At 44.0% G+C, this 71804-nt stretch overlaps 2 protein-coding genes across 4 annotated transcripts in view; one reads left to right on the top strand and one right to left on the bottom strand.

The window, feature by feature from the left end:
- The first annotated feature begins 28029 nt into the window (after positions 1–28029).
- Positions 28030–51327, top strand: PHETA1 (PH domain containing endocytic trafficking adaptor 1). The gene is made up of 2 exons (XM_051972783.1): positions 28030–28327; positions 46509–51327. Exon 2 carries the CDS (start codon positions 46522–46524, stop codon positions 47251–47253), a length of 732 nt encoding a protein of 243 aa, XP_051828743.1. The 5' UTR covers positions 28030–28327; positions 46509–46521; the 3' UTR covers positions 47254–51327.
- A 12735-nt stretch (positions 51328–64062) lies between these two features.
- The window catches only part of CUX2 (cut like homeobox 2), a 384154-nt gene continuing 376412 nt past the window's right edge, over positions 64063–71804 (bottom strand). For 2 of the 3 annotated variants that reach the window (XM_051972780.1, XM_051972781.1), the window contains 2 exons: positions 69766–70039; positions 64063–67230 (listed from right to left, as the gene is read on the bottom strand). In XM_051972780.1, coding sequence (XP_051828740.1) covers positions 66408–67230; positions 69766–70039 — 1097 coding nt within the window. In that variant the 3' untranslated portion in view covers positions 64063–66407. Of the gene's footprint in view, positions 67231–68579; positions 68703–69765; positions 70040–71804 lie in introns of those variants that run through there. The other variant, XM_051972782.1, reaches the window with a different exon arrangement.

Genomic DNA, 71804 nt, shown 5'->3' with positions numbered 1-71804 from the left:
TTAGGGGACTTCAGCATGCATAATCCCCTAGTTGTTCCCATTACCATGCCTTATTCTTTTCCTGTTCCTCAGGTGTATCCATACTTTTGACCTTGCCATGGCCTTGTAGGATCCCACTTCATGTTCATGAACTCTAAAATCTTTTTTGTTGATTTTCTTTTCTCCCACGTTTTGCCTGTTCTTTGCCCTCACCCTAACCTTCATTCCATCCACCTCTCAGATCTTTCCCAAACTATCGCCTGCACGGGTTACTCTCTATTTCCTTCCCAATCTGACCTCTTGGTGACTCTACATTATCAACTATCACTCTACACTATCCTCTTCTCTCAAGACCCTTACTTTTTATTCTGTCATCAATTTACCAAACCCCAACTCCGGATCATCCTCACCGTTTGCTTTCTTCATTCTTATTCACGGACTGTTAAATGGAATCTAAGAAAGTCATAAAACCTTGCTGATTGGGTCTGTACAAATATTTGTTGCATAATCTCTTTGGCCCTCATTGTAGGAAGGCAATCTTTCTACTCCTCCCTAATTGATTCTCTACCCTACTTACCACAGTAGTTGTTCCAAACTTCTCAGCTGATGACCTCAGCCCCATAAACTTCACTGAAAATATTGAAGCCATTCACTGAAAGCTTCTTCTTCTCCCCTTCTTCTCCTTTCATAATCCTCTGACATCATCTTTCATTATCTTTTCTTTCACCCTTGTCTCATAAGAAAAGATGGTCTTTCTCTATGCTAAGGAAAACTCCTTCCTTGCAAAAGTGCTCCCATTCCATCAAGTTTTCTATCATCCCCACTAGTTATTCTTCCGTATCCCTTTTCTCCTTCTTGGCTAAACTCCTTGAGAAGGCCCTCTGAACCAGGTGCCTCTACTTCCCTTCTCTCATTTCTTCCAAAGTTTCTGCATTCTGGCTTGACAACTCATATTTCAATTAAAACTGCACTTTCCAAAGTTAAAAACAACTTGTTTGTTTTGTGAGGCAGTCAGGGTTAAGTGACTTTCCCAGGGTCACACAGCTAGTAAAGGATAAATGTCTGAGGTCGGATTTGAACTCGGGTCCTCCTGACTCCACGGCTGGTAGTCTATCCACTATAGCTCCACCTAACTGCCCCACCAATGATCTTGGCATCCTTCCTGACATCGATGTAGATTTTTGACAATATCTGTCACCTTCACCTTATTTTCACCTTATTCTCCTTGGACCATTCCTTTTTCAACCATGATATCTTCCATCTATTTTTATATACCTAATCATTTACATGTTGTCTCCCTTACTAGAATGTAAACATCTCTTTTATTAATGAATTAAAATTATAGAATGTAAGCTTTTGTAATTAATTGAGGTGTGTTTTTTTCAGAATGTAAGGGCAGACACTTGTAGTGTTTTTTTTTTAATGTTTTAAAAATATGTTTAGCATTTAGTATAGCACTTGGTCCTTAGTAAGCATTTGATAAATATTAATTAATTAATTGAGTGTCAGAGACAGGATTACAAAGAAAGCCAAAGCCTGTCCTTTATTCTCTATGCTTTCATCTTATAGAAGAGGAAACTGACTCTGCTGCTTACTGGTCTCCCAAATGTCCAATCTACCTAATAGAAGCTGACCCAGCCTGTGTTTAGTATTTGGATGCTACGGTATTTTGGGACAATGGGTTCCTCTTACAGATGAGGGCAGCAATAGCTGACATTTATATGTCTGTCCCAAGTTTGCCCTTTGACCATATTTCTAACCTCCCCTTGAAGGTCACCAGTGAGGAGGAACACATAGCTCCCCGAGATAACTCACTGGGTTCTAGCACACTGGGACTGAGTTTAGTATATTGGATGCCATCTTTGTGTGACTTTGTACAAGTTCCTTTGCCTCTTCCAGATTCAGGTCTTTTTTGCTGGTGGTTTTGGTTTCTCCTATAGCATTGTCCTGGACCATTTCTAAAATCCTTCCCTGTTCTGGATCTTCTGGTTGGAATTAAGGACTATTGATTGAACCCTTCTTATGGGCGGAGAAAAGCTAGCTTATGACTACCTTCAGTGACCTGACAGGCTTTAGGTGGGAATAACTATAACAAGGGAGAATGTGTTAAGTGCTAAAAAGGAGGTACAGATAGAAACTAAAGGATTCATAAGGTGTAGAATTGGAAGGAATTTGAAAGATCGGTTAGTTAATTTAGTAAAAAGCCCTCTTTTTACAGATGGAAAAATCAAGGCCCAGAGGAAGGGAAATGACTTGCCTAAGATCACATAGGCTGTAATTAACAACAACCAGAAAAGCCAGAATTGCAGGGGAGAAAGCAGTTCAGTGTTTTTTTACACATCTGGCTGATGGGGCCCCCGGCTTCCCAGGGAAGAACATGACCTTGCTGTGGTATTTGCTAAGGATAACCGGAACAATTTTTTTTCCCACTTGGGCTCCTGCCAGGTAGGAAAGTAGGTTACTGAAGCTGAGCTGTTAAATAGCTTAAGTGGGCTCTCCTGGGGAGGCAGCAGCAATGGAGAAACAGGCCAGAGAACCTGGGAAATCGATTTCCCTTCTGTGTCCCCATCCCGAGCTGGCCCAGTGAAAATAGACAAAGAATGTGCTGAGCCCAGACACGCAGGATCTTAGATTTAGGATTGCAAAGGATCTTGGTCCATTTATACTCACTCCCTTTGTTATACAGATGAGGAAACCAAGGACAAGAGGGGAAGACTGGATCAAGATTTATCTGACTACATGCACAGATCCAGAGTTAAGTGGGGACTCCTTAAGGAGAGGGAGAAGGTGGAGTTCCTTTGCTCTCTGGGCCTAGCAGCAGTTCTAATAGGGTAGTATTTAAATGTTCTCTGCTTTATCAAATTTGATCCTCTCAACAAAGCAGGTATTATTTGCTCCATTTTCCATTATAAACTGAGGCACAGGGAGGTGAAGTAAATAATCAAAAGTCACACTTAGAAAGTGTCTGTAAATAAGAAACCAATTTCTCACTGGAGCTGAAAGGGAAAATTTGTTCTTTTAAAAAATATCATCTCCATCCCTTTATCCAGCAATCCCAGAACTGGGCACATGTTCCAAGGAAGTTAAAAGATAAAATAAAAGTCCCTTAAGCACTAAAAGATTCATTTCACTGTCATATAGCAGTTTATATGGTAATAAAAAGCTGCAAACAAAATAAGTCTCCTTAGATTGGACTGGCTGAACACACTTTGAATGGCAGAGTTTGGGTTCCCAGTGGGTAGAACGTGGAAACTTGGAGTCAGGGAAATTTGAGATGGATGAAATTTTGCCTTGGACACTTATTAATATGGAAAGTCACTTCCTCTTTTAACCTCAGGTTCCTCACCTGTAAAATGGGGATAATAATAGCATCTATGTCTCAGTCTTGTCGAGGCTCAATTGAGGTAACATATGGAAAATGCTTTTCTTTTTTAAAAAAAAACTGAGTAAGATTTTTTTTCTCTAATTACATGGAAAATGCTTTTCAAACCTTAAATTGCCACGGAAATGGCAACTACTATTATTATTAAGAAATTCAGTAATATTCAGAAATTTGATAAGAAGGAGTTCTGTGAGAAGTGATAAATACCAGGAATTTAAAGAAACTTGGAAAGATGATTATGATTTAATAAAGTCAAGTATGAATGAAGAGAATAGTATATAAACATCTCTAATGATGTAAACAAAACCAACACAATAAAGCTATTAAATTCAAATAATCAATATTGAATCAAGAATCTGATGATTATGGATGCCCAATATGGTGGCATGGGGTTTGGATGGAGAATTGGAGTTGTAGTTGGGAGAAACTGAGTTCTAATTCTATCTCTGATACTATTGGCTGCGTCTTGAGTATATACTTCTCTGGGTCTCATGTTCCTCATCTATAAATTGAGGTTTGGGATTAGAAGGCCCCTTTCCAAGAGAATTCTATGATATTATTATTATTTTGTATCCCATAAAGACATGAAGAAAAATGTAAAAACACACACATACACACTGATCTACATCTATATTGAGCGAGAGAGACAGAAGAAGAAGCACAAGAAAGAGACAGAGGAAAAGAAACAGAGAGAAAGAGAGAGGGAGAGAGAATAAGAAAGAAGAGGTGAGAGAGGAAGAGAGGGAAAGAAGGAGAGCAGAGAGATGAATAAAAAAAGATGGGTATTTATATAACATTATTTTATATATGTATTTTATATAATATTTAAAATATTAGCTAATGCTTTATATTATTTTTATATATTCTACAAGAGTTAGTGTAGTGGATAGTGAGCTGACTCAAAGATGTGGATTCAAATCTTGTCTCTGATATGTACTGACTGTGAATAAGATAAGTCATTTAACTTCTGGGAAAGTCACTTAACTAATTTCTCAAGTACTCCAGGTAATTCTCTCAAGACTTTAAGTTGCAGAGTCAGTCAAGAAGCATTTATTAAGCATCTTTTGTGTCCCTGGCACTACGGATACAAAGAAAATATAGTCCCTGTACTCAAAGACCTCCCAAGGGAGAGAAAGCATGCAAATGGCTGTGTACATCTAAGATGCAACCGGGATAAATAGAGGGCAATCACCAGAGGAAAGAGTGGGAGAGATACTGAACAGTAGTAAGCAGGGATGGGTAGATGGAATGAGAGATTTTTGAGGAGGGGGGAGGAGTAGACATGGTTGTAGGCGGTAGGGAAGGAGCCAGGTGACAGGGAGAGAATAAAGATAAATGAAAGAGTAAGAATGATAGAAGGGACAGTCTTCTGATTGAATAAATGGGATCACTTCTGCAGATAAAGGAGTTTGCCTTGACAAGGAGCTTGTGAGATGGGGTGGAAGAGACAGTGTCGGAGCAGTGGATAGCATGCTAGGTCTGAAATCGGCAAGACCCAAATTCAAATCCAGCCTCAGACATTTACTAGCTATGTGATCCTGGGCAAGTCACTTCACCTGTCTGCCTCAGTTTCTTCAGCTGTAAAATGATGATGAGAATAATAGCATCTAATTTCCAGGGTTGTTGTCAGGAACACATGAGATGTACCTATAATGTATTTAGCACTGTACCTGGCACATAATAGGAGCTATATAAACATTAGCTATTATTATTGCTGTTGTTTTACAAATGATTTAAAAATAAGGGAAGAAGTCGGAGCGCTTAGAGAATGTCCTTATTTTTTTCAGTAAAGGATGAAGAAAAATTCTCAGTCCCTTGGGTAGGGCCAGGGAAAACTACGGGAGGTTGGAGGAGAGATGAAAAAGGGTCAATATCTTGAATGGAATAATGAATTAAATATGGAGGTATAAAAGGATTGCCTTGCCTCAGGGAATGTCCCCTTGAGATTATGTAACACAAATTTGTAGGAGACCCAGTCAAAGTGCTTTGGTGACTTTTTTTCCTCACTTAGAATTTCTTATATTTATGAATATATTTCTTATATTTATAGTCCAAAAACCAACTCCAAGTAAAAAAGATCCTTTCTATTTACTAATTGGTGTATATGTTATTTCTTCTATGTAAGCTCCTGCGGGATGGGGGCTATTTGTTTCTGTTTTTGTACCCCCCAAATCCAGCCTAGTTCCTGGAAGGTAGAGGGCATTTTATAAATGCTAATTGATCCGATTGATTGATCAGCTTTCACGGTCACTTCTTGTCTTCGGGTGATAGATCGGTTTCAGCGTCCCTTGAAGCAGGGAGTTATTAAGACTAGAGGTCAGAAGCCTGCCTTCTTCCTCCTTCGGCAGAGCTGGGGCCCCCGGGGTAGGAGCAGGGGTACATCCTCTGTCCAGCTGTGCAGCCCAGATATGGACTGGAGGACCTAGAGAGGAGTCTGGGAGAGCAACGGGTCTGGCTCATGAACAAAGGCCACGGACGCCCCCTGGTGGCGACAGGGAGCAAAGCCCTTGCTTTTGGAGAACGTGTATCTTTAGGGTGGAAACAGATCTCAGAAATGGGATTTTCAAGAAATGAGAGAGAAAAGAATCTAAAATCTGCGGGGAAATGGAGCCGGACTTCAGCTTTTGACAGCATTCTGACGACGGCGATGACAACAATAATCACATTCTTTCTACAGCACTTTCCACAGGTGATCTCGCCACCCTATGTCCTAAGTTGTACTTGAACAGTTCTAATATTCTAGGGCAGTGGTTCTCAAACTCTTTTTCTCACTATCTTTACGGTATTAACAACTATTGAGAATATGTCCAAAGAGGTTTTGTTTATATGGGTTACATAATAGATATTTATCATAAATAGAAAAAAAAACCTAATTTTGAATTTGTAGACCCTCTGAAAGGATTTCAGAGACCCTCCAGGATTCACTGCCCCACACTTTGAGAACCACTGTTCTAGGGGATAGAAAATGCCCTTGGATCCAGAGAGAAAAGTATGGAGACTGAGTGTGGATGGAAACATACTATTTTCACCTTTTTTTTTTGTTTGTTTGTTTCCCTTTTGTTCTGATTTTTCTTTCAATATGACAAATATTTTTATATTTAAAAGTATCATGCATGCACAGCAGCAACAATATTATGGGGTGATCGACTGTGGTTTAGGCAATTCCAATAGACTTATGATGGAGAGAGCCGTCTGCACCCAGAGAGAGGACTGGGGACTGAGTATGGATCACCACCTAGTACTTTCACCTTTTTTGTTGTTGTTTGCTTGCTTATATTTCTCTTATTTTCCCCCTCTTGATCTGTTTTTCTTGTGCAGCATGACAGAGGAGGAAATATATTCAGAAAAATTGTTGAAAACTATCTTTGCATGTATTTGTATTAAAGTTTTTTTTTCAAAACATAGGCAGGGATAATTTTTTGACATTGACCCTTGCAAAACTTTGGGTCCCAAATTTCCCCCCTTTTCTCCCATCCTCTCCCCTAGATGGCAAGTAATCCAATATATGTATAATGCAGAGTGAAAATGCTATGTTGTGATCCACACTCAGTTCCCACAGTCCTCTCTCTGGGTGCAGATGGCTCTATCCATCACAAGATCATTGGAACTGGCCTCAATCATCTCATTGTTGAAAAGAACCATGCCCATCAGAATTGATCATCGTATAATCTTATTGTTTTTGCATGAATTTTGAAAGATAAAAATCTATTACTATATTTTAAAAGTATTATAGATTTATAATCTATAGCCCATTGCTTGCTGTCTTGGGGAGGGAAGGAGAAAAAATTTGAAACTCAGAATCTTGCAAAAATAAAGGTTGAAAACTATCTTTGCATGAAATTGGAAAAATAAAATACTATTAAGGAAAAAACAAACCAAAACCCAATAAAGTTGTGCTTGAAGCCAGATCTTACTGTTGAAGTCTAGAGCTACTTAACCAATTAGCCCTTGTTACTTCTCAAGTTTCCCCACCCCGGTTCAAATGGAAAATGCCCACTATCCAAGACCCGGTTCAGCTTCATACCGTCTCATGACAAAGAGCTTCCACCCACCTCCTTCTCCTTGAAGAGTCCCTGGTATTTGCCCTGGGCGAGATGGGAGGCCCTTACCAGACGTGTCTGGGCACATGCTCAAAATTCCAGGCCACCGGAAAGAATCCTCTGTGACCTCCTAAGAAGTATGACAGGAGGAGTCCTTGGAGATCTCTGATTGCTCCCTTATCCTTCCTCACTGATGCCTGAAATAATATACTATTGTCTATAAGAATAATAGTAATCATGACAAAAAAGAAGCATATTTAGGCTTGCCACCAGGAAAACCTTCCTCAGACTCAAAGCTATTTCTTTCTTTCTTTTTTTTTTTAAATAACTTTTTATTGATAGAACGCATGCCAGGGTAATTTTTTACAGCATTATCCCTTGCACTCACTTCTGTTCCCATTTTTCCCCTCCCTCCCTCCATCCCCTCCCCCAGATGGCAAGCAGTCCTTTACATGTTAAATAGGTTACAGTATATCCTAGATACAATATATGTTTGCAGAACCGAACAGTTCTCTTGTTGCACAGGGAGAATTGGATTCAGAAGGTAAAAATAACCCGGGAAGAAAAGCAAAAATGCAAGCAGTTTATATTCATTTCCCAGTGTTCTTTCTTTGGGTGTAGCTGCTTCTGTCCATCCTTGATCAACTGAAACTGAATTAGCTCTCTTTATCCAAGAGATCCACTTCCATCAGAATACATGTCATACAGTATCGTTGTTGAGGTATATAATGATCTCCTGGTTCTGCTCATTTCACTCAGCATCAGTTCCTGTCAGTCTCTCCAGGTCTTTCTGAAATCGTCCTGCTGGTCATTCCTTACAGAATAATAATATTCTATAACATTCATATACCACAATTTACCCAGCCATTCTCCAATTGATGGGCATCCATTCAATTTCCAGTTTCTAGCCACTACAAACAGGGCTGCCACAAATATTTTGGCACATACAGGTCCCTTTCCCTTCTTTACGATTTCTTTGGGATATAAGCCCAGTAGAAACACTGCTAAATCAAAGGTTATGCACAGTTTGATACCTTTTTGAGCATAGTTCCAAATTGCTCTCCAGAATGGTTGGATTCATTCACAACTCCACCAACAATGTATCAGTGTCCTAGTTTTCCCGCATCCCCTCCAACATTCCACATTATCTTTCCCTGTCATTCTAGCCAATCTGACAGGTGTGTAGTGGTATCTCAGAGTTGTCTTAATTTGCATTTCTCTGATCAATAATGATTTGGAACACTCTTTCATGTGAGTGGAGATAGTTTCAATTTTTTCATCTGAAAATTGTCTGTTCATATCCTTTGAGCATTTATCAATTGGAGAATGGCTTGAGAATCAAAGCTATTTCAAAGAAGAATAGGCTCCCTCTTTTAGGGACACCAGCCTTCAACTCCTTTTTGGACATTTCCAACTGGATCTTGTGGACAACTCAGATTCATCAGATCCAAGACCGAATTCATTATCTTTTTTTTTTTTTTTTTTTTTTTTGCTGAGGCAATTGGGGTTAAGTGACTTGCCCAGGGTCACACAGCTAAGGAGTGTTAAGTGTCTGAGGTCTGATTTGAACTCAGGTCCTCCTGACTTCAGGGCTGCTCTATCAATTTCGCCAGCTAGCTGCCCCAGTTCATTATCTTTCCCTAAAAACCTTTCTCTTCTGAACTTCTTTATTACTCTCAGGGCACCACCCACCTTTCCTCCCTGTCACCCAGGCTCCAAACTCCATTTTCAGTTCAATTCAATTGAATGAGAAAGCATTCAGCCCTCATATGCAATCAACTCCCAAGTCTTGTCATTTCTACCTTTAAATCTTTTATATTCTTCCTCCTCTCCCTCTCCCCTGTTTCAAACTCATTATCTCACCCCTGGATTATTGCATTAATTGCTGGTGGGTCTACCTGCCTCGAGTCTTTCTCAATACAAATCTATCTTTCCCTCAGCTGTCAAAAGGATTTTCCAAAAGTGCAGGTCTGATCATGTAACATACCTCCCTCCCCTTCCCACACACACTCAATAAATTCAGCTTCCTCCCTATTACTCCCAGGTTCAAAAATGCCTTTTAAAGCCCTTCATAATCTGCTTCTTCCTACTTTTTCCAGATCTTTCATGATACCTTCCTCCACAGATTCTAGGACCTGACTCAATTGACTTTTTAAAAAAAATCATTTCTTACAATTTATCTTTGACTCAGTTACTTAAAAAAACTATTTTGAGGGGTATTTTAATTCTTAAACTTCCTCCCTTCCTCCCCCACATCAGAGAAGACCACCATTTGACATACATACATACATACACACATATATATTTGTTTATATATATATATATAAAACATTGATAGATTTAAATAAAATATATTTAAAATATATCTATACATGAAACATATTTATAAATCTTATATGTAAAGCTCACTATATATACCTCTGTTGATCAGTTCTTTCTCTGGAAGTGAATGACATCTTCCTCCATAGGTCTTTGGATGTGATTCTTCTATACATATTTATGATACTCAGAATAACAGTCATTCGGAGTTATTCTTTGATCAATATTGCTGTTACTGTACACAGTTCAGTTGCTTTTTATTATTTCTCATGTTTGGAACATCCTTCATCTTCATCTTTCTTCTCCAGAATTCACTGATTTTATTCAGCTAAAGGTTCAGCTAAAATCCTACCTTCTGCAGGTCCCTGCCCTGTCCTCTCCCCCACTGTTAGAGCCTTCCTTCTGGGATTATCTTCCATTGACACACTATGTATTTTGTATGTACCTTACTGTTTGTAAGTCCTCTCCCCTATTAGATTGTAAGATTCTTGAGGGCAGGAACTAATTTTTTTGTCCTTCTATTCCCTGTGGTACCTGGCACATAGTAGACCCTTAATAAATGAATGTTGTTGACTCAGGAATTAGTGCTTCCCTTCAGTGGAGATCTTCTGAGACGGTTTTCAAACCAAAGCAAGTATGGGTTGCATGAGATAGTCTGAAGTCTTATTGTTATTATTGTTCATTCACGTCTGACTCTTTATGACCTCATTTGGGGTTTTCTTGGCAAAGATGCTGGAATGGTTTGCCAGTTTCTTCTCCAGCTCATTTTACAGATGAGGAAACTGAGGCAAACAGGGTGAAGTGACTTATTCAGGCTGATCTTCAGGCCCACCACTCTAGCCACTGTGCTGTCTAGCTGCCCTCTGAAATTCTGGGCTGATATTTTCATACAACTCTTAAGTTTCGCATGCTTAGCTCATTTGAGTCTTAAAAAGCCTCCTACAAAGTAGGTGATGGGGAGAAGTTTGGTTATGTTTATAGATTATTTCTGATATTTCTATTTCTCATTAGTTTCACTGATCTACTTTTCTGCTATAATGAAAATAGATGTTATGGGGAGGACCATCCAATGAGAGCCTATTTCTCAGAGCATATGCATGTTATCTGCCTGATGTCAAGGCTTAGTGAGCTAGTTTCTGTAAAATCACAATGGAGGGGTCCTTTCTCCCTCCACCCCCTCACTTCTCTGACCATTTCCTGTGAGCTTTGTAGTGACAAAAAGCCTTATATATATTTTTTTTTTATTTAAAACTTTTTATTTTCAAAATGTATTCATGGATAATTTTCAACACTCACTCTTACAAAACCTAGTGTTTTAATTTTTTCCCTCCCTTTCCCTGACTCCCTCCCCCAGTTGGAAAGTGATCCAATATATGCTAAATATGTGCAATTTTTCTATACATATTTCCATAAATATCATGCTACACAAGAAAAATCAGATCAAAAAGGGAAAAAAAAGAGAAGAAAAGTAAAATACAAGAAAACAACAACAAAAAGTGAAAATACTATGTTGTGGTCCACATTCAATTCCCACAGTTCTTTCTCTGGGTGCAAATGGCTTTCTTTATCACAAGACCATTGGAACTGGCCTGAATCATCTCATTGTTAAAGAGAGCTACGTCTATCAGAATTGATTATAAGATGATTGCTGTTGCCGTGTATAATCATCTCCTGGTTCTGCTCATTTCACTCAGCATCAGTTCATGTAAGTTTCTCTAGGCCTCTCTGAAATCCTCCTGCTGGTCGTTTCTTACAGAACAATAATATTCCATAACATTCATATACTATAATTTATTCAGCCATTCCCTAATTGATGGGCATCCATTCATTTTCCAATTTCTGGCCACTACATACAGGGCTGCCACAAACATTTTTGCACATACAGGTACCTTTCCCTCCTTTAAAATCTCTTTGGGATATAAGCCCAGTAGAAACATTGCTGGGTCAAGGTGTATGCATAGTGCTTTGAGCACAGCTCCAAATTGCTCTCCAGAATGGATGGATCATTTCACAGTTCCACCAGCAATGCATCAGTGTCCCAGTTTTTCCACATTCCCTAGAAATATTCATCATTATCTTTTCCTGTCATCTTACTCAATTTGAGAGGTGTGTAGTGGTACCTCAGGGGATGAAAAGTCTTTTAATTGAGGGATGTTCTTAAATGAAGTGGGTTTACAAAAGGTTGGAACAAATGAAACTTTTCTTTCTTCCCTAGTGGTTTTTGTGTGAGGAGAAGAAATGCTGTGGACCCCGGTCCACCTGTCACTGGCTATTTTCTTAGGTGGTCATGCTTAGAGCTGCTTGTTTTCTCCCCTCTTTTCTTGGTTCATTGTTACCTGATTTTAGTTGAATGCATATCAGAGATGGAATGGAGTAAATGAATTTGTAAAGTTGGAAGAACCATGAGAGATTCAGCAGCTCAAGCTACTGTAGCCACATCCAGTGAGAAGCTAGCATTAAGGAATGATCCACTGCAGCCAGCCTGGCAGCCAATCAATCATGTCCTGCAAGCAGAGTAATGGCTTGTTCATGGGCTATGCCAAACTTAAAAGGCTGAAGAAAGGGGAATGTTTGGTGGTCTGATCACAATAATTTTTTAGAGTTTTTTATTTTCTTTTTATTTCTATTTTTTATCTCATTTGAAAAAAAGTATAAGAGAAAAAGAAAAACAGAAAAGGAATACAAAACAAAATAAAGCAAAACAAAAAAAGAACATTGTCATGGGCCCAGCAGAATATTAGGGAAGAGTACAAATATATAACAACAAACTATCTGATCAAAAAAAATATAGTAGAAAAAATTATATTCATGAATATCCATTTTTTCTTTACTTCCTTGTAAATTGTTCTTTGGTTCATTCTCTGTTGCACATCTTATTTACGTTATTCTTTTTTCCCCCTTTTGATCCCTCACACCACCCACATGCATAAGTTTTTTATTTTCCAAACATATACACAGATAGTTTTAACTTGTGAAACCTTATGTTCCAAATTTTTTTCTCCCTCCCTTCCTCTTCCCCTAGACAGCAGGTAACCCAATATATGTTCAATTCCTCTATACGTATTTCCACCATTATCAAGTTGCACAAGAAAAATCAGATCAAAAAAGAAAAAAAAAATGAGAAAACAAAACATAAGCAAATGACAACAAAAAAATGAAAATACTCTGTTGTGATCTACACTCAGTCCCCACAGTCTCTCTCTGGGTGTAGATGTCTCTCTCTCCGTCACAAGATCGTTGGAACTGACCTGATTCACCTCGCTGTTGGTAAGAGCCATGTCCATCACAATTGATCATCACAAAATCTTGCTATTACTGTGTACAATGTTCTCTTGGTTCTATTCACTTCCCTTAGTATCAGTTCATGTAAGTCTCTCCAGGCCTTTCCATCACATTAAATTGGAATCTATACAGGGACTGAGATAGTAGAGGAGGGTGTGTTTGTGGTCTAGGAGGTTTTTGTAGGCTCAGTTCCTCTTATATCTTTTTAGTAAAGTCTAATTGTTATGTTGCTGGTCAACCCATATTGGGAAAATGTTAATTAGTTGATCGATATTAGAAACAGACAGGATGGGAATTCAAGAGTGAGTGCACTAGAAACACCCCCTTAACCTTTCAGGGTTGCCTCTAGAGCCAAAGAGGGCACATGAGGACTTTTGGGGAACTTACCTATTAGCCTAAGTGTGAATTGGCAAACCGATTCCAGGGCCTTGTGCTACGTAGAAAATAATTTTCATAATTAGTACTTTACTACCTTTTTTGCATTAAGGCAATTTTGTTATTACTTTGTAATTGATCCTTTCTCCCACTCCCACAGTGCTGTTCAGACCTTCTCTTATTTCCTCTAGCCTTCCACACCTTCCTTTTCCTGATCCCTCACAGCTGAGGATCTTGACTCACTTTTTTTTAATTGAGGAAATTATTTCATGTAAGTCTTTTCCATGTTTTACTCATTTTTTTTCTTCTATTCTTTTTCTTCCATTTACATGTAAAAACAATTTTAGCATTCTTTTTTTCCTTCCAAATTTTGAGTTCCAATTTCTTTCCCTCATTCCTTTCACCCCTTCATTAAGAAGGCAAGCAATTTGACATGTTATACTTTTGTGGTCATGCAAAACACATTTCTATGTAAGTCATTCTGTGAAAGAAATTGCAGAAAAAAAATCCAAGAAAAATTAAAAAAAATCTTTGATTTTCACTGAGGTTCTACTAATTCTCTCTCTGAAAATGGACAGCACCTTTCATCATAAGCCCCATGTCTTGGATCATTGTGTTGCTGAGATTGTGTTCATCATTTCTTATAGCACAGTAGTATTCCATCACAATTGTATACAACAACTTATTCAGCCATTCTCCAATTGATGGGCATCTCTGTAATTTCCAGTTCTTTGCTACCACAAAGAGAGCTGCTATAAATATTTTAAAACATATGGGTTCTTTTCTTTTTCCCCCTAATCATCTTTGGAAATGCATAGTAATGGTATTATTGGGTCAAAGAGTGTATGCAGTTTAATAACTCTTTAGGTTTAATTCCACATTGCTCCCCAAAATGATTGGATCAGTTCATAATTCTCCCAACAATGAATTAGTGTCCTAATTTTTCAACATCCTCTCTAAAATTTGTCACCTTTTCCTTATTTTTCATTTCTCTAATCAATAATGATTTAGAGTATTTTTTCAAATTTCTATAAATTGTTTCAATTTCTTCACAGGGAAATTAATCTGTTCATATCTTTGACCATTTATCAATTGGAGAATGACACATTCTTATAGATTTGATAAGGTTCTTTACATATTTTGGTTAGATTTTTTTTTCCCCTGAGGCAATTGAGGTTAAGGGACTTGCCCACTGTCACACAGCAAAGAAGTGTTAAGTATTTGAGGTCAAATTTGAACTCATTCAGGGCTGGTACTCTCTCCACTGCGGCATCTAGCTACCCCTGGTTAGGAGATTTTTATCTAAGAAACTACAGAATTTCCCCATCCCCTTCTCTCCCCTCCTCCCCCAGTTTTCTGCTTTTCTTCTGATCTTGGCTATATTGTTTTTGTTTGTACAACATCTTTTTCATTTAATGTACTTGAAATTGTCCATTTTATTTTGCTCTCTCTTGTTTATTCATAAATTGTTTACCCATCCATAAGTCTGACAGGTATTATGTTCCACATTCCTCAAACTTTCTTATAATATTTCTCTTTATGTCTAGGTCATGTATCCATTTTACTTCTTAATAGTATTTTATTTTTCCAAATACAGGTTATTTCAACATTCATTTTTGTAAGACTTTGTGTTCCAAATTTTTCTCCCTCTGTCCCTTACCTCCTCTCTCCCTAATATAGCAAGCAATCTGATATAAATCAATCATGTATAATCTTTTTAGACATATTTAATATTTATCTGATTGTGCAAGAAAAAATAGACCAAAAGGGTAAAAAACACAAGGAAAAAAAGAGCAAGAAAACAACAAAAAAGGGTGAAATAATATGTTTTGATCCACATTTGGTCTCCATACTTCTTTTTCTGAATACAGATGGCAATTTCCATCCCATGTCTATTTTGAATATGTATCAATTTTGACCTTATCTGGGTGAATGGTGTAAGATATTGGACTATGTCTAATTTTTGCCAGACTGTTTTCTAATTTTCCCAAATAATGAATTCTCATCCCCAAATCTTAAGTCTTCACTTGTCAAAATATAAGGTTATTCTGTTATTTGGTGTTCCGTTGTTCTACTGTTCTAAGAAAATAGAGATCATATATTGTGAATTCCTGTTCTTTCCCTCCCTCAAGCTCAAAATCTCTTGACCTTATCCTCCATTCTCTTCTTTCTCCCCATCTTTGTAGAAGAGGCAAATTTTACTAAGGCTGACTCTTTGATCACTTCCATTCCCATTCCATCCTGTCAGATTGTGCCAATTTATGCCAATATTTAACAACTGATTTTCCATGAAAAAATGTATCTCTGATACACTTTTAAGTTTAATTGGCATAATTAACATTTTCTATTGTTTTCTTAAGTCTAGAAAATTGAAAAAACAAGAAATCAATCCATAATGGGCAGTATTTTCTGATTTCAGCAGTGTAAATGCTCACACTAAAAATTTAAATGGGCTCTCATGAACCTATACAGTTGGTTTCAGCACAATCCTAGATCACCTCCACAACCATCCCTTTTCCGTCATCTTTACACTTTTCCTCTTTATTGGCTTCTTCTTTCATATCTACCAACCTGCTAAAGTCTCCACCATCTTTAATTCTGCCATCCCTCCAAGCTACCTCTCCTTTCTCTCACAACCAAAGATCCAGAAACCGTTGTTTAGTCTTGTTCTTTCAATCCTGCATTCTTTGCAGTCTGGCTGTTGCTAAAATTGTTCTCTCCAAAGTTACCAATGATTTCTTACTTACTAGATTGTATGGGTTCTCATCCTTCGTGATCTTTCTGCAACCTTTAACCCTGTTGGATACCTCTTCTTGTATCATCTCCCCTCTCTGGATTTTTCTGATGTTCTTCTCTCCTGGTTCTCCTCTTACCTCTCTGATTACTTTTTCCTTTGTGGAATCATCAATTCATTCCTCAGTCAGCTCTAAGCCATTCTGCCTATCTTCTGTCTTCTTGCACTGGGAACTTGAACTCAAGCCCCTGGGACTCTGGGAAGCCCCAAACTTTCCATGAAAATTAGGATCTAATCTTTGCAAGATCAGTATTTTGCTGATGTTGCCATATGGCGGTGAGACATGGACCACCACTGCTTTCAGAGAACCAAACATGAGCATCATTCAGAAGGCAGGAAAGATTCATGGTGGGAAGAAATAAATTGTATCCTATAACCAATAAGGGACTCTGAAGATAAGAACAAAAGATATCATCAAGGAATTGAGTAGAACAAAGGGAAGAGGGACTAATTATGCTTGGGGTGAGAGCAAAGGATTGAGAGGGGAAAGGGAGGGCTAGATAAGAGTTCTCTACTAGTAATCACAGGATGTTGGGAGGAAATCAAGGAATGACTCCTTTAGATAAAACAAAGCCTCCCACATTTCTTACCAAGGCTAACTCCTCTGTCTACTACAGTGATCTTATTCCATCCCATCTCCTTCACCAGATTGTCTTCTTTGTCTTCCCCCATTCTTTCATTTATTTTCAATCTCTCTCTCCCTATTGGCTCATTTTCTACTGCCTACAAACAAGCTCCTGTCTTTTCTATACTAAAAAAACCTTCACTCTACTTTTCTACTCTCACTAACATTCCAAGCCTCTTTTTCCCTTTGAAGGTAAACTCTCTGAGGAGGCCATCTACTTTTTCTCCTCTCACTTTCTTCTTTTATCCCTTACAATCTGACTTTCCACCTTATTGTTCTGTTAAAACTACTCTTTTCATATTTACCAGTGATCTCTCAGAGGCCAAATCCAATAACCTTTTCTCAGTCTTCATTCTCCTTGACCTCTCTATAGCCTTTGACATTGTTGGTCACTTTTTTCTGAATAATCTCTTCTCTCTAAGTTTTTGGGACATTCCCCACTTTCTCCAGAGCATCCTCCTATCTTTTAGTTTGATCCTTCTCAGTATTTATTGGCACTTGATCAAGGTCACACACACACACCTCTTGGTGTTCTCCAAGGCTCTGTCAGCTTTCAGGTATTTAATTATCATTTCTAAGCTAATGGTTGCCAGTTCTACTTATTCCGCCCCAATCCCACACTAACCTTCAGATTTCATTTCATTTATTTATTTATTTATTTATTTTGCTGAGGCAATTGGGGTTAAGTGACTTGCCCAGGGTCACACAGCTAGGAAGTGTTAAGTGTCTGAGATTAGATTTGAACTCAGATTCTCCTGACTTCAGGGCTGGTGCTCTATCTACTGCATGACCTAGCTGCCTCATTTTATTTTATTATTATTATTATTTTTGCCATCTCAATGGATGGGGAAGAGAAAGGGGAAGGAGAGAATTTAGAATAGAAATAAAAGTGAATTTTTTAAAATGCTGAGTGACTTGGCAAATCATTTTCTAATGTCGAATTATTTTATAGGGCCAAGGACTTGGGGGAGCAGAATTTATTGTTTCCAGGTCTTCAGTAGCTGTGGCTGCTGAGGAGGCTAGGGCTGCAGCCCCCACAGAAGCAGGTACCCAGGTCCAGGGTTGATTTCTGGATGATGGCTGTGAAGGAGTAGGTGCCAGAGTCAGGAGTCAGTCACAACTGATCCAGGGTGATGACGTTGGAGACTAGGATCTCTGGTTTGGGGTGTGGATTCTATTTAAGACTAACTACCTGATGGTGGCAGCTGGCCAGTGGCTGATGCTGATGGTCCCAGAATTGACAGACTCCTTCATAGGGATCTTTTCCTTTCATGATTGCTAATAGCAGGACTGGTAGTCTTAGGAGTACTACTGTCCCCAGAGTTCTTAGGCTTAGAGTCCTGTTTGAGGGTAGTTAGTGGATGAAAGGGTAGCAGTGGTTAAACTCACTTGTTTTTCCACAGGGATCGCTAATTGGGGCCCACAACCCTCAAGGGGTCTATGGATTGAGTTCTTTCCTTTTTTTCTTTTTTTTTTTTTTTTGGGCAAGGCAACTGGGGTTATGTGACTTGCCCAGGATCATATGCTAGTAAGTGTCAAGTATCTAAGGCTGGATTTGAACTCAGATCCCTCTATGATGCTATTCACTACGCCACTTAGTGGTCCCCACCATGGATTGATTTCTAGGGGTCTGGGAATTAGTATGGGAAAATGACACTTTTTTATTTTACTATAAATGATTCCCTTTTGTCATTTTATTTCATGCATTTAAAAATGAAAGTCTCAGAAAGGGTAGGTAGATTTTATCAGACTGCCAAAGAAATCTAGTCCCTCATACTATGCATTGTTAGTGGAATTGTGAAATGATCCAGCCATTTTGAAGAGCAATTTGACTCAAGGATTACAAAACTGTGTCTACACTTTAATCCAGACTAGCTCTATCTTCCAAAGTGATCATTAAAAAAGGATCTATATGTACAACAATTTTTAATACCACTTTTTGTGGTGGTAAAGAATTGGAAATTGAGGAGATGACCATTAATTGGGGAATGGCTGAACCAATTGTGATATATAAATGTAATGGAATACTATTGTGCTTTAAGAAATGATGAGCAAGCTGATTTCAGAAAAACCTGGAAAGTCTTACATGAACTGATGCGAGTGAAGTGAGCAGAACCAGGAGTAACACAGTAACAATAAGATTATGCGACGATCAGCTGTCATGGATTTGGCTCTTCTCAGCAATGTGGTGATCCAGGACAATTCCAATCGTCTTGTGACGAAAAATGCCCAGAGCCTGGTGGATCGAAGCATGGCATAGTATTCCCAGCCTTTTTTTTTATTTGTTTGTCTGTTTGCTTTTTCTTTCTTTTTTCTTTTCTTTTCTTTCTTTTCATTTATTTATTTATTTATATATTTTTAAATTTTAATAACTTTTTATTGATAGAACTCATGCCAGGGTAATTTTTTACAGCATTATCCTTGTATTCATTTCTGTTCTGATTTTCCCCCTCCCTCCCTCCACCCCCTCCCTCAGATGGTAAGCAGTCCTTTACATGTTGAATAGGTTACAGTATATCCTAGATACAATATATGTGTGCAGAACCCAACAGTTCTCTTGTTGTACAGGGAGAATTGAATTCAGAAGGTATAAATAATCCGGGAAGAAAAACAAAAATGCAAGCAGTTTATATTCATTTCCCAGTGTTCTTTCTCTGGGTGTAGCTGCTTCTGTCCATCTTTGATCAATTGAAACTGAATTAGCTCTCTTTATCGAAGAGATCCACTTCCATCAGAATACATCCTCAAACAGTATCATTGTTGAGGTATATAATGATCTCCTGGTTCTGCTCATTTCACTTTTGCTTTTTCTTTCTTGTAGTTTTTTCCCTTTGGGTTTGATTTTTCTTACATGACATGACAAATATGGAAATATGTTTAAAAGGATTGTACATATATAACCTATGTCAGATTGCTTACTGTCTTTGGGAAGAGAAGTGAAAGAGGAAGGAAAAAAATTGAAACTCAAAATCTTACAAAAATTAATGTTGAAAACTATCTTTACATGTATTTGGAAGTATAAAATACTATTGAGAAGAAGAAAAGGAATCCAGTCCCTCATCGCTAGATCCCTCGTGTTCTCCCTCTTCCTCTCTGAGCGAGGACCCCTCGCTGAATGTATTACTTTCTTCAGAAAGCTTTCCCTGATGCCATCTAGTTGTTAGTCTATACTCCTCCACTGACCTTCTGTTTAGTTTTCTATTTGTTTTGTCCCTTCCCTGATAAATAGACTTTAGGGGACAGAGACTGTCTTATTTTTTCTTTGTCAGGGTCTTCACACCCACCACATCTCTACATTGTGTTCTGGGTAATAAGAATCTTCAATTCCTCTCTGAAGAGGACATCTTGTCCTGTCTTGAGTAAAAGGTGGGGGGAGGGGCTGCTTTGCAGAAATGGGTCCACAGCTGGATGGTGGGTGATAGTAGAAGGTGGCCCAGATCAGCTCAAGGTGACAGACATTAAGATTGTCTTCTTCTTGCCTAAGCCTTCAAACTAGAAGAAGCTAGTTTCTCCCCCTTATTTTCCCCTTAAGGTTATTTGTATTGCTATCTTTTATTTTTACTTTGCTCAGGTTCCCAATGTATCCTTCTCTTCCCCTTCCTCTTCCCCTCCCAGGGAGTCAAAAATTGAGCCTTTAGTACAATTAATATAGGATTTTTTAATTAACTAATTAATTTAGCACCTTCTCTACCTAGTAGAATTTCTGATCTAGGGTCACAAAGGATTTATTGGTCGTTTTCTTCTCATCCTTTCAAGTTGCTTTCCTGAACAACAGAATCATTTCCCAGACCTATCAATAACACATCAGTGTGCCTACTGCTCCACAGTCCTCCAACATTAGCTATTCTCATCTTTTGTCTTCTTTGCTAATTTTGTTAGATTTGAACTGAAAGAAGCTGACAGGTTTACACTTCTTGTTTCTATTTAGTGTAATGGATCCTAGGATCATTGATTTAGAGCTCGATGAGATCCACAAGTCACCTTTCCCATCTTCATCATCCAGCAGATAAGGAAACTGAGGAAGTGATTTGTCCCTGGTTTTACAGGTAGTAAGGAAAAGCGCCAGGACTGAAATCCAGAGTTGCTGACCTTGAATCTTTATTATTTCACTAGATGTATGTGTGTCTGTGGAGGAATATTAGTAAATCTACTTGAGGAAGACTACTTTTTTCCTACCTGGTATCTCAGACCCTGAATTCCCAAGAGCACAGTCCTGTGTCTACGGGACTGGTGGTTCCCCAAAGATCTGGATTTTACTCCTTGTGTAGCAGTGTTACAAAGGGCAATTTGACGGCATATGGGATAGAGTGAAGATTCATCTTCTTGAGTTCAAATTTGACCTCAGACACTGACTACCTGTATGACCCTGGGCAGGCCATATAACCCTGGTTAGCTCTGTTTCCTCATCAATCAAATGAACTGGAAAAAGAACAATTTTCAGTCTCTTTTCTAAGAAAACCCCAAATGGGATCATAAAAATCAAACATGACCGAGCAACAACAATCAAAAGATATGAAATTCTCTTTATCTTTTTATTAGCTCTGAGCCCCCAATTAGAGGCAGTGCTTCTGGCTAAACATCTCCGTGTTAGATCTACATCTTTTTCTATCTCTTCTCTCATTATGTTCCCCCATCCCACTTTCAGTTGCTTCTTCTGGATAGCATTCCCAATAAATACAACTCTGTCTAGCAATTAATTACAAGAGATTACCACTCTTTATAACAACAAAGTAAACATTTAAAACAAAAAATGATAAACAAATTCCCCAATGCCCAGAAGATTTTCCCATAATAGAACTGAGAAAGAAAAAAGAGACACAGAATTAACCTTGACATCTGTAGTCTAGGTGTTTCAGCGACAAAGCCTTTATCTCAACATACCTCATGCCCAAGCAGACTTTCTCCTATGATCCTGACCTTTTTCTTTGCTGAGGTTGTCTCTGGCTGATGTTTTTATTCTTTCAGCTCCACATGGGCTCTTACAGTTACAGCTCCTCCCTTAGGAGCAGAGTTCCTCATTAAGTGTCACTTAAGTGCAGTGAACTGATTTTTAAAGGTCGCCCAGAGGCCTGGTCTACCGTTCTTCATCCTACTGCAAAGCTCCCTTTTTAATTCACTCCTTTTCTAATTTATACATCAGAACCTCATCAGGTGTAGCTTGGTTCTGTAATATCAATTGTGGAAGGAAGGAGGACTCTCCTTTTGCATCTATCCTGTACCTAGATGAGTGACTTGAGGAAAGTCAATTTCCTTTTTTTTTTTTTTTTTAAATCTCAGTTTCCTTTACTGTAAATAAGGAGTCAACTAGAAAATAACTGATGTCTCTTCTAGCTCTAATTCTTCTGCCCCAAATCAGTCTTTTTTTTTTAACCTTTTTATTTTCAAAATATATGCATAAATAGTTTTCAACATTCACCCTTGTAATACCTTGTATTCCACATTTTTTTCTCCCTTCTTTCCCCATTATCCCCTTCCTTAGACAGCAAGTAATCCAATATATGTTAAACACCAACTTTTGAATTATGGATTATAAGTAACAGAATCTGAGTTCTAGTTCTAGCTCATTTGCTTGGGAGTTTAGGCAATTCTCTTTCTAGTCTTGTAAATGATAAAATTAGACTGGATTATGTCTCAAGTCATTCCCAGCTCTAACATTTTATGATCTGAGGCCTTCCTAGCTGATACCATGTTCTGAAGTCCCACCCATCTCTGATATTCCATGCTATAAAATCAAAAGCTCTTGGTCCCAGATGTAACATTTTATGGTCCTGTATCTTCCCTTTCTTGTCTTATTGACTAACCCTACATGATATTCTGTGTTATGAAGTCAAAAGATCTCAGTCCAGAAGTAACATTTTATGGTCCTACACCTTCCCTTTCTTGTCTTGCTGACTAACCCCACATGATATTCCATGTTATAAAGTCAAAAGATCTCAGTCCCAGATATAACATTTTATGGTCCTACATCTTCCCTTTCTTATCTTACTGACTAACCCCACATGATATTCCATGTTCTAAAGTCAAAAGATCTCGGTCCCAGATATAACATTTTATGGTCCTACATCTTCCCTATCTTGTCTTCCTAACTCTGCTCTTCTCCTGATCCAGTACAGAATATCACGAAGGCTGACCAGCTTTTCTCTTAAACTCACCCTGAAGAATTCCTCCTACCTCATTCCTCCCTTCCCATTTTGTCTCCTGACCTCTTCTCTCCTTCGAGGGCGGTACGGCTTGTAGGGAGGGTAGAAGAAGGAGGAAGAAGGAGTGGCAGAGAGGAATATCTCAGTTCCTCTATTGGTGTTCACCTCTGGTCTGACTTTGAGCCAAAGCAGCCTTTGTGGATGGAAATTCTCTCTGAGATACTAACCACCCCCACCACTGTCCCCTTCCTTCCCAATCTAAGTCTGTAATTCTGTAACTGGCTGTGGCTGGGCTTTAGAGAGAAGCTAAAGTGGAAGTGGTTAGGGTAGAATGAGCTCAAGAACCCAGGGGGAAAGACCTTTGATGATGGGGAGGGGAAGACGGGGAGAGGAGAGAGCTAGACATTAACGTGCAGAAGATTCTCAGGGACCCAACCTGGCCAACAGAGCCTTCCCAGGTGCTCGAAATCAGACCTTTACCCATAAACCATAAATGCCATCTTGGCTTCCTCCCAACCTCACCTGTTCTCCTCAAGGACATCTGCTTGGATTTTTGCCCTTTATCACATCAGGAAATCTAGAGGGACAAGCACCTCAGAGCCCAGCCTCTCAGCCAGCATCGCTCTCAGCCCCAGTTCTAGTAACTGCAGAGACTGAGCAGGGGCTTCAGTCAATAAACGTTTGTTGAATGAATGAATGATTCACTGACTGAATGAATGTAGTTTCAATGTCCCCAGCTGGCTACATTGGGAGTCCAGCCAACTTTGCTGGGCAAACTTCCATTTCAGTCTCATTTTCGAGAGTAATAAAACTCATTTGTCTAGGATTTCTTATTTTTACTGGACTTTTGACCTGGTGAAACTATAAAAGACAATAAGACATTTCTTAGTGTCCTAGGAAATGGTGATTTAGCCCGTAGGGGAGAGCAAAAGCTCAGGTGACAGATTCACAGATCTGAACAAGAATCTTCCCTTGGTCATAGGACCAGTTGTGTTTGAAGAGAGTCACTAAGAATTAATTAAATGCTCAGGAAAACCTGAATTCAAATCTGGCCTCGGGCACTAGCTGTGTGACCCCCAACAAGTGACCACTCTGTTTGCCTCAGCTTCCTCATCTACAAAATGGGAATAATAAAAGCATCTCCCTCTCAGGGCTGTTGTGAGGATCAAATGAGATTAATAATTAGAATGTCCTAACACAGTACCTGTTACATAATAAGCATATGTAAATATTAGCCATCATCATCATCATCATCCTTGTTGTTAGTCATACAAAGAAAGGCAACCATGTTTCCTAACCCTAAGGAACCTACACTGAAATAGGGAAAAATCACATGTAAACATCGATGTACGTACAAGATATAAAATGTTGATGGTTAAATCATTTCTGAAAGAAAGCACTAAAAGTGGGAGGACTTTTACTCCTAATACATCTCTAGGAATCAAAACAGCTTTATGCAAACACACACACATCTATATACTCATGTACATACACGCAAAATATATTATTATATTACCTATTATATTATATATATGTAAAACACTTTACAAACTTTAAAGTTGCACCACCCAGCTTCCTCCACAGGGTCACTGAGGAAAGGGCTTTGGAAACACGACCTATGTCATTATTATTCCCTACTGAAGAATATCAGGCCATTATGTTGGGACTGGAACCCAATTCCTTCACTTTACAGATAAAGAACCTGACACCTAGGAAAGTAAAGTGATTTGCCCACGTAGGAGGCAGCTAGGGGGCATCATAATGCTTAGAGTGTTAAGTTGGAGTCGGGAAGATCTGAGTTCAAATCCAGTCTCAAACACTAGGTGTAGGATCTTGGGCAGGTCACTTAATCCAGTTTGCCTTAATTCACTGGAGAAGAATATGGCAGACCACTCCTGTGTCTCTACCAGAAGACCCCCCACAGAGAGTGGGACACAATTGAAAAAACAAAATTACCTCTCTAGGTCTTAGTTTCTTTGCAAAATGAGGGAAGAGGGAGGGAGGGAGGGGAGAAGAGAGAGAGAGAGAGAGAGAGAGAGAGAGAGAGAGAGAGAGAGAGAGACAGAGAAACAGACATAGAAACACGGATAGATACAGAGAGAGAAAGAGAGAGAGACAGAGACAGAGACACACAGAGACAGAGAGAGAGACAGAGAGAGAGAGAGAGAGAGAGAGAGAAAGAGAGAGAATGAGACAGAGAGAGAGAGAGAGTGTGTGTGTGTGTGTGTGTGTGTGTGTGTGTGTGTGTGTGTGTGTGTGTGTATTGGGGGAGAGGTAGACTGGGTCAGCTTCAAATCTAGGATTCTGTGACTTTTATGGGCCTGTTTTCTCATCTGTCAAATAATGGGGATGGACTGAATGAACCCTGAGGTCCCTTCCACCTTGATCCTATGATCTTTGAAGGATGACCAAGCACCAAGACAAATTTCTTAACTAGTTTCCAGCAATTTTCCCTTCAAACTCCTTATCACTTTTTCCTTCCTGCTGCCTAGCACCCAAGTATATGTTCCCTCAGTGGGGCAGGAGGAAGTTGAGGGAAGGAGGGGGTGGGGGAATGAGGAGGAATGGAGAAGAGAAAATTCAGGAAATGAGGATTTTGGTGGAAACTTCAAGAGCCTCTTGGATGGAGAATGTGTCTCATAGAGGAAATGACAAACAAACTCCATCAGTAGAGATCAGGACCAAAAAAAACCCCATATAAACAGTGACTATAACTATGTACATGAAGATGTTAACAATGAAGTCTCATTATACACAGGAGAAAAGTTCAGAAGGGGGAAAATGAACAGCATGATTTTATTATTACAAAGGCAGTTTTATATATGGGTGTGCGTGTGTGTATTAACATTTTACAAATTTATTTTAAAAGTTCATGCCCATAAAAACAACAACAACAAATAATAAAATTCTTTCAGAGTTCAAGGAAGCAAGAAAGCTGGGAACTTTCTGTTCCACATTTGCCACCAGCAGGAGGCTGACTGTGGGAATAAACTGGAGCCTGAGTTTTGAGCTTGAGATCCCAGGGACTCAGTTAACTTTCCTTCTCTCTCATGTGACCCACATGAGTGCTTAGGACATGGGAGCAGGAAGGGCTGGTAAGAGAAAGCCTCAGAGACAGATGACTTTTTCCCCCCTCCCCAAAACCTTTTCCTTTGCTTCCGTAAGGCCCTTAATACTCTCCAAGAATCTGCCTTTTCTGAAGCCTGTCCAAACACTACTTTTCTCTCTGTGCCTCAGGAGCTGGTCTGAGGGTCCCTTCAGGTTTCCACTTTAGGATCCTGGCTTGTGTTTAAATCAGTGATTAGCTGCTGTTCCCAACACTGCTAGCTAGGTGAGGTAGGATCACCACACACACTGTGCCTCCATTTCCCATTCTGTAAGATGCAGGGGTTGGACAAGGAGGCTTCTAAGATTTCTTCCAGCTTTTCACCTGTGATGTCTGAACCCCTATTTTGCACAAGAGGAGATAGAGGCACAGGGAGGTTAAGGTGATCCCCCCCCCCCCAAATTATACTATGCTAGTGGCAAAGATAGAACTATATTGATAGAACTTCTGAAGGCTAGGACAAATTCCTGCTTTATATCACTTCAAATCTACAAGCTATGTGACCCTGACATGTCACTTAACCTCTGCCTGCCTCCATTTCCTCATCTGTAAAATGGAATAATAATAGCACACACCTTCCAGAGTTGCTGAGGATCAAATGAGATATTTGTAAAGTGCTTAGCAAATCTTAAAGCACTCTATAAATGCTTATTAATTGGTTTCCCTACTTTTAGGTTTTCTTCTTTTCATCATCTTTCATTCATCTGCTAAACTAATATTTCTTTTTTTTTTTTTAATTAAAGCTTTTTATTTCCAAAACATATGCACGGATAATTTTTCAACATTGACCCTTGCATAGCCTTGTGTTCCAAATTTTTCCCTCCTTCCCCTCCATCCTCTCCCCTAGATGGCAAACAATCTAATGCATATTAAAATATATGTTAAATTTAAGATATTAAACTGATATTCCTAAAACACTGATCTGATGATGAAACTCTATTAAAAAAAATTGTTCAGTGGTTTCCTATACCTTTAATATAAAATACAAACTTCTCAGTCAATCAGGTTCCCACCTCCAGTCTATTACTCCCTTCCACAAACTTCCACAAATTTCAATTATCCTGGCCTGCTGGCTAATATCCAGAGAGCGCCTCTGTCTCTTTGGGCAAGCAAGACTCCCCCATGGGGATGCACTCCCTTCACTTCCGAGCACTTTTAGCCCAAACATTCCCTTTCCTTCTCCTTCCTTTCCCTCTCCCTCCCCCCAAGCTATAGTCACTAGCTTCTGCCCTCTTGAAATCACATATAATAGATCAGGAAGCCACCTAATCCAACTCACTAATTTTACAGATGAAGAAACTGAGGCAAAAAGAGGTGATGACTTGTCCAATAGTTACATAAGTAATTTACTACATGGTCAGATACCAGTTATTTCTCCTCAGTTTCCTCATCTGTAAAATGAGGCGGGAGGGGCGGGGGGGCGTTTTCGTCCAGCTAGCTTCTGAGGTCCCTCCCATCTCTGGATCCAAAGAAAACTCTTCTCCGACCCAACCCTCTGCGCGCCGAGGAGAGCCAGGTGGAAACACGAACGCCCCTCTTTTGTTTCGGGGAGCACTGCAAGCCGGAGCTTTAAGGCACCTTTCACTGAAGCCGGAAATGAGCGACCGTCCCGTAGTCACATGGCTTATCTAAGAAAGGCTGGAGTGCAACTCGACCTCAGCACCTGGCCACAGGAGGGGCAGGACTCGGACGCGCAGCGGCACTCAAGTACTGTTCATTAGGATCCACGAAAACCCTTGTGCTCTGTCTGGACTTACAGTTCCGCGGTCCAATGGACCTCCGGGGCTGGGGTCTCTTTAAGAGCGGAAAGCCCCCTCCCCATTTCCCCGGAGGAGGGGCTGAGAGGAGGCGGAGTCCCCAGAGAGGCTTTCTGGGCGCGCGGAGGGCCGGCCGGGCAGGTAAGAGTTAAAGGGGCGCGCCCGCGGGGCTGTCCGGCCTCCCTTTCCCTCCCTCTGGTAAGGCGCGGGGCGGAGCGGCCACGGTTGCGGAGGGGGCAGGGCCGCGCCGCTGCCACCCGAGCCGAGCTGGGCGAACAAAGCGTCCGTCAGTCCGTGCGTCCTTGCGTCTGTCCAGGGAGCTGGAGCCGCGGCCAAGCCAGGCGTGCTCTGGAGCTCCGGCCGGGGCATGGCTGCGCTCCTCCGGCCGGCCCCAGCCCCAGTCGTGGCCCGGGTCCCACCGCCAGTCCCAGCTCCGATCCTAGTCCCAGTCCGGATCCCAGCTTCGGCCGCGGCCCCTGCGCGATCGGGACTTTCCCTTCTGCGGCTCTAGCCGGAGCCGCCTGCCAGGTAAGAGCTTGGGAGAGGGCAGGTCCCCCGGGCCGGCCATTTCCAGCCCAGCCCCTGGCACCCCGGGCCCCGGGCCAGGTAAAGCAGGATAGATTCCCCAGCCCGGAGCCCGGGAGAGCGTAGCCTCCCAGTCCCATGGGGAAGTTGAGAAGGTAAACAGTGCCGAGGGTCCCCGGGCCTAGGCAGTTCGGGTGGTCTTCCTGGCCACCGGGGGACCCGGGGGACTCTCCCGCCGGGCTCCGCGGGCTGCTCTCTATCCGAGATGACACCTGCAGGCCTGGCAGTCTGGAGGAGCCAGGTCAGGAACCATCCTTATGTTAAGAGGGAGCGAGAAAGTTTTCTGAGCTCCGTGTTGGGGGGCAGATCCCTAGTGTCCATGGAAGTTTAGGCGGAAACACGAACGCCCCTCTTTTGTTTGGGGAGCACTGGATGCTTGAGCCTTCCAACTTTGTTGCCCTCGGCTCTCATGCGGGAGGAGGAACAAGGAAAAAAATGAAGTCTACGGGGCTGATGTATGGGAAGAGATCGGCTTAGAAACTCCTTTCAGCTCTGAAGATTGCCAGGATTCTAGGCTGTGGTGCCAGGCCAGGTTCCTCTTCCTTGTCCTGGAAACTGGGGGCTGGTGGTGAGCTCCAGGCGGGCCAGTGGGGTGTGGGGCAAGGTACAGGTACTTACCTGGCCACTGTGAAGTTCTAGGGATGCCGTGGGACTGTGGTCCCACTTCCTGCACAGGTGTGGTGCAGTGGAAAGCGGTCTGTCTGAATTTGGAGCCCGAGGATCTGGATATAAAGTGCCTTTTTTCTGTGAATTATCAGCACTCTGTCCCGTCACTTCATCCCCAATTGTTTGCAGGTTCTCAAACATACTCTCAAATGTTTGCATGTCTTTTCCCTCTCTTTGGATCTCATATCTTACCCCTGTATCTGGCCATGTAGTAAGCACTTAGACGCTTATTGACTGACTGTCTGACTGCCACTTACCATCTTCTTGATCTTGGTCCACTCATTTCTGCCCAAGAAGTCGGAAGTCACTCTTGGAACCTTAATTTCCTCATTTGTCAAATGAATAGATCACAGCTTCTTCAACTTTTTTCTCTTGTGATCCCTTTTAGCTTGAGAAATTTTTACAAACCCTGGATATATCGGTATATAAAATAAGTATACAAATCAGACATTTACTGATAGTAAATCATGATTTTGCGACTGCCACGCTTACTTATACGATCCCACTTGAGGTTAAGAAGCTTTGGACTAGATTAGTTGTTTTCAAGGTCTGGGGTCTCTGTTGTCTACGTATGTACATATGTACAATTTTAAGAGTGTAAAGACCACTTTGGGGCCAAAAGTTTTGAGAACCACTGTATGTAGGTGGTAGAACCGTTGAGTTGTGGACTATTCCCTGCATTTGGAGTCAGAGCACCCTTGTCACTTAGTACCTGTGTGAGATCCAAGGGTCTTTAGGCCTCTGTTTGTTCCTGAAGGCCCTTCCAATGTGATCATCCTCTTGTGGGAGTTCAGCCCCTGATCCTGGATTTTAGGGGGAAACTGAAGACTAGAATAAGTGACATCTATGTGGAAAATCCTTGACTCAGGAATTGGAGGGACTTGGGATTTTTTAGGTAAAAGGTGCTCCTGAGTTTCAAGCAAAAGGAAAATATAATAATCTCAGGTGAGTTTTGCAGGTTTGGCGTTAGATTAGATTGCATTAAATTGTGAGCTCGTCGAGGGCAGGAACTTTTTGCCTCTTTTTGCATCCCCAGTGCTTACTTACCACAAGGTCGGGCACAGAGTAGGTGCTTGACAAATGTCTGCTTGGTTTGGCCCTGGCTCTGCCTTGCTATGTGACATTAGACAAATGACATAAATTCTTTGAGATTTTTTTTTTTTCCTGGAAAGTAGAGTCGGTCAGATAAACTGATCTCTAAGAATTTTATCAATCTAGGACTGGGATTCTCTGTGATCTTTGCCTCTCTGGCCAGGGTGGCTAATGAATAAGTGAGTATGGAGTAAGGACGGCTCTGGACTTCTTGGAAAATAGTGGGTGACAAACAGGAGCCTCTGAGCCTGTCTTCCTGTCATCCCGTCTCCCATCCATCAACTTGACTTCTTCCTGTCTCTGACAAATTATTCCCATTCTCTGGCAAGTGTCTTCCTAAATACAATAAGAAATCTGTAGATCTAAGCGTTAAATTGTTCCACTCACTCATTATGTGACCTCAGGCAAGCCATTCCATTTCTTTAGCTGTATAGTGGGGAGAATATTAATTATTTCCTCCTCCTACTTACCTCTTGAGACGGCTTGGACCGGCTGTGAGCTTAGTCAGACATGAGGCTGACCCACACTGACCTTAGCTTCTAATAATTATTTCCTTTCTAATTAGGGGAGATGATATGCATGTACTAGAGCTGATCTTCTATTGGCTTCAGGTGTGTGTGTGGGAATATGGTAGAGGGGGAGGAGAGTTCCCCATCTGTACTAAAGGAATTATGGAGCTCATGGATCTTTGATGGATCTTTGGCGCACCACAGTGTGCAGAGTGCTGGACCTGGAAGTGCTGGGAACCCAGGAAGACAGATTTTTAGATGGGACAGATTGCCTGTCTCTGCCTCAGTTTGTTCATCTCTGAAAGGGGATGATAATAGCATCTACCTCCCAAGGTTGATCCCAGGGATCAAATGAGATAACCTTTGTAAGTCCCTTTGAAAACTTTAAAACAGTATAGAAATCCTTGCTATAACTGTTAAGTCACCTAACCTTCAGTTTCCTCATCTGTAAAATGGGAATGATACTAGCATCTCCCTCCCAGAGCTGTTGCAAAAATCAAGTGAGATGTTTGTCAAGGATTTTGCACAGTGCTTAGCATATAACAAGCCCGATATAAATGTTAGCAATTATCATTATGACTACTAGCTGGCTGGCTAAGTTCTCCCATTCTCATTTTCCTTACTGGAAAAATAGATCTAATATTAGCACCTGCCTTCCAGAATTATGAGGATAAATTAGATGAGATCTGTAAAGTGCTTTGCAAAAGCTATGTAGAAATGCTAGTTAGGATGATGATATAGGGCTGGAAGAGACCCCAGATGTCCTCAAGATAAATCCCCCCAGTTTACAAAGGAGAAAACTGAGGTCCACAGAGATGAAGTGCCTTGACCAGAGTCATGCTCATAGATAAAGCTTATTCAAATACAAAGCTGGCGCTTTTTGTTTGTATTTTTTTTAAGCCAGGCAAAAGAAGGTGGCGGTCTCTTTAAGTCACCTGAATAACAGTCTCAATCACTGCCTTTGGTATGAGGAAAAGTATTCCCTGGCCATGTCTTGAGAGGCCTTTAAGTAAATTATAGCTCTTAGGTAGACCTGGTTTCCTGGGATCGTGAGATCACAGATATAGAGGGATAGGAGGTTTTAGGGGCGCCCATCCTTTTAGTGGGGGATTGGTGACTGACAGGCTACCAGCTACAGTAATGCTAGCTGTCCTTCACCAGAGCCTATCAGGTGTGTGAAACCCTCAGACACATTTACGACTCCCAGCCTCACTTAGGGGGCATGGTACTGGCTGGATGGAGTGAACATTTATTTTCTGTGCTTCAAATTGTGCTCAAATTTTATCCCACTCAAAAGGGAAGAAGGGAAAAAATGAGTTTCTTACACGATCTACCTGGAATAGCAAGGGAATGGACCGGCATCATGGTATTTGACTCTGGAGTCAGAGCCCTGTGTTCAAATCCCCCCTTTGTGTTCCTGGATAAATGGGTTTATCTCTCTGGGCCCCCATTTCCCCAGGTCTCTGGTAGTTCCAGAGCTTCGATTAGCTCTGGTCATACCATTAAGAATTCAGTTTTTTTTTATTCCCATTTTATAGAGAAGATTGAGACTGTAAATGACAGCTAGTGTCAGAGGCGGGATTTGAAACCAGATTTTTCTGGGTTCCCAATGCTTGACGCATAGTAGGCGCTTAACAAATATCTGCTGTTTGATTTCATCTTCATACAAATGGGGCAGTGACTGAGTAAGGGCCCAGGAAGCCTTGGCTGAGAGTTCTCAGCATCTGGCCTGGTCCTGGGGCAGCATCCTGAGACCTTCTCAAGTCATTGGGACGCTCAGGGACTTGATGCTGACCCAGTAGTGTTCCTTGGCTCTCTGCCACCGGCCTCCCCCTGGACCTTACATCCTCTTCAGCTCCTGTTTTGTGAGTAGCTGGCCTGGTTTCGAATTCTGTGGCCCTGTGGTTTCCGTGGGAACACAGCGACTTGCTAAAAATAACGTCTAACCGAGGAATGGAAGCCATATCTCCTGCTTGGACCTCTCAGGGAGGGAGGGCTGGGGAGCAGTCTATTTTGAACTATGAGTTCCTTTGGGATCTAGCTTCCTTTTGAGCTGAGCTAGAAAGCTATGGCTCAAAATCTTCCTTGGATATCCTCCTTTAAAAAAAATTAATTTAATAGTCGTTCAGTTGTTTTTTGGTTGTGTCTGACTGTGTGACCCCATTTGGTAGACACTGGAGTAGTTTACCATTTCCTTCTCTAGCTTATTTTACAGAAGTGGAAACTGAGGCAGACAGGCTGACGTGACTTGCTCAGAGTTACACAGCTAGACCAGATATAAATTCAGGTCTTCCTGACTCCATGTTTTGCGGCTCTAACCACTGTACTACCAAACTACCCAACACATGTATATAATCAAGCCGAACAAATTCCCTCCCGCTCTGTGACCAAAAGTGTCTGAGTCCGTTATCTCTCAGTCATGTGAATCACATGTTTCATTATCTTCTGGTTCTTAGAATCGTGGTTTATCGTCACTTGCCATCTTTTGGCCTTTTTGCTTATTTATCTTTCTTTTTGAGAATGGCTCTCTCTTTCTTGTTCAGGCCCTTGTTCCCAGCACTGATGGTCATGGAAGCTTTAACCTGCTTCCTGTTTCCCATCTGGACCCATTCACTCCTCCTGAGGAGTCTGGGTCACCCTCTTCCCTCCCCATACCACTAAGTGTGTCTTTTATGGGTTAATTAATGACACAAGATAGGGGGTGCAAAATATTCTTGTTCCCCTTTTATGGATAGTAACTGAGACTCAGTGAGCTGACCTGTCTTGCATGAGAGCACAGAGCTAGTTCGTACCTGAAGTGGGGTTTGAACCCCAGGGCTCTTTTTTATAGGATTGTCACTCTGCCTCTGCTGAGGGGGAGCCCAAGCTGTTCGACTGAGGGCCCCTGATCCCTGGGGAGTCCTGCTGGCCCAAGCCCACTTAGCATTTTAACTCTGGGAAAAGAAAAGTTTTCATGGGCTCGTGGATTGAGAGCCGTACCACAGATGGAGATCTTATGAGGGAGAAAGACCAGAGAATGTAGGAGACATTACCGGCATTACAGAGATGCTGTGTGACAGGCCCCGGATAGGAACCAGAGCTGAAAGAGTTAGAGAGAACATAAATCGTCTATAAGTCAATCAATCAGTAAACATTTATGAGGTGCCTACTGTATACTAGGCAGTATGTGTAGCACCAGGGATACAAAAAAATAGTTCTTGCCCTCAAGGAGCTTTCAATCTAATGGTGGAGATCATTCATGAAGACACAAATGCACATGCAAAGTGTGTGCAGGAAAAATAGGAAATGATTAAGCGAGGGAAGGGATTGGAATTACGAAGGGTTGGGGGAAGACTTTCTGGAGGAGGTGGGATGTTGATTGGGACTTAAAGGAAACTGGAGAGGTCATTAATTGGAGCAGAGGAGGGAGAACAGGGGGGCAACCAGAGCAAGAAATGGAGAACCTTGCTCATGGAACAATCAGGAGACTGGTGTCAATGAGCAGACAAGTATTCACTTAAAAACAACTCCCTAGTGTTGTGGTCTCCTTCAAGAATCAAGATCAAACAACAGCAAAGTGTGTAGTAAGGTGTAAGAATACGAGGAAAATGGATGGGGTTAGGTTATGAAGAGCTTTGAATGCCAAACAGCATTTGTATTTGATCCTGGAGGCCATAGGGAGCCATGGGAGCTTATTCATTGGGGGAGGGGAGGTTGAGCTGTATTTTAGGAAAATCTCTTTAGTGGCTGAGACTCGAGGCAGCTGCTGCAGTAATGCAGGTGATGAGGGGCCTGTACCCTTGGGATGGCAACATCTGGAGGGGAAAAGGCGATGCCTTCTAGAGATGTTGCAGAAGTGAAATCAAGAGGCCTTTGATTACTTGAATATGGTGGAGAGTGAGAAATCCAGGGAGATTCCTCCCAGGGAGCCTGGGAGACTGGGAGGAGGCTGCTGCCCTCCGCAGTAATAGGAAGGTGGGGGGCGCAGTTCGGAGAAAAAGATAATAAATTCCCTTTTGGATGTGGTTGAGTTTGAGATGTCTGCTGGACATTCTGTGTAAGCTATCCGGAAGGCGGTTAGAGATGGAGATTAGAAGTCGGCAGAGAGATGGAGGTGGGATGGGTAGATTTGAGAATCATCAGCAGAGATAATTAACTCCATGGTTGAGTTTGAGATGTCTGCTGGACATCCTGTGTAAGATATCCGGAAGGAGGTTAGAGATGGAGATTAGAAGTCGGCAGAGAGATGGAGGTGGGATGAGTAGATTTGAGAATCATCAGCAGAGATAATTAAATCCATGAGAGTTGATGAGATCCCTGGGTGCAGTACTCTAGAGAGAGGAAGTGCTCTCTCTGGTGAGATCAGATGACCCAGGAGAAATCAGTGACGTTAGGAGGAGACCCGGGAGACAGGATGGCTTGAAGATCCTGAGAGATCTTGTCCAGGAGGGAAAGAAGGCAAGAAGAATGAAAACTGAGAAAAGACCAATGGGTTTGTCTACTAAAACCGGCTGCTGAGATTGGAAGCCAGAACCTAGAGAGGAGAAGGAGAGGAAAGGAAGCGAAGGAAGGCGCCCACTGTAGACGGCCTTTTTTTAATTTTAATTTTTTTTCTTTTAGTGGGTGAGTAAAACATTTATTTGTTTGTTTGTTTGTTTTGATAATAGCTTTTTATTTTTCCAAATACACGCAAAGGTAATTTCCAACATTCATCTTTGCAAAGCCTTGTGTTCCAAAATTTTTTTCTCTCCCCCTTTTCCTTTCCACCTGATAGCAAGCAATCCACTATAGAGTAAATATGTGCAATTCTTCTAAACATATTTTCATATTTGTCATGCTGTACAAGAAAAATCAGATCAAAAGGGAAAGAAAGAAAACACTAGAAAGGAAAAAAAAGTAAGCAAATACCCTCCCCCCCAAATAAAATGGTGAAAATACTATGTTTTGATCCACACTCAGTCCCCATAATCCTCTCTGGGTGCAGATGGCCCTCTCCATCACAAGTCTATTGGAACTGGCTTGAATCACCTGATTGTTGAAAAGAGCCATTCCTTCAGAGTTGACCCTTGCATAATCTTGTTGTTTCTGTATACAATGATCTCCTGGTCTGCTCATTTCACTCAGCATCAGTTCCTGTCAGTCTCTCCAGGCCGTTCTGAAATCATCCTGCTGGTCATTTCTTATAGAACAATAAATAATATTCCATTACATTCATATACTGCAACTATTCAGCCATTCCCAGCTGATGGGCCTCCACTCAGTTTCCTTGCTGGAAAAAAAGGCTGAAAACAAACATTTTTGCGCACGTGGGTCTCTTTCCCTTTATGATCTCTTTGGGCTACAAGCCCAATAGAGACACTGCCTGATCAAAGGGAACACACAGTTTTATAGCCCTTCGGGCATAGTTCCATATTGTGTAAGGGCCTGTTCAGTGTTTACCTACAAAGGGCAGAAGACATACCAGATGATAGGTGTTGGGGCTGGAAGGGTCAAGGGAGAGGAGAGATGTGGGCGTGTTTGTGGGCGGCAGGGGAGGAGGCACTGGAGATTAAGAGCCAGTGTAGGAGTGGAGATGACTGAGGTCGCCATCCATTCATGGGCCTCTTGGGGAGGCAGCTTTGCACTTGGACCGAAGCTCCTGGGCAGAGATGTGAAGGATGGGTGCACATGGCAATCCAGTCCATTTGGTTTTTATTAATCGCCTGTTTAGGCATAATGGACACTAAAGACAGGACAAACAAAATGTTCACTGCCCCTGGGAAGCTGTAAGTTTGCTGGGAAATAGGGATGATACCCAGGCAAGATAATTGGGATCCATAGTGAAAATGGAGGGACCGAGGCCAGAGAAGGTACACTGGCAAGTTGCAGCTGAATTGAACCTTGAAGGGGGCTAAGGATTCTGAGAGGCAGAGAGGAAGAAGGAGGATGGCTTCCAGGCCAGGGAGCCGCTGGTGGAAGATGGCCTGGGGAGATGGAATCCCGAGTTTGGGGAACAGCCAGTTTGCCTGGAAAGTAGAAAGGTGTGATAAGAAGTCACAGGAGACAAATCTAGCAGAGCCGACTAGAGGCAAATTGGGAAGGGTGTCATGGATTTGGAGACAGGAAAACTTGGCTTCCAGATACCTTGTTATTTAGTCCCCCTGGATCCTACCATCCAATGGGGTTTTCTTGGCAAAGGGTTTGTCTGGAGTGGTTTGCCATTTGTTATTTAATTATTTAGATGTGTCTCTTTGTGATCCTGTGGATCCTATTGTGCAATGGGTTTTTCTTGGCAAAGGGTTTTTTCTGGAGTGGTTTGCCATTTCCTTCTCTAGCTTATTTTTACAGATGTGGAAACTGAGGCAGAGTTAAGTGACTTGTCCAGAATCACACAGCTAGGAAATGGAATTTGAACTCTGGTATTCTTGTCTCCAGGATCAGTGTTCTATCCACCTCACCACCTCGCTGTGTGATCTAAAATAGGTCAAACCCTCTCTCTGACCCTCAATTTCATCAGCTGTAGAATGGAGGCAATGTTCTCCAACATTCTTTCTAGCTGCAAGCCTTCTTATTCAAACTGAACAATTCAGATTGTATCGTAGCGGCAATAGGGAGCCAGTGAATCTTCTTGAATAGGAGAGTGCTGCGCTTTAGGATGATTATTTTGTCTGTTATGAGGAGGATGAGTTGAGAGTCTGGAAGTAAGGAGACCGGTTTGGAGGCTGTTGCATTAGTCTGAGAGAAAACCTGGACAGAGGGTGGGAACTACACAAAAAGAAAAAGGAGTGAGATAGGAGGTAGATGGGGTTTTGGAGGGGAGGGACTGTGCCTCCACTACTGGTTCACAAGCTCAGACCTCCACCTTTGTTCCTCCTTTCTTCCTCCCTGTTAGCCATAGAATCAAGAAGTAGGAGAAGGATCTCATAAGCTCCAAGGAAGAAGGAAGGAGGGTCTAGAAGGATGGATTGGTCCACATTGTGAAAAGGGAGGAGAGAGAAGAGAGAGGAAGATCACTCATGAGGGGCCGTGGGTCAGATCAAGGAGGTTATTGCTGTTTTTGTTGTTTAGGCTGGGAAGACCCAGGCGGGTTTATAGATAGCCAGTGGATAAGGAGAGATACAAAGATGCAAAGAAGAGAGCGAGACTGTCTTTCAGAGGAAGAAGGAGGGCCAGGGATCAAAGCCATAAATAGGGGGCTAACCTTGGTCAGAGATCAAGGCCATAAGTAGGGGGCTAACCTCGGTCAGGGATAAAAGTAGGGGGCTAGCGTTGGCCAGGGATCAAGGCCATAAGTAGGGGGCTAGCCTCGATCAGAGATAAAAGCAGGGGGCTAGCCTCAGTCAGGGAACGAGGCCATAAATGGGGGCTATCCTCGACCAGGAATGGACCACTCTTCTGTTGGGGGTTGAACAAAGGAAGATGTTTCTGATTCTGGCTGGTAGAATGAGAAAGAAACAGGTGCTCTAAATACCTCCTGGCTTCTCAGGCCTGTAAGAGGTCAGGTTGTCAGATCAAGAGGGCAAGCCCAGGCCTCGAGCTGTTTCCCACCTCGCCCTCTGCTCTTCTCCCTTTGGTATTTCCCTCTGTGATTTGGGGGTTTCTCATCCCCCTCCCGAGGACCTTTCAGAAAAACCGCTCTAACCTTCCTTTGTGGCTTCAGCTTCTGTTCCCATCTCAGCGGTGGGAAGGCCAGCTGGAGTGGAGGAGAGAGTATTGTTGGATTTGAAGGCATGTGGTTGTGTGACCTCGGCTAATTGCCCCCCTCTGGGTTCCATTATCTGCCATTATCCATCAAATGTGGGGGATGGGTTTGGAGTCTGATCCTCTAACCTCTCTGGGGGCTAAGTCTTTAACCCTAGTCTCCTTGATTTTATTTGTTTTTCCGTATCTTTGGATTTTACATCACCTTCATTTCTCAATATCTTCCTCCCCATCCCCACTTCCGGAGAGCCTTCCCTCATAACAAAGAACAGGGGATCGTAAATGTGCTGGGAAGGCACTCTCTGCTCACGTGGGATGACAGCCCCTTCTTGCCTGGAGAACCAAGAGGATAAGGGTTACCCTGTTAATACGCATTAGGAGATCCTGGCTGGCTGATTTTATGTCCGCTACACTGTCTCTCAAGGAATCAAAAAGAGAAAAAAACAAAAACAAAACACAGTTCTGTAAAAGTCTGTAATTCATCAGCCAAGTCTGACAATGGATGCAGAGTCCCACACCCTAAAGTGCCCTCCTCCGAAAGTCGTGACCCTTCCGCCATAATGAAGGACTCGGGAGGGGCGGGAATTGCTTCTTCCCTTCCTTGTCCAAGCTTCTCTCCACTGCCCCTTGCTGTCTCTCCAGGAATAGTTAAATGTGCTGAAAAGACCATCTACATTGGGTATCTACAGACCCTTTCCTCTTCTTTCCCTCTCTCTTCTGACTTTAGCATCCCACCAGAACCCCTGTCTCCAGATCTTTGGAGAAGGTATTGTGATATCCCTTCTCCATTTTCCAGAGCCCAGTTTTGTGAGCCAGGGCTTGGCAGTCATGATCAGATCTGATTAAAGGTCCCATCGATTCCATCTCTTAAGATACGGATGGGGCTTGAGGGGCTACATCCCCACTTTGAAGTTGATTCCCCCCTGCTCCGGAATTTTAAAACTGATATCTGACTCCTGATTGGCCATCCTGGATGAGGGAAGAGCAAGACATTGATTTTGTCTTTTAAGATAAGGATGGGGCTTGAGGGGCTACATCACCACTTTGAAGTTGGTCCCCCCAGAAATGTTAAAACTTTTGTCTGACTCCTGACTGGTCGTCCTGGATGAGGGAAGAGCAAGCTGTATTTCCTTGGCAACCCTGTCTCTACTACGAGAAACCAGAATTCAGATGGGTGCACTATTCTAGTCTAGGCCCTTATTATCATTATAATTAGGCAAATTTTTTTCAGGTGATAACTTCTAAATTCTTTTTTTTCTTTTTTATTATTATTTTTAAAGCTTTTTCTTTTCAAAATATATGCATAGTTTTCAACATTGACCCTTGGAAAACCTTGTGTTCCAAGTTTTTTCTCCCTCCCTTCTCACTACCCTCTCCCCTAAACGTCAAGTAATGCAATATGTTTTAAACATATGCAGTTCTTCTACACATAGTTCCACCATTATCATGCTACTCAAGAAAAATCAAATCAAAAAAGGGAAAAATATGAGAAAAAAAACAACAAAAAAGTGAAAAAGTTGTGATCCACACTCTCTCTGGGTGCAGATGGCTCTCTCCATCACAAGACCATCGGAACTGGCCTCAATCACTTTGCTTTTGAAAAGATGGCGAATTTTTTAAATGAAAAGACTTTTTTTCAATTAGACTATTGTAATAACTTCTGCTGTATGTCAACTCCAACCTGCCTTTCATGTGCCACCTTGCCAGAAAAGCCTTCCTTAGTTCCTATGATTATTCTGCTCTGAGATCTTCAGTGGCTCCCTGTTGCCTCCAAAGTAAAATTTTATTTTAGGTTATATATATACAAATATATATATAAATTAAATTATAAAATTATTTTGCTGGACATTTGAGGCCTTCTGTAACCATTTGTCATCCTGCCTGTCTAACCTGTTCTGACCTGGCAGCCTAGGAAACACCTGGTCTGCCCTGAACCAAATTAAAATATAATTGGGAAAAACTTAGGAAAATAAATAAAAATCCAGCAAAACATAGATAGTGTTATATTTTAAAGTCAAGTCAGTTTTTGGCAGCAGGAGTCCTGCACCGTTTAGAGACCTCATTTTTATTTGGGTTCGACATCGTAGCTCTTGCTTTTTAAACTATAGTTCACAACCCCATAAGGGTTGTATAACTGTATAACTGTTGTATAACTTATATGTATAACTGTATAAGGTTGTATAACTTAAAACTGAATGTGAGGATTGGGAAATTGTGATTTATTAACAGGAAATGTTTGATTTTTATACTTATTTTATATACTTATATTTCTGGGCGCAAATCTCGGGTGAAAAGGAATTGTGAGAGGAAAAGATTTCAGAAACTCTGGTCTAGACTCTGGTGTCTGAATTTACCCCTTTTCTCAGCCCCTGGAATGGCTTTTCTCCCCATCTCAATCTGGTGGATGTCTCCCCCTCATTTAAAAACTTGTGCAGGAGCAGTGAGGTAGTGCAGTGGATAGAGTCATGGCTCTGGAGTTTAAATGTGGCCTCAGATACTTATTAGCAGGACAAGTCACTTAATCTCAGTTGCCTTAATTAAAAAAAAAAGACATGCAAAGGCCTCCTCTTGGCAGCCTTCCCAGATCTACCTGGTCGGGAACCCCTTTTTCTCTCCATACCTCCCATGGTTCTTTGTTCTCTCTTCTATTTTTGCCAGGGAATGTCTGTGCCTTAGTTGCCTTCTTGATTGTAAGCCTCTTAAAGACAGGGACCTTCTTGTTCCTCCAATGGGACGCTCCATCCTCCCTGAGGCTCCAGATTTATCCCTAGCTGTGCTTCCGTACCTGGGATGCCCTCCCTCCTTATCTCCAGCTTCCTTCAAGTCCCAGCTAAAATCCTATTACTTTCAAGAAGCCTTTCCTGAGTCCCTTCTTTCCACAAAATCTTCCCTTTTTCCTGCAGAGATCTTTCAACCCCTTCTTCCCCCATTAAATTGGGAGCTTTTTGAAAGGAGGGACTCACTTTTACTGCGCCTGGCATATAGTAGGTGCTGAATAATTGCCTGCTGCCAGAGATTCTGAGAGCTATAGGGCTGAGGTGGGCCAGCAGAGTCCTGGGCAGAGGCTTGAAGGAGAAAGATCAGGGTCAGGAGCTGGGAGGAGGCTGGTCGGAATAGTTGAGTGAGGATGAATCGGTGGTAAAGGCAGACTGCATCCAGATGGCGCATTTTTTTGAGAGGCAATAGTGAGCCATTGAAGCTTCTTAAGGGAGTGGTTGTTTTTTAACTGCTTAGTCCAGGAGAAGCCCCAGTTTCCTGGGCTGGAGCTGGGAGGAGCCCTTTCTTGGAATGTGGGCTTTAAGCAGGTGTAACCTAATGGGAAGCTCCTGGAGGTTGTGAGTTCAAGGAGAGGCTGGATGAGCAGTCAGTTAACAATAGGATGACCTATTAGTCAGGGTCTGCCACGCCAGAGATACAAAGACTTCAGAAACGTTTGGTCTTCCGAGAAGGTCCGTCCTAACGGGAGGCACAGCAGGACAAAGTAATAGCCTCTGCAGAGGGGCTCGCCCGGGAGGGTCCCAGAGTAAGTGTTACAGGGGCGGGGGCAGGTGAGGAGGGGGCCGCAGGCCTGGGGCACTGCCCAGTGGTGAGAGACCTGTCCTGTTGGACCACCCGTCAGTGCGTGGGGGAGAGTAACGTGTCTGTAACAAGCCTGGAAGTTGAGGAGTTACAGTCCGAGGGGAGGAGATGACCGGGGACCACCAGGACTTCCCACTTTGGGCAGTGTCAGAGCTGGGCTTGTTGGGGGGTAGGCTGCCTTCACCCTGACTGGGCGAGATGAGTTTTATACTTGACTGAATATGATACAGGCTACGGAGAAGAGCAGGAAACTGTAAGAGTGGGGGAGAGCCTTGAGGAGAGGTGAGCCCCCTCTGGTTGTGACATGGGTACTATTATCGACCCATCAGCAAGCATTTATTAAGTACCAACTATTTGTCAACCTCTGGAGTGGTAGCAGGGCTATAAGGAAAAAAATGACTTTTAGGGAGTTCACAATCCATCAGGGGAAATGAGACATGTATACCTGCAAGTGTATATGAAAACTAAAGCTAGCGTTCATAAAATACTTTTGGTGTATTTATTATATTACATATTTATTTTATTGCATTATATATTATTACATATTTGTGATACATTACATTATACGATTATATATTGATTATATGTCACATCCTATTTATTAATCATATTCTATTCTATTATATCAATCCTATTTTATATTGTTATATATTTGCCTTGTAAATATTGTTATATTGAACATTTATTACATTTCATGATATATAATGATATAACATTATATATTTGTTATATATTACATTGCACATGTACTACATATTAAATATTTATTATATACTACATTATATTGTACATTTGTGAAAAAATTACATTATATTATTTTATGTTATACATTATATTACATATATACATTGTATATATACACCTGTTACATAATATATGCTTATAAGTTATATCATATTTGTTCTATTCTATTCTATGTTACATATTACATTATGTTATATAATTTATCTACATTTATATGAATATATATTTATATTATTTATCCAAATATAGACATATATACATATATTATATATTTTAATCTAAATTTGTATTGAAATATATTGATATTATTTATCTAAATATATATTATATATTTTTATCCAAATTCATACATTAACTCATTTGCTTCTTATGGTAACCCTGGGAGATGGGGAATCTGAGCAGGGCTTCCGTGACTTGCCTGGGTTTACTTGCCTAGTCAATGTGGGAGGCAGAATAAGTGTTGTCCCAGCGACTGCCTGATTTTATGGGGGGGGCCCAGTCCCTGCAGGGAGTAACCCTGGGGGGTTACTCTGGAAGGCCCCTGCCTTTGAGGTATTGCTTGAGCCAAGCTCTGAAAGCTCTTCCTAAGGAGCCCGGGTGAGGAGGGAGGGTGGGAGAAGGGAGCTGGCAGAATTCTGGCTCTGGCTTCTTGGGAGTCTAGAATTGGGCCAGTCCCCTCCAGGGAAGGATGGGTGGTGGGCGTAGAAGGGCAGGGGTTTGTTAATTAGCTAGGAGAACCAGACTGCCCCCAGTACCCCCGCCTGCTCCCTTGGACTTTCCTGGGGGGTAGGAGGAGGTGCCCTCTGGAAGCCCTAGGGCTCACTTTGTTTTCTCTGCGCGGCTCCCTGCTCAGGACTAGGGTGTCTCAGGTGAGCAGGGAAGCAGGAAGCTGGTGCAGGCCCCCCCGAGGACAGTGGTTGTGCCCAGGGGCCCCTGCCAGGAGCGGAGCATCCCTGGGAAGGGAGGTGGGGCAGGGGCGCCCGAGTCAGGGAGGCCCGAAGGCTCCCTCTGGCTCTGTCCCCGGCTCTCTGGCGACCTTGGGCCTCTGCCTGGCCCTGGGAAATGTTGGAGATAAGTCGACTTGTCTTTGTTGCAATTTCTGTCCTTTCCTGCGGTTGGGCAGGAAAGGGGGCTGACCACAGGGCCGGCACCATGTGAGTCAGCGCCCTCAGCAGATCCGGGAATTCCTGCCATCCCGGGCCAGCCTGGCTGTCTCATCGGGGTCCCCTCCCCAGCCTTCTAGAGTTCCACGTGGGGATGGAAAAGAGGGCTTTGTGGCCTGGCAAAGGGAGTGAAGTGCTTGGCCATTCCCTTCTCCAGCCCATTGTACAGATAGGGAAACTGAGGCACACAGCGTCTCCCAGCTGGGAAGGGTCTGGCTCAGGAAGATGAGAGTTCCTGACTCCAGCCCTGGTGCCCTAACCCCCTCACCACCTAGCTGCCCTGAAAAGGGGAGGATGCGCCCTAAAGGGTGCTCCCTCTCTTGGGGGCCGGTGGAAAGATTATTAGCTACCTGGGGGAGCCACTGAGCAGCTCCGGGTCTCCAGGTCCTCATATGTAAAAAGAAGGAGGCTGGACTGGATCGCCGAGAGATCCCTGCCGGCTGGGGAGAGCTGGTTAATTTGTCAGCTCTCTGGGCCTGGATCTCTCCAGGGCGTAGCATATTCCCTGGCACATAGTAAGAGCTTAATAGACACTCGGGTACTTTGCAACCTTTAGGCTGTGTGGGGATGGGAACCTCCAGTTTTGTCCCTCTGTGTTGTCCCCTTCCAATGTAGATGGTCCCCTCTGGAACCCAGCCAGGGGGCTTCAAGAGTCCTGGTGGTCCAAAGACTCGTCCCCCAGGTTTGCCGCTGAGCCCAGTGGCACATAGTAGGCTTAATCACTAGCTGCCTTGGCCAGCCTAGTCATTGGGTCCTTGGCAGCCCAGACAGACCGGTGCTCAGACGATGGCTCGTCCCCCTCTGGGCTCACCTTTGGATGTGGGGAGGTCGGGGATGAGACAGTCTGAGATCTGATAAGTGATTGGATAGAAAGTGTCCGATTCAGAGCTCAGATATAAAAAGTGAGGAAGCCCCTGTCCTTGGGGAGACCCAGAGGAGAGGGGGAGCAGGGGGCGAGGGGGGAAGCCCCCTGGAAGGGGAGGGGGAGGCAGGCGTGGGAGGTGATGTGGCCGCTGCAGGACAGCAGTCCACCCTGAGAATAACCAATCCTCTGCTCCTTTGCAAAACGCTCTTTGTGTGGGTTCCCATCTGACTCGGTGCCTTCTCATGCTTATTTTGCAGAGGAGGAAACTGAGACTGAAGAGAGCTTGACTTTTCCAGGGTCAGTCGGTTTCTTGATGCTTTATTAAGTTCTGGCTGTGCACGAGACGCTGTGCCAAGTGCTGGGGCCCAGGGAGAGGCAGGATCCCACTGCTGCCCTAGGGGCTCATGGGGGAGAGCATGGCCTAGCCCGGAGGGCTTCCCGGCTCTCAGCCCAGCACCCTATGGCGTGGACCAGCAGCCTGCAGGAGGGAGCTCCACTTTTTGTGGGATTCCCAGAGAAAAAGTCCAGAATAAGTCACCGTCCTATTGTTTTGTGTCCAGTTTTCTGCGGCCGCTCCTTATCAGTGTCCGGGCTTTATTTGTTAAAATGAGTCAACGGCACTGAGGCTGCTCCCGTGAGGCTGTGACTCAGCTGGCCAGGTCTGCAGTGCAGGCCCTTCCTGGCACAAACCCTTCCCGCCAGCCAAGGGCCAGGGCCAGGGCCAGGGCTAGGGGCCAGGGGCAGGGGCAGGACTGGGGCTGGGGCCAGGGCTGGGGCAGGGGCCAGGGGCAGGGGCCAGGGGCAGGGGCAAGGGCAGGGCTGGGGCAGGGGCCAGGGCTAGGGGCCAGGGGCAGGGGCAGGACTGGGGCTGGGGCCAGGGCTGGGGCAGGGGCCAGGGGCAGGGGCCAGGGGCAGGGGCAAGGGCAGGGCTGGGGCAGGGGCCAGGGCTGGGGCAGGGGCCAGGGGCAGGGGCAGGGGCAGGGTCAGGGCCAGGGGCAGGGGCCAGGGGCAGGGGCAGGACTGGGGCCGGGGCCAGGGCTGGGGCAGGGGCAAGGGCAGGGCTGGGGCAGGGGCCAGGGGCAGGGTCAGGGGCCAGGAGCAGGGGCAGGGGCTCAGCACTGAATTACGGGGTGCAGAATGTTCTCTCTGATGCTGTTATATGGGCTCATCTCAAATCCCCAAACAGTGATGAGACTCAAGGTGGGAGGGAGCTTAGAATAGGGGATGTCAGGCCTGGGAGGTTTAGAATAGGGGATGTCAGGGCTGGGAGGGGCCTTAGAATAAGGGATGTCAGGCCTGGGAGGGGGCTTAGAATAGGGGATGTCAGGCCTGGGAGGGGGCTTAGAACAGGGGAAGTCAGGCCTGGGAGGGGGCTTAGAATAGGGGATGTCAGGCCGGGGAGGGGGCTTAGAATAGGGGATGTCAGGCCTGGGAGGGGGCTTAGAACAGGGGAAGTCAGGGTGGGAGGGATCACTGCTCCAACCCCCTCATTTCAGGGAGGGTAGCTGCCCCCCAGAACAGGCTTGGACCTGTGTGGGCTTCCACAGCACATCTGTGAAGGAGATGGGCCAGGGCCTGGGTCTCCTGACTCCCAGGGCGGTGATGTGTCCAGCTCCACACAATTTTTAGCCACAGGGGACCTTAAATCCTCTTGTGTCGAGCGCCCCACTTTCTGGCTGATGGACAGGAGGCATTGAGGGGAAGGGTCACACGAGTGACTGAGGAAGTGAATCAGGATCCAGCCCAGAGTCAGGCCATGTCCGGGGCTCCGGCCACAGACTGGCCGCCCGCTGCCCCACGTCACGGCCCCCGCAGACCATCTTTTCTGTTCTTCTCTCCCCCTCCAGGTTCCGGGCCGCCATGAAGCTGAATGAGCGGAGCCTGGCCTTCTACGCCACCTGCGACTCGCCGGCGGACAACACGGGCTTCCTGTACAAGAAGGGCGAGCGCCACACGGCCTACCACCGGCGCTGGTTTGTGCTCAAGGGGAACATGCTCTTCTACTTTGAGGACCGCGACAGCCGCGAGCCGGTGGGCGTCATCATCCTGGAGGGCTGCACGGTGGAACTGTGCGAGGCCGCCGAGGACTTCGCCTTCGCCATCCGCTTCGCGGGCTCCCGCTCGCGCACGTACATCCTGGCGGCCGACAGCCAGCCGGCCATGGAGGCCTGGGTCAAGGCCCTGTCCCGCGCCAGCTTCGACTACATGCGGCTGGTAGTGCGCGAGCTGGAGCAGCAGCTGGAGCGGATGCGGGCGGGGGCCAGGCCGAAGGCCGAGCCCCTGGCGCCCCCCCGGCGGGAGCGCTCGCTGCCCTCGGGCGGCCTCAGGGAGAACGGCTGCGCCGTCTGGAGTCAGGAGGCGCCCGGCTTGCCCAACGGCTCCCTCCCCAGGACAAGCCACGAGGGCGGCTCCCGGCCCCCCCCGCTCCCGCCCCGCCGGAAGCCCTCCCTGGGCAGCAGCCCCGCCCCCCTGCTGGTCCCCGAGACTCCCTTCACCCCAGGGGCCGCCACTTTCTCTCGGCTCCACGACTGGTACGGCCAGGAGATTCTGGCCCTGAGGCGGGAGTGGCTGCAGAGCCGGGGCCAGCTGTGACCCTGCTGCCGGAAAACTGGGGGGCCGGGGCTGGGAAACTCCGGGTCATCGGCCCCCGTGGCCCACAAGGGGAGGAAAAGCTCTGCCGGAAAGCCCCTAGTTTGAGACGCCCCCGGGAGCCCGTCTGTGAGAGCCTCGGCTCGAGGTCGCCCGGATGGAAACATCGCTTCTTCCCCTCTGACTCACCGGGGTCCCTGATCACTTGTCTAAGGCTGGGCAGCGAGAGTCTGAGGCCGGGCAGGAGCCTGCAGGACCAGCCTGTGGGGGCCACTGGACACTCCACCTAGGAGGCTGCAGGACCGGCCTGTGGGGGCCATTGGACACTCCACCTAGGAGGCTGCAGGACCGGCCTGTGGGGCTGCCCAGCCCAGCTTCTGCCCAGGAGGCTGCAGGACCAGCCCAGTAGGGGCCGCCCAGCCCAGCTTCTGCCTGCTCACTCCATCTAGGACTCTGCAGGACTGGCCCTGTAGGGCCACCTAGCCTAGCTTCTGCCCAGGAGCCTGGAGGATCATCCCTGTGGGGGCCACCTAGCCCAGCCTTGCTCAGGAGGCTGCGGGACCAGCCTGTGGGGCTTCTCAGCCCAGCCCCTGCTTGGCCCCTCCATCTAAAAGGCTGCAGGACCATCCCTGTGGGGGCTGCCCAGCCCAGCCTTGCCCAGGAGCCTGCAGGACCATCCCTGTGGGGGCTGCCCAGCCCAGCCTTGCCCAGGAGCCTGCAGGACCATCCCTGTGGGGGCTGCCCAGCCCAGCCTTGCCCAGGAGCCTGCAGGACCATCCCTGTGGGGGCTGCCCAGCCCAGCCCCTGCCTGGCCACTCGATCTGGGTGAATGAGGGTCATGCTCTGTATGTGAGTCTGTTGCTCCCTCCACAGCCAGGCTGGGATCGGGCCCAGGGCCCTGTCCTGGCGGCCTCCATTGTGTTTCCCTTCCTCCTGGCCCTCTTTAAAACCCTTCTAGAGTAGGGGAAGCAGGGAGGGCAGCTGTGGGCCGGGGACCACTCAAATGGTACAATGTGTGTGTCTGTGTCTGCGTGTTCCCAGTGCGTTGTTTACAAAGCATCCTCACCACTCCCCGAGGGGCCGGGTTTCCAGTTCCCATCCTCCGGTGCATCAGGAATCGGGGACGTCATGGGTGGGCGGGTGCTCCCCTAACCCCCTGCTTCTCACTCAGGTCATCTGAGGGGTGTCTGTGTCCCCCACAATGGGCCACCTCCCCCCTCTCCCATCATCACTAGGAAAACAGTTCTGTCACTGGACTCCTCCCTCAGTCCTTTTTATTGATGTGAAAGTTGAGGCTCAAGGAAGAGGAGTGATCAGAACTAGAGGAGACCTTTGACCTGTGATGTCACCTAGTCCAAGCTCCCATTTTCGAGCTGGGGGAGCTAAGGCCCCATCACAAGTCTGGCAGGGCCGTAGCTAACATTACTGCAAGACCTTAACACATATCCATTATCATGTGATCCTCATGACAACCTTCAAGCTGGGAGCTATTGTCCCACCCATTTTACAGAGGAGTAAACTGAGTCCTGTAGCGGTGGCAGGGCTTGCTGGGGTCGTGCAGCTCCCCGACCTCTTACTCCGTGGTGACCCTGGCCCAAAGTCATAAGAAACAGAGATTCCCGATCACTCTGTGCCTCAGTTTCCTCCCTTGCTGTTTTCTCTCTCTTCAGTGCTGGTTTTTTCTCCGGCCAGTGAGAGGACAGCAGGTGGCAGCCCGGGCTAGGTCATAGCAGTAAGGGGTCCTGAGGAGGAGGAGCCCCGCTCCCTGACCCCAGAGCACAATTCTTTCAACTCTTTAAAGAGATTTCCGTTTCTTCAGCTCCCCCGGAGAAGCCGTATGGGGACTAAGGTAGAGGGGGTCAAAGCTGCCTCTGGACTCCGAAAGACCTGAATTCAAATCCCGACACACCCACCTCAGTGCCTTCAGGTAAACCTGTAGCTCCACGTCACTGTCCTTCGGAGCCGAGGAGCTCTGTACTGACCAGCGGCGGCCCCTGACCCTATGGTCCCCCGCCCTCCTTTGGACCCCGGCAGGGGAGAATGCCCAGGGCAGGACCCTGACCTCACACCTCAGTCCAGCCCCACCCGGCAGCGGTCAGCTTTCTGATGTCCCCCTCGCTGGCTGGTGGAGCCGGGCTCCCTCCTAACCCAAGGCTTGCCTCCCCGCCTCCTGCTGCCAGTCAGTCCCCATCATTGTGTCCGCTGCCAGCCTGGGGTTTGGACAGTTCCCGATCTCTGGGCCCTCACCTCAGCCTTTCTCCAGCTGGACGATGGCGGGCGGCCGGTTCCTCATCCTTAGGAGTCACAGCCAGGGAGATGAGCGGCCGGGGAGCCTCGGGGGCGGTGCCCCAGACTGAGACCCCGGCGACTTTCTGAGGCAGGGGGACCCCCTCAGCGATGACATTTCGGGTCTGATACAAAAATGCAAGGCTTAGGGCTGTGTCACGGATGGACACTGACTTCCTGGGCGGGCCCCGGGGCTGCCCTTGCTTAACAAAGCCCAACAGGGGTTTTGGGAGGAGGTGAGTTTTGTCACTGGGGAGGTTGGGCCGGCCTCTGTGGGGAACACGTTGGAAGCTTCTGGGTCAGGTTCAGAGCCAGTAGCTTGGGTCCCAACCATTCAGCTCCCACGTAAGTTGGTGAGTCCTAACTATGGTTCCCCGGGCCGCGGAGTTCTGGGGGAGGGCTCTGGTTCTGATTGGATGGGCTGGAAGAGAACTCTAACCCCCTCCCTTTACAGAAAAGGAGACTGAGGCAGGCAGGGATGAAGTGACTTTCTCACAGTCACCCAACTAATAAGTGTTTGAGGTAGGATTTGAACTCAGGATTTTCTAATCCCAATCTAGACCTTGTGATACCTTCATTCAAGAGGTGCTGGGAGGGAGGAGCCCCGGACCGGGGTTGGGGGGCAAGGTCCCGTGAGAGGCTGGATGCCGTCTCCTCCCCTGGTTTCGTGGTTCTGGCGTTGGCAGGGAGGGTCTCCTACCGGGACTGCTTCCATTCCAGCTCGCCTGCAGAGACCTTCAGGGCCTGGCTCTCCACATCTCACTGCTGGCCCAGTGGGAATAGATGAAGCTTAGATTTTAAAAGGTTTTTTAAAACAATTTAGGGCTTTCCCAGGTACTTTATGCTTGGTGGGATTTCTTCCCTCTCTGGTCCATGTCCAGTAATTGGCTTTGCAAAGGAATATTGGGGATGGATCTCCTTAGAGAAATCATTCTGGGGGGGTCATTCGTTGGGAAGAAAGGAGTTGCTGAAAGCTCCCCAATTCCTTTTTTCTCTTCTAGAGACCCTGGAACAGTGGGGGGATCAGGGCACATTGAGTTAGGGGTTCCCCTCTCACCCTGTCTCCAGCTGTCTAAAGTAACCACAATTTTCAGGCACTTCAGATACGAACCCCCATTTTGCAGATAAATCCCTGAGGCCAGAGAATAAAATTGCCATTCCCTTCTAGATTTGTAGTCTGTATGAATCCCGTTAGCTTGTGGGACCTCAGTTAAATCCGAGAATTTTGCTTCCTCAGTTTCCTTAATTGAAAACTAGGGGGTGGGGATGGCGTGCTCCTAAAGCCCCATTGTGCTCTAGACTAGACTTAGGGTTCCAGAGACATGTCCTGATTCCCCGGGGCTCCTGCCTTTGCTGTACAATGAAGAGCTTCACCCCTTGGTCCCCTGGGGGAGTGGGTCTCCTCTCAGACATTCACCTCCCTATCAGTCAGATTATTTAGCCTCCCAGTCCTCCGGGGGTTAGACAACTCTCTAAAGCTAAGTTGCTCAAGAGGTGCTACCATGTAAGGGGAGAGGATTTCCTCGCCTGGGGGAGTTCCTGTACAGCTCCAGCCCTCATCCCTATCCCTAGGCTCGAGGGAAGGCTCATGGCCGGTCTCCCAGTACAGAAGCTCTCTGCTCCCCAAGGGTGGGGGCTGGGCTGGGGCTCCCGGCCCTGCCCTCCCAGATACTTCAATGGGAACGCCAGCAGGGAGGAAGTACCTTCTGGGGACAGGTTGGGTCTGGAGGGGGAACCTGAGGAGGCTGGGAGTTTCCGGAGAGCTGAAATAAAATGACCTGTGTGAAGAAACGCGTGTTTGTAATCTTTCCATTCAAGCCGCCCTTTTTCCTTTTGGGAAAAATTGATGGTCTGTCTCATATATAGGAACTTGGGAGTGGAGCCACCCATTAGCACACAAACTTCAGTCATTTCAGTAAACATTAAGCACCTACTGTGTGCCAGGCAGATATAAAGAGGCAGAAGACTCTGTCTTCAGGTTGCTTACAATCTATGGGGAGATAAATAATACAAAGCAAGTTTAACACAAGGATGAATTGGAAATAATTTAAGAGGGAAATCCCTGGATTTAGTGGAATTAGGGCCTTCAAGTCTGCTTGGAGTCGAGCATTTTTTTAAAAAGCTTTTTATTTTCCAAACATGCAAAGATAGTTTTCGATATTCATCCTTGGAAAACTGTGTTCCGATTTTTTTCTCTCTCCTTTCTCTCTATCCCTTCCTCTAGACAGCAGGTAATCCAATATATGTTAAATGTGCAATTCTATACATATTTCCACAATTCTCTTGCTGCACAAGAAAAATCAGATCAAAAAAATGAGAAAGAAAACAAAATGCAAGTAAACACCAATAAAAAGGTGAAAATGCCATGTTGTGATCCACACTCAGTCCTCTCCCTGGATGCGGATGGTTCTCTCCATCACAAAATCATTGGACCTGACCTGAATCACCTCACTATTGAATAGCCACGTCCATCCCGGTTGAGCATCACATAATTTTCTTGTTGCTGTGTAATATGTTCTCTTGGTTCTACTTGCTTCACTTAGCATCAGTTCTTGTCTTTCCAGCCCTTACTGAAATCAGCCTAATCAAGCATTTATTAAGCACTTACTGAATGCTGAATATTGTTAGGTATTGCAGGTACAAAGATAAAAGGAAAGGGGTCCTGCCCTCAAGGAGTTTGCAATCTGTTAGGGAAGACCAGGGCATGCTCCTCGACTGTATCTTGTAAGTACTTATTTATTTTCTCATCATCTCGTTAGCATGGCAGCTATGGGGTTCAGTGGATAGAGCTCTGGGCCTGGAGTCAGGAAAACCTGCATTCAAATCGAGCCTCAGGTACTCAATAGCTGTGGGCACTGTGCAATTCACTTTACTCCGTGCCTCAGTTTCCTCATCTGTAAAACCGAGAAGAACATGGTAAACCGCCCCAGGTCTTTGCCAAGAAAACCCCAAATGGGGTCGCAGAGAGACTGGACTGCACAATTAACAACAATTAGTGATCTCATTAGACTGGCAGCTCCTTGAGGACAGGCCTTTCTTAGATGAGGCAGCTGGGTATAATAGGTACAGAATATATAGGGCCTGGAATCAGGAAGACCCAAATTCAAATTTATCTTGGACAAATTGTTTACTTTCTGTTTGCCTCAGTATTCTTCACTGTAAAATTGGGATGGTAACCCTTGTAGGATTGTGAGGATCAGATTTTTTTTTTTTTTAGGATCAGATCTTTTAAAATATTTGTATAGTGCTTAGCACAGTGCCTAGCATACAGTAGGCACTCTATAAATGCTCATTTCCTCCTTATTCTTTGTATCCCCAATTATTAGCAATAGTGCCAGGCATATAGTAGGTGCTTAATAAATGCTTACGGATTGATTGATATTGATTAGTATTTGTATGCTCTCATAATGCCTGGCTGGTTCATGGAAGACACTTAAATGTTTGTTGATTGGTTCTTTGAGAGCGATGACTTTTTTTTTCTTCATTTTCTTGATACCTACTGTAAAATCTGGCACACAGTAAGTACTTAATAAATGCTTTGTGAGTAATTGAAGAATGGACTAAATCTTGAAGCTGAAGGCTTTGAAGGTCACAGCTTTTTCTTAGCTCCAATTCAAATATATGTCAAGTGCCCTCTGCAGTCCTATGCCTCCATTTCTCTATGAACTTGCTCCTAGAAGATAGAATTTGTTAATTGATGAGGAAATATGAGGTAATTGGAGGAGATTGAGAAAAACCCCTAAAAACTGGAGGGGGAAAAGGGAGGAGATGAGGATGGGGGAGTGTTCTGAGGGATTTGGGCAAAGGCATGGAGGCTAGAGATGAGTGTGGGGAAAAATTAGTGAGCTAGTAAAGAAGAACAAAATATGAATGAACGAATGAATGAGAAAACACTTGTTTAGCCCTGAAGACATGAAAGTGAGACAGATTTCTGTGCTCTGGATTTTTTAGTCTAACAGGAGATAGCATAACAGGAGACAGGGAGTGGAGACTTAAATGGCGATTGTTTCTGGGAAGCCCCTTACACTCCAATCTGAACTAGTCAGCCCTAGGGTGGAATTTTAAAATGGAGTCCCCTAATTGGTGGAAGAGATGGAGGGAGTAGAGGCTAGAGACTCAGCAGGCTAGCCTCTGGAGGCTGGGTCCCGAGGCTGCCCTTCTAGGAGGGGAATAGGATAAGCTGGTTGATGTATGATGGGCCAGCTATACCTCAGGGATGTGCCAGGGGTCGGTGGATTGCGTTGGGACATGAGTAGGATCTGGGGTGAAGGAGCTGCCCTTGGAGACCCAACAGGTGTTTATTAAACACCTACTGTGTGCGGCACACAAAAATAGAGTTGACAGTTTAGCCTCAAAGAGCTTAAGTTCTTATAGATGATTGAGGATGAAAAGGAACTGAAAATAAGGGTTCCAGTCTGTCCCAAGGTAACTCACAGCTCCAGATCTCACCTCTTTTACCTGTGACGTAAACCCCAAACCATTTTATTCTTGGGAATTGCTAAAACGAGAATCATAATTGGGTCAGTCTCCCAGACTGTTTTGTTAGCATCTTTAAGGACAGTCACAATTTTTGAGACAAGCCTGATGGGAATTCAGGTTTCCCAGACTGTAAGACAGTATCAGCATTTCAATACAAATCCTTGTTACTCCTAGATGCCGCCTTCTTCCCTGAAACGTGTACTCTCCAAAATTAAGGCCCCCATTCATTCATGACTGCATTGTATTTGCTTGAGCTTGGATGTGCTCTGCATGTAATAAAAGCAAAATTTCTGTTATCTGTGATGGGCACCTCTGTCACGCTTGTTCCATGTTATGAACCGAATCTTCATTACACTATTTTTATTTTATAATAATGCTCTCCCAAATCTATTTTATGTTGCCACTTCTGCTACTTTTATTACCCTTTCATCACCTCTCACTTGAACTTTTGAAACGGCCTCCTAAATGGTCTCCTTGCCTCAAGTCCGTCCCCAAAATGATTTTCTTAAAGTACGTTTTTTACCAGGTCAGACCATGCTCCAACTCAATACACTCCAGAGCTTGCTATGGCCTAAGCACTGGAAATACAAATGCATACAAAAAGAAAGACAATGCTTAATCTTAAAAGAGCTTATATTCCAATGTTTAATATGCATTTGCAGATTCATTGAGAATTATTCAAGAAAGGGGCACAGAATGACTTTGTTACAATAACCTATGTTAGGTTATTAAACCTAACATAATAAACCTCAAGACTTGGGCGAGTTAGAGTTGGGGAGGAGGGAATCAGTTGAGTAAATTAATATGTGTGTACACATATATACATGTATATATATATATATATAAATATAAATAAAAATATACAACATAAATTGTACATGCTTTTTAGCATGATATTTTCAGCCATATTGTCAGATGCTTTCAATGAGAATGAACATGGCATAAAGGTCAGCTAAGGCACTGAGGGGAAATTATTAAATTTGAAAAGGGTACAGATCAAGACTAAAGTAGAGGGAGAGTTGTTTGCAGCTATGGCAGTGATGGGAAATTATTTAACTTGAAAAGGCTACAGACCAAGTGGAGGGAGAGTTGTTTGCGACCAAGACACTGATGGGAAATTATTTAACTTGAAAAGGCTACAGACCAAGACTAAAGTGGAGGGAGAGCTGGTGCATGATTTTTTGGTTTGCAATTGATTGTGTACGGAATGCAACCTCTGAGGCTGAGATACAACAAAGTATGGCTCAATTCTCTATTGCTTGTGCTAATTTTGACCTAACAATTAACATAAAGAAAACAGTTTCTCCACCAGCCAGAAGTACACCATCCATACATGAAACCATTGGTTACAACTAATCCAGTTGTGGTTAATGTTCATTTGCCTTAGCAGTATACTTTCCAGGGAGTATACATAGGTGATGGGGTTGACTCATGCATTGCCAGAACTAGTTCAGTGTTTGAGAGGCTCTGAAGGAAGCATGTGAGAGAAGAGATATTAGACTGATCAACAAACTGAAGGTCCACAGAGCCATTGTTCCAATCTTATTGTCGAAACCTGGATGGTTTACAACACCATGTCAAAAAATGGAATCACTTCCATTTGAGTTATCTGGGGAAGATTCTGAAGACCCTTAGGCAGGACAAGGACTGGACACTGATGGAAGCAGAATTGAGGTAGCTCAAAAGAAACACGAAATGCATTAATTGAAAGCCATCTCCACTCAAAAATTCACATGGACTATTTGCCCCTAAACTGTGGTAGAGACTTTCAAGCTCATGTTGGTCTAATCAGCCACAGTTGGACATACCGTACCTTGACCCCAACATAGTGATACCAAGCACAAAGGATGATAACCGGCCAATATATGTACATCCCTCCTGCTAGATTGAATGTAAACTCTGGGGGGAAGGCAGAATTTATCTCACTTTTTTTGTATCCCCAATACCTAGCACACAATGGTAGATGTTTAATATGCATTTGCAGATTCATTGAGAATTATTCAAGAAAGGGGCATAGAATGACTTTGTTACAATAACCTATGTTAGGTTATTAAACCTAACATAATAAACCTCAAGACTTGGGCGAGTTAGAGTTGGGGAGGAGGGAATCAGTTGAGTAAATTAAATCACCCTCTCCATTTAAAGGAAATGTCAAGATGCTAAGCCTTGAATACATATGGACCACTCAGCCCTGATACATTTAACATGTGAGAATACATTTGGATTCGTCACTGGATGTGAGCAAGATCTACTAGACACTGCTTTGAATCAACCAAAGTATTTCAGTTAATTCTGTTTGTTCAGTTAGTTCAATTAGGTTCTGATTAGGTGAAGGACTGGGTCACACCTGAAGAGCTAATTGTGGTGATGGGGGGTTATTCAGAACTTAAAGGACTGGAGATTTTTGAGAGCTGAGCAATAGAAAGGAAGGAGCAGGAATACCCAGAGCTGATCCAGAAAGAATCAGCAACACAAGTGAAACAAGAAGGAAATGGGGAAGAAACGAAGGAGTCCAGGAGAGACGTGGTCCCTCCCTACAGGAAATTCAGAGAGGACGACCTGGGCTTGGTACAGTTGGATCATCTCCTTAAGCAGTATGGAAATTGCTCTATCCACTCTGGTGTCCATCTATTTGTAGATATGTATTCTGTCACTTCTTTATCAAATATCTCCAGTAATCTGAGTTTTCCCTCAACTACAAAGAGACCAGAGGCTTTGTCATTGTTGAGTCATTTCAGTTATGTCTTACTCTCTGCTCTAAACCCTATTTGGGGATTTCTTGGCAGAGATGCTGCAGTGATTTGCCATTTCCTTCTCCAGCTCATTTTACAGATATAAAAACTGAGGTAAATAGAGTAAACTAACTTTTTTTTGTGATTTTATTTGGGAGTTTCTTAGTAGAGATAGTGGAGTGACTTGTCTTTCCTTCTCCAGCTCATTTTACAGATGAGGAAACTGAGGTAAACAAGGTAAGCTGACAGTTTTGTGAAATTATTTGGGGGTTTCTGGGCAGAGAATTTGCTATTTCTTCCAGGTAAACAGGATAAACTGGTGTTTTTGTAATTTTATTTGGGGATTTCTTGGCAAAGATACTGGAGTGGCTTGCCATTTCCTTTTCCAGCTCATTTTACAGATGAGGAAACTGAGGAAAACAAAATAAACTGATGATTTGATGATCTTATTTGGTGAATTCTTGGCAGAAATACTGGACTGGCTTGCAGTTTCCTTCTCCAGCTCATTTTACAGATGAGGAAACTGAGGTAGACAGAGATAAATTGACTTGTCCACAGTTACACAGCCAGTAATTGTTGAGATTCGATTTGAATACAGGTGTTCCTGACTCCAGGCCCAGAACTCTTATCTATTGTGCCAATTGTTTCTATTCCTACTTATTTATTTCCTCCCTTTGTTACATTTTCTCCATTTAAAGGATTATAGATTTTTTAAGGGATCATAGAACTAGAACAATTTCAGAGGTCATCTAGTACAATCTCTCAGTTTTTCAGAAGAAGAAACTAAGGTCCAGAGGTTTGAAGGGACTTGCTTAATAATAAAATAGAAGGAGTAAAAATTCAACCCAGCTCTTCCAACTCCCAAGGCACTGTAGCATACTGAAAAGATGCAGCCCTATCAAGTGTTAATTTGGGAGGTAGATGGCCGTTGTCTGTGATGTCCAAGGAAATCTCTGTTTCCATGGCATTCGTCCCAGTGCTGGAAATACTAGCTGATAGTCATTAAAAATAAATTCCCCAGCCTTCTCTCCCTGCACCTTGTAGCAGACAAATAAGCTTAAATTCCTAGCGAACATATAGATTTATTAATTTATCAAGAGTAAAGCCCCAAGCACGGGTGTGGAAACTACAAGTAGCTATACTGTCTGGATCTATGTAAGGTCACATTTCTCGTTAAGGAAACAAAAGGATGAAAAATGGAAACACTAGGCCAGCTAATCCCCTTCTAAGATGGGAAGTGGGAGTCAATGGCACATGTAACCAGAGAGGTGTATTTAATCCAGAGAAAACTAATTGAATTGTAACTTAAATTTAGGATTTTCTTCCCATTTCTCCTAATGATCCCCTTCCTTTCCAGAGGGACTCATTTTTCCTCATGGGAAAAATGGAGGGGTGAGCAGCAATTGATGTTTTACAGAGTGAGAGGGATAGTATTATTAAGGAATAAAACTCTTTGAGGGAGAGATGAGCACTAGAGAAATTATGAGTAGATCATTTTTTGGTTTGTTGGTTGTTTCTCTTAAGAGGAAATGGCTCCAAGATCTGGGTTCAAATCATTGACATTTGATTTTGGGGACACATCCTTAAAAAATTTTAAGATTCTTCTTCTGAAAAAACAAGGGGATTGGACTAAATGACTTCTAAAATGGCTACCAGTGCTGAGATTGTTTTCTATATGTTCTGAGACCCATCCTAGCTCTAACATTCCATATTCTAACATTCTAGAGGGGGTCTCCCAGCTCTTAAGTTTTAGCAATCTCTGCATTAAGGCTGACAGACTCCTATATTGCCAATGCCGACCACGGAATCCAGACATTTTAACAGAAGCATTGAGGGATTAGGAAAAGATGGGGGGATTTAGCAGAACTGGGCTACCGCTGTCCTCAGAGGCAGAGCAAGGTTCTGTATCCTCTCAGAGAAGTTTCTTAGGCTTAAGATTTCAAACCAGCCCTGAGATAGAACTCCTGGATTTATCATTATTAATTATTATCTGGCTTAATTATAATTATTATCCCTAACATCATTATTAATAATGATCATACTTAATATAATTATTAATATCACTCCCCACCATATTGTTAATAATATTCATCATAAATCAGATTATTTGTAATTCATTACACATTTATTAAGTATCCGCTAGGTGCCAGTCACTGTGCTTAGTTCTAGGGATAAAATGACAAAATCGGGATTAGAGATTCTGAGCTGGAAGAACCTTAGAGACCATCTACTGTAATTATATTAGCTAACATTTACACAGTGCTTTATAAGTTACAAAGCACTTTACAAATATTATCTCATTTGAGCTGCACAAAACCCTGCAAGGTGGGTGCTTTTACTATTTCTACTTGCAGCAGAGATGAAGGATGTTGACTAGGGTCACAAGTACCTGAATCTTCCAGATCTAGCACTATCCACTGCCCCACCCAGCTTCTTCACTCTAATTCCTTTATTTTTATAAGATGTGGAAACTGAGATCCAGGAAGATCACTCAGCTAGTAAGCAGATCCTATTCAAAATCATATTGCTTGTATTCTAGCCATCATCAGACAACCTGCTCATCTTCCTTCCTTTCAGGTTCCTCTTTCTGGGTTCCCTTATTAGAATGTAAGCTCCTTGAGGGCAGGACCTATGTTTTGATTACTTCTATTTGTATCCCCGGTTCCTATCACAGTACCTGGCACATAGGAGATATCTAATAAGTGCTTTATCATTCATTCCAAATTTAGAATCCTTTCTACTGAGTTCAAATCTGGCTTTAGACACTCACTAGTTGGGTGATTCTGGGCAAGTCACTTCATCCTGTTTACCTCAGTTTCCTTATTTGTAAAATAAGTTGGAGAAGAAATGGAAAACCACTCCAGTATCTTTGTCAAGAAAACCCCAGATGGAATCACGAAGAATTTGACATGACTGAAAGGAATGAATCTATAGCTTATGATTATTTCCCCAAATCTACACTTCATTTCAGAACTTGGTCTTTACTTGGATCTGGAGTTTGATTTTGGGAATTTGATTTTTCTACAAAGCTTCTCAAGGAGCATACGTTCTTGAAGGAGGTGGGGAGAGATGGAGTAGATGAGATTTATTACAAATTGAATATGGAGAGGCCATGGAGAATGAAATTTATTTTTTGCCTTAAAACATTTGCATTTGTAATAATTCATAGAAAAAAAGTAAGAAATTGTACTTTTTTCTCCCAACTTTTCTCGATGCCCCTGAACTCTATACCCTAAAAGACTACAATTTGCCTAGCCCGGGATGTAGAATTATTTTGTTTACAATTATTTTCTCTTTAATTTGTTCTGTTGTGCCTTAAAAAGCAGAGCTAACGATTGGGGAGAAGTTGCAAAGTGATCAATTTAGTATAGCGCTCAGGAACAACTCCTTAGCATTCGGAATTGTCCTACAGTAGAATGGACTGCTTTGGGAGGGAACAGATTGCTGGAAGTATTCAAGCAGAGCCTGAACCACCTGTTTGGGAGGATGTTGCCTTAAGTGGGGTGACCTAGAGTCAGAGCTAACTGCTTATGAAAACTGAATTGTTAAATTTCAGTATGAGTTTTTATTTACATAGAAGAAACTTTTACAACTCAGGGCTTGATTTATTTTTGGATTGTTTTTAGACTTTCAGAAAGTGTTAATAACACAGATTAAGCTTAAATGTATCTACATTATTTTATTTTTTAAATAATAGCCTTTTATTTTCAAAATAAATGCAGATTTCCCCCCCCCCCCCCAGGTAGTTGGGGTTAAGGGACTTGCCCAGGGTCACACAGCTAGGAAGTATTAAGTATCTGGGATCATTTCACCATTCATCCTTGCAAAACCTTGTGTTCCTAATTTTTTCTCCTTCCTTTCCTCCCATCCCCTCTCTCAGACAGCAAATAACCCAACATACACACACAAATATATATTTTTCCTGGAGAGCTGGGTTGTTAAACATTTACCAGGATACTTCTGTGTATTCCTTCTGGATGGATAAGGTGGATGCTGAGGTCTCTGTCAACGCTTAAAAATTTCCAATTCAGGGATGTTAGCTCTAAATGTATTCCTTTGGATGTAATGAGGAGGGACCCAGTTTCTGGAAGATATTTAGCTTGATTGCAATCATTGGTTCATATTCCTGCTTTATCTTCTGTCTCCAGCTCAGGAGCTTTGCTATCCTGGCCTTTTAAATATGGTTAACTCCTGTCTGCTTCTGAGTAAGATGTGTGTGTGTGTGTGTGTGTGTGTGTGTGTGTGTGTGTGTGATAATAGAAGCAAAACGGGGTCTTGGAAAGAACACTGGACTTATGATAGAAAGGTAGGGGTCCAGCACATCTGTACAATCAGTTACTACAGACTTTAAGGTTAGTGGATCTCTTGAACTTGGGGGTTCTGAGGCTCAGTGGGCCAAATCACTGGCAATTCCATTATTTGGGAACAATATATGAGATCCTGGAATTGAGACCTCCAGATCACCTATGGGAAGGTGAATGAGTCCACCTAATCAGAAAGTGAAGTCAGTGGTAAGCTCAGGCCCATAAATGACCCCTGCATTTATTTCTATCTTGAGTGAAATAAGAGACCTAATCTTAAAAAAAGATAATGATTCATTGATACCATTAACATGGGGAAACTTTCTTGCATGAAATTCCCTCCATCCATACAGACTAGCAGCTTATTAATAACTTCTAGACCTAGAACAGGAGTTCTTAGCTTCAAAATTGCGAATTTATTACATTTAAAATATTTTGATCAATGTTTCAATATAATTAATAGTCTTATGGGTTTTATGCAGTCAAAAACATTATTTGGAGAAAGTCCATAGGCTTCATTTAGACCAAGAAGACCATATTACAAAAAAGATTAGAGAGAATTGTCTGGGATGTTAAGGTCCCTCGTTGAAGCCCTAGTTGAATGGCTCCCTAAGCCTAACTCATGTTTTCTTCGAAACCAGCCTCCAGCTGTCCCATATTTTCTGAGTCATTAATATTACTGTTAAAATATGCTCTAATATAATATGACCCAATGTTCTCATAAGAGACTTAGTTGAAGGAACTGGGGTGTTTAGCATAGACAAAGAAAGACAGGAAGAACATGATAGATGGCTTCAAATATCTGAAGAGGGCCATATGGTAAGTACCAGAGTCAAGGTTTAAACATATGTCCTCTGCACGCTCAGTCTCATGTTCTAAGATGGAGCCAACTGATTCTCTTGGACCGTAGAGGACTGACAGAACTCAGAAAGGTAGGTAGAAGTCCCAAAGTGGCAAATTTATCCTTGAGGTAAAGAAAAACTCCCCAACAATTCAAGCTGTCCTCAAATGGAATGAGTTCTCTTGGAAGGACCTGGGCTTGCTCCCACTGGAGGTAGTATTCAAGCAAAGGTTGGGGAAGCCTCTTGTAAGGTATTATAGTGGGAATTCTCCCAAGTACATATTGGTCTCAGTGGCCACTGATGTCCTTACGGATGTTGAAATTCTATGGGGAAAAGGTGTAAAATGGAAGGTTTTGGGGATTGGACCAGATGAACTCTAAGGATTCTATAGCTCAAAATTCTATGTTCTTATTTTTTTTAAGTGAAATGCAATTTACACTCTTTCTGTTATTGATTGCTTGCATTTTTGTTTTTTTTCCCAGGTTATTTTTACCTTCTTTCTAAATCTGATTTTTCTTGTATAACAAGACAACTCTGTGTGTATATATATGTGTGTGTGTGTGTGTGTGTGTGTGTGTGTGTGTGTGTGTGTGTGTGTGTGTATATATAGTATTTAACATATACTTTAACATATTTAACATGTATGGGACTACTTGCCATCTAGGGGAGGAGGTGGAGGGAAGGAGGGGAAAAGTTGGAACAGAAGTTTTTGCAAGGGTCAGTGTTGAAAAATTACCCATGCATTTGTCAATAAAAAGCTATAATAAAAAATAAGTGGAATGCAAGAATAAGTAAGCTTCTGCTGTTGTTCATACTTCATTTTCTAAAAGACTCAATGACATCACAGGGTGATGTCTTGATCTGAGATAGCTACATTTGGAGGGAATAGGGTCACCTGTGATGGGGGTTGAGCCATTCTTTCATTTGAGATATTCTGTCATTCTATAACAAACCAAACATATCCTTCTCAACTCTGCTCGAATTCCAGTCTTGAACTTCCCATCTCTCTGGCAAATATCTCTCACTTAAGCATATATTTTAGCCAAGCACTGATAATTTCCTTTCCTATTTATTTTTTGCCTGTATTTGTCATATTGTCGAGATCATATCACATGAGGACTGGTGGAAGGCACCTATTTATAGGACTAGGTGCTTCTTAAAGAATCATAACAGAAACTACAGATCTGGAACTATAAAACACACCATAGACCTGAGTCCCTCCTGTTAATAGAGAAGGAAACTGAGTTCCAGTAAGGTTAGCCAACTTGACCAAGACCACACCTGTTAATGTCTTGGCAGACAAGACCTAGAGAGTTGTCTCTGGGGTAAAGAAGTTAAGGGTGAGGGCCACACATGAAGCACCAGAGTCAAGATTTAAACGGGTGCCTTCTGGACTCCCAGTCCAGCATTCATTCGACTCCCCCACTGTGCTTCTATTATATAAGTGTGTTCTGGAGGGAAGCTCATGTTTATTTCAAAAAGCTTTCGTTGCTCTTAATTAATCAGTAATTATTAAGAAGCTATTACTAAACATTTTACAAATATCTCATTTAATGCTCACCACAAACCTGGGGGATAGATTTTTATCCCCATTTTATAGGTGAGGAAACGGGGGCAAACAGACATTAAGTGATTTACCAGGGTCACACAGCCAGCAAGTGTGCGAGGTCAGTTTGGAACTGAGGTTTTCCTGACTCCTGATTATCTATGGCAACAACTGGCTGCCTCTAAATACTAAATTGTTAATACGCTATCCTTGGTGCACAAATGTGCAAAAATGGCTGGGCTGGGTTGGAGAGGGAGAGAAGATAATTGGTTCAGGAATTGAACATGATGTATTTTACCCATATTATAGAATGTCAGGGCTGGGAAGGGTCTTAGAACAGAGGATGTCAGAGATGAGAGGGATCTTAGAACAGGGGATGTCAGGGCTGGGAGGGATGTCATCTTGTTCTCCCTCTGGCACGGAGCTCTATCAAAGTGTAATTCATCCCAGTCTCACTTTGTCTTGGGGGTCCAGGGGTCCTGAAAACATCCACTTACCCGTATTCAGGCACAAGGAATCCCCATTGTCATAGCTTCCTGCCTCTCAGTGGGGTCAAGAGCTTGGTTAGTAGGGCTATGGTCCCCCAGCCCCATCTCCCAGTCAAAAGAGAAGCACACAGCCCAAAGTTATTATACAATTCTGTATTTTTAGTGGCTTGTTTACAGAACTTGTTCATTTTTAAAATTTTTAACAAAGTTCGTCAATCTCTCATAGAAACTTTTTTTTTTCCGTACAGTACATGAGGCCAACGGAAGGTGTTCACAGGCCCACTAGCTTTGAGTAAAACAGGATTTCCATGTTCGAAGACCATACTAAGTGCTTATTCCAATCCCATTCCACTAAAGCTAAGGCTAGCACTCTATGAAGAGTAGTTTGCATGTATGTCTAGACCTCAGTATAGTGTTGGTTTCGACAGTAAAAATAGGTCCATTTCCATGGTTCGCTTGATTCTGACGGGGCTATGGTCATGAAACGAAGGTGGTTTCTCTACTCCAGGTTCATTCCTTTTGAAAATTGGTCACTGTTAACTACTGCCAGAATATAAAAATACCTTCATTTGGATAAAAATGTATACAGTGGAAAACTCTTCGATGCATAGCCTGGGTGTGTGGAAAGGTTCGGTTTTCCCCGTCAGGGTTCTCCTGGGCCATTTGGTGCGGAGATTCTGCCTGGATGGCCACGAGGCCCGCGGCCAGACGTGTTAGAATCGCGCTCTCTGGAACAACCTCGTCTTCTTGCATCCTTCCTGTGGCATTCTGGTGCTTCGACAGAGTTCTTTCATTCCCTCCCTCCCCAAATTCTCTAAGGCCCTCATCAGTCCTATCTCTCTCTTTCGAAGGCATAACTTTCCCTGCCTCTGGCTGTCCTGATTTAACTTTGGATTCAACCAATGAATCAGTCAGTCTTTTAATGGAGAGGGAAAAATAATTTAAAAAGAAAATGTCAGTTCCACACGCCACCCATGTGGGGAAAACCCAAAAGAAACCTACAAAACTTGCCACAGCTAAGAAGTTGGATACTACTCAAGTGGAGATGCTGACTTTGATGGTCTTTGAGAGTGTGTACCTTGGAAGAATCTGGGGAGCAGTTCTTGCTTATTTACCCTTCCCCACTCTGGCCTCTGAGATGATGTCACTATCAAGTCACAGAGGAAGGGACCAGTCTTTCCTACTTCCGTGTTCTCCAGATCCAGCTCTCTAGACCCATGATATTTGAGTTTTGAATGCTGTCCAGCTGCCTCAAAACAAGATAGGTTTTCAGTTTCTTAGTCTAGCCCCAGGGCTAGAAGAATGATGAATTCTGTGGCTTTCTTAAAAGATGAGAAAGGAGAGGATGATGGTATCTCATCCCAGGGAAGGATAGAATTACGGCGGCATCTTACCCTGGGTACGCCCCAACTCTACTGGGGAAAATCTCCCAGGTGTCATAACCGGGATTCCAAACTTGTGGGCAAAGACCTGCCTAAGCTCAGGTTTTATCAGTCTCTCTGTATTGTCTCCCTACTTTCCGCCACCCTTCCCCCCCTGGGCTGGGATCCAGCCTTCTCTCCAAGCCCTTTGCCCCTTACCCACCTGCACTCACACAAGGGGTCGCTCTGGGCATTGGAAAATGTTTTGTCCATGGACGGTGCTTGGCTTCTGTGGATTGCAGGTTTCTAACTAGAGGAAGTGTAAGGATTTTTTTTTTTTTTATGTACCATGCTACATCTCGTTCGGGAAGGACTACTGCCGACATTTCTACAACATATACAACGGCACATGACATTCGGTGTTACAAGGGGTTTCAAAAAACATACCACCAGAACGAAATATATACTCGATGGCATCAAAGTTTGCATTTAGAGTCTTTTGGGACTTTTTTTTTTCCTTTTTTTTCAACAGTCTTGGAAAGGGCAGTAGTAATGCACTGTCTCACAGACAAATATGGGGGGAAAAACCCGCGCTTCAGAAGTAACTCCATTTGGTCAGTCTCATAGTGCTTTGTGATGGCTTTGAACAAATGTCTTCTTTAATCTCATCCAGTGGCAAACTACAAGACTTCAGAGACCGCCTGTCTCCGGACAACTGCTACATCGTCCTGACTTATAGCTCTCTTGAATATCAAAGCAGCTTAAACCGTTAATAAATTCGAAAGGATCCTTTATTAAAATAGCTAAAAGAGGTCTATAAATATTTTCTTTTTTTTCTTTCTAAAAGAGTTCTGAGATTTCCCAGCAAGGATGGAATGGGGCTGAGCCCACCGCCACCGCCTGCAGGGACGTTGGTCAGGGTTGAAGAGAAGGCCTGACTCTGAAACTTCCCCCCTCCCCAATCCCCTCAAAATTTCATGGAATTAAAAAAAAACCACCCCCACAAATCACAGTCCACAGATAGAGTTTGATAGTTCTGCTTCATCCCCCTCCCCTGATCTTGTCTCCCTTGGACGGAGGGCCTTGCCGCCTGAAGGAGAGTCGGGGAGCGGGCTCTGAATTTCAGAATTCCCACTCCATGGCCTCCTCGCGGTTGGCGGCCCTCTCCAACCGGTGGATGATGTTGTTCAGATTGGCCATCTTCTCGTGCCGTCGCTGGGTGCTGGAGTTTGGCTTGGTGCCGGGGGGCAAGGCCCCCGCCGTCTCCGCAGAGGGGCTGGAACTCGGCACTTTGGCAAGGGTGGTGCCGGGAGGGGAGGGAGAGATGGGGGCCGAGGAGGAGGGCACGGGTGACACGGACATCAGGAGGCCTGGAGAGGAGGCAGCGGAGGGTGAGTTCAGGGAGACCTCGAGGCTACAGCGGGAGGACTCGGAGGTGGATTTAAAGCTGATGGGGTCGGGGTGGAGCCGCTCCCCATCCTCAATCTCTTGGGGCAGGTGGAGAAGGGGGCAGTCTGGGGTGGCAGGTGCCTGGTGCATGCCGTTACCATGCAGGAGGGACCCCGGGGTCCTCTTCGGATCTTCCAGGACTGTGGATTCCGGCACTTCTTCTTTGAGACTTGGGCCCTGGCTCTGGCCCATTTCTGCCTCCCCCGAGTCCTGGATCCCCGAGTTCCCCTCTGCTTCCTCTGCCTCCTCCTGTTCTTGCTTGATCACGATCAAGGTCTTGCCCTGGGCAGGGAGAGGGGCAAAGCTGTCGCTGGCACCCTGGACCTCCAGCTCCTGCACTGCAGGTTTCTGTTCTTCAGCCTCTGAGTCTGGGCTCGATGGGGTGGGCCTCTGGTGGGAGTTGCTGGTTGGCGGGAAGCTGGGGCAGCTGCTCTGTTCCAGATCAGTATCATTGTCCTGGGTGCCCTCCACCAGCATCTCTCGGCGCATCCTGGACCTGTGGTGGAAGCAGAACATCAGTGGGAGGGGAGGCTGTTATCCCCCCGGCCTTTCCTTATCCTGAGCCACAAAAGTGAGAGGAGCCGGAGGCGTTAAGTTAAATCTGCCAGTTTCTTCAGCAAATAAGTCAGATGATCAATTATTCTACTATAATCGATTTAAGCCAATAAGTACATTTGTAAAAAGCACTTATTAGGTGCCAGAGAATGGGTTAAACTTGGGCAGAGCTGAGAGGGGACTTAGAACAAGGAATGTCAGAGCTAGAAGGGACAAGATATTTCAGAGATGGGAAGGGACTTAGAACAGGAGATGTCAGGGCTAGAGAGGACCTTAGAACAAGCTATTTCAGAAGTGAGGGGACTTATAACAGGGGATGCCAGAGCTGGAGGGCTTAGAATAATGTCAGGGTTAAGGGAAGGTCTTAGAACAGGGGATGTCAGGGCTGGGAGGGGACTTAGAATATAATATGTTAGAACAGGAAGCGATTTCAACTTTCTCATTTTACAAGACAATAAACTCAGGCTCAGGGATGAAGGGATGTGACCAAGGTTGTGCATGAACACTGTGCAGATCCTGGGCTGGACCCCAGTCTCCTACCCCCCAGTTTGGAATTCTCTCCACTGCCCTCAAAAGCCCCCAAATGGGCTGACTGAAACCAGCATTTCTGAGCAGGGGACCATGAGGTTGGCCCGTCCTTTGCCCATTTCTGCTTAGCTCCCCAGGGGTAAGGTATTTGCACCCGAGTTTTCACCTGGGACTTGTTCCCCCGCCCATCCTGCTGGGATCTGGTCAGGGGATACAGTGTCTTCATATCATTATGAAGGGCATTCTACTCCTTTTGGAGTCATGGTAGAGTCAAGGCTGGACTTGGGACTGGGCTGACCTGGGCTTGAACACTGCCTGGGTCACTAGGACCCAAGGCAGGTCACTCAGGGTGCTCCTGAGAGAGCGGTGGAGGGTGTGTGTCTCTGAGCTTCCTTTTATCCCACCGCTGCTGGCTCTAAGAGTGGTTCTGACCCAGAAGCTCCCCTTCCGCCTTTCCTTAATGCTGTCTTTGTCCTTTGCCCTCTTAATCAGAAGGCTCCCTTGGGATGGGGAGAGAGAATGGCTTAGGTGGAAAGCTTCCAGACTGACTTGGGGATGGTTGGTTTTCTAAGACTCCCAAACTATAACCCAAGCCCCTTCACTGCCCAAGAAGATGCAAGTACTGACCACTTGGACCACTGAGCTAGGAACCAAAAAGTGATCTCAAAGGGGTGGATCTGATTTCTCAATTAGAGGGCCTGTGCTACCTTCCCTGCCTTCCCACCCTCACCCCTATTATTGTTTATGGGAGAAATCACCAAATCAATCAATCAATTTATTTATTTATTGTGAGGCAATTGGAGTTAAGTGACTTGTCCAGAGATACACAGCTAGTAAGGCTGAATTCAGGACTGATGCTCCATCCACTTTGCCACCTAGTTGTCCCTAGCAAATTAGCAAAGCAAATTAAAACCTCAAAGCCCTGGGCTCAGTAACAGAAGAAAAGAAATCTAGTTCTAACCCCCCACTTGACCATCCCATTCATTCTTTTGTCCAATGACCCCAGTTGCCCCCTACTCCTTTCATCCCTTTCCCTGGCTGCTCCCACTCCCATCCTTCACTATATTCCATATATCCATTCTCCCAGCTCTCACTCTCTCATTCTTCCATCCCTTATGCCCACCCATAAGCCATCCCACTCCCTCCATCCTCAGGACTTCAGCCCTTGCTTGTTATTCATTCAGACACCCTTCCCCTGCCCTTCTCCTCATCAGAGCCGTCTCTCCATGCCCTGACCTACTTTCTCCATCCCACTTATTCTTTCCTCTTCTGACCCCACTGACCTCACCTCTCCTCATCCATCCCTCCAGCCACTTGACCTAAGTTCCCACTTATTTACTCCTATTTACCCCTTCCTCTTGTTGTTGTTCTTCTATCTCCTGTTCTCAGTTATCTGCTCTTTTCCCCCAACCTTATTCCTCCCCCCAGTTCATCCAGATGCCCCCACTTCCTCTGTCCTGTTCATTCTTCTCCTCCTGACCACAACTGGTCTCTCTTTTCCCATATGGAATACTCCATAAAGTTTGCAAAGCCCTTAGCTGGTGCTTTATAAATCTTTTAGGTACCCAGGACAGAGGAACAGTGAGTGAATAGGGGGTTGGACCTGGAAATAATTGGACCTGGCTTCAGATCTGCCTCAGACACTATTTATTCCTCCCTCCCCTGAACCCATCACCCTCACTCACCCGTCCATCTATCCCCTCCTCTGTCTCAATGACACCAGTCTTCACTGATTATAACATTGATCCCTGAATCCCATTTTTGGGTCCCCTCCATTTACCTTTATGGCATACATCCCTCAGTCTTTCTGGTTCTAATCACACTCACCTTTTCCAGCGCGACCATCCCTCTCTCTCTGATCTCAGCCACCTTTATTCCCTCTCCTCCCTATAGCAGATGTCCCTCCCCAGCTTCTCCACCCCCTTCAGTGCTGAGATCCCCAAATCACCTATAATTGTGGAACCAGTTGATGACGGTATTGGTTTTGAGGTTAAGCTGGAAAGAGAGCAGCTCGATGGTCTGTTGGGATGGGTAGGGCTCCAGCTGGTAAGCCTTCTTCAGGGCCTCCTTCTCCTCGGGGGCCAGGACCACCCTGGGCTTCTTAATCTGCAGGAGGCTCAGGTCCTGGGGCTGAAGTCCCGGGCTGGGGCACTCAGAGCGCGTGATGGGGGACTCGCTGTCGGAGCCGGTGCTGATGAGCCCGTAGCGGCGTTTCAGGTAGGCTGAGGGAGAAGCCCAGGCCAGTCATGTTGATTACATAGCCATCCTGATCCTCCAGAGCTAATTCTACTTCCAGGGACTCAGGAATATTAAGAATAAAAATAATAAAATGGTTTCTTCCCCCTCTTTCTCCTTTAAAATGTAAGCTCGCTGAGGGCAAGGTCTTTTTGTTTTTGTGTCTCACCTGTGCCTAGCATGCAGCAGACACTTAATAAAGGCTGGACTGGTTTGGGGCACTGGACCTATGATGTCACTGATGGGGGGAACCACCAATGAAGAAGCTCCATCTAGCATGGCCACCGAGCTGTAATTTACAGGTTGGAGGAGCTGTCTGGCCCATATGGCTAGGGAAAGCAAAGGGCAGGGCCTGAACTTGGGCCTTCAGAGGCAGGATTTCTATCCACTGTTTCACTCTACCTCTCGGATCGTTATTGATATTGTTTCTTGAACTGAATCAGAACTGGGCTCAGAACTCAAAGGAAAAGAATGGGTGAATTTCCTTTGGGAAAATGAGCAGCGTTATTAATGCCCTTATACTCCCTGAAACAAGAGTCATTTTTTTAAAGAACATTTTCACAATCGGGTTGTGAGTCAAGGGATATTGCAGTCTCTGAAGAAATTATGAGTCTCTCTTTTCCCTGGAAAAGAGAGACCAGAAAATATGAGAAATATGGCAATGGGGGTACCCATGGTGGGCCTGAGGAGACAGCAGTAGATATCTGTCTCTCTATCCATCTGTCTAGTTTCTATCTGTCTAGTTTACCACTCTATTTATCTATCCATCCATACTTCTCTATCCAATCATCTACCTGTCTTTCTATCTATACATCATCAATGAATGTATCTATCTCTCTATTCAATCATCTTTCATCTATGGATCCACCATCAATCAAAGAATATCTATTCAAGCATCTATTATCTTTCTATCCATCATCAGTCAGTGGATCTATCCATCTTCTCTATCCAATTATCCCTATCTATTAATTCATCTGGCTAGCAACTTATCTCTCATCAGTGTATCGATAGTCATTCATCCATCTCTCTGTTTTATCATCTACCTACCTTTTATCTATCCATCATCAATCAATGTATTTATCTCTCTGTCCACCATTAATGTAACGATCCAATCATTATCAATCAATTATCCAAATCCATTATCAATCAATATGTCTTTCTATCCATTCATCCATCATCAATGTATTTATAGCTATCCTTCTACCCCTCTCTATACAATCAATTAGCAATTCTATCCATAATCCATCAATGTTTCTCTCTCTATTCAATCATCTTTCTATCCATCAATAATCAATACATCTATCATTTCTCTATCCAATCATCTATTTATCCATAATCCATCCATCCATCCCTCTTCCATTCTCTGTTTCAGACAAGATGTGATTTTATCTGCATTGGGATCTTCCCATGAGCAAACTTCCTCTAACTATATAAATCAGTAGCTGCTCTTCACCTTATCTCCTTAGAGAGTTGTTTGGGCCATGGAGAAAGTTCTGTGACTTGCCCAGATAGAAGGGGTCAGAAGCAAGACTAGAAGTAGGCTAGAAAGTGCCCCAAGACTGGCTTTCTCTTCACTGTGCCACTCTGCCTTTCCAAAGGTAATTATCATGAGAATAAACACCTGGAAAGGGAAGGATAATTAAGGGAACTGTCATGAAGTGTAGGTGAGGTCCAGCTGATGTGAAATACTCCTTCCTTCTATCTTGGAACCCTTTGAATATGAAAAGATCTAGAGAGCAGGGTCCATTAACC

Source organism: Antechinus flavipes, chromosome 1, assembly GCF_016432865.1.
Source record: "Antechinus flavipes isolate AdamAnt ecotype Samford, QLD, Australia chromosome 1, AdamAnt_v2, whole genome shotgun sequence".
Taxonomy (NCBI): domain Eukaryota; kingdom Metazoa; phylum Chordata; class Mammalia; order Dasyuromorphia; family Dasyuridae; genus Antechinus; species Antechinus flavipes.
Note: the sequence above shows the minus strand (reverse complement) of the source record. Positions and strands in the feature narration are given on the sequence as shown.

What these genes read in the sequence shown, in the direction of transcription:
- PHETA1 (XM_051972783.1), top strand. Translation starts at nt 46,522, where the DNA reads ATGAAGCTGAATGAGCGGAGCCTGGCCTTCTACGCCACCTGCGACTCG.